A 70301-nucleotide genomic window follows, 5' to 3' on the forward strand; every position below is an offset into this window, starting at 1 on the left:
ATATCACAAAAACAGACCTGCAATTTTAAAAAACTGCAGGGGAATATGCCGCCGTTGTGACCTGAACCGCGGCATATAGTGTTTCGTTTTTATTTTATTTTTTTTAAAAAGAGACTATAGGCCGCGGTTCTTGCACTAACCGTGGCCTATAACTGGATCTTCTGCTGCGGTTCAACCGCGGCATATAGGGGACAATTTTTATTTTTTTTTAAAAAAGGATTTAGGCAGCGGTTCCTTGGACAACCGCGACATATTCGCCAACTTATATACCGCGGTTGTAACCGCGGCCTAAAGTCTCTGACTTACTACCGCGGCTGCATATGCTGCGGTTCATAAACCGCGACCTATAGTGAAAAAAAACCGCGGTAAAAGCCCCTCGCTGCACTAGTGTAGTCATAGAATGGATAGAGTCATCTAATGTGTATTAATATATTCATATAATATGTGTATAAACTAGAGCTGTCAAAACGGGTAACCTTGCTCGACCCGGCCCGGCCCACCACGGGTTGGTCACTTAGTGAGTCAACTCAACCCGGCTCATTTATTAGTGAGCCAGAAAAACTTGACCCCGGCCCGACCCACCACGGGTTGGCTCACTAGCCCATTTAATTACATTTTCTTTAAAATAAAAAAAATACAAACTTTCTGTAATTTAAATTTAAACAATTTTCACCCCCAAAAAATTATGTTAAAGACAATTCAAAATAATAATAAAAAGTACAATATAATCCAAATGTCATTAAAAAAAAAACTCAAAAAACATACAAATAAGTTTCTTATATTCATCATTTTTTGTTCTTGTTGTTGTAACCCTTGACCCTTGTTCTTGTTGTCTCCAAATTCACTAATAAAGATTTTCCTAATATCAGAACAATTCCGACAATCAATAAAAAAATATTAGTCAAAAAAAAGAGAACCAGTACTCAACAACATCAACAAAAAATTAATATTTTAATTTGTAACATAATTTTCCAAATTCAAAGATATCAAAAAGAGCTTGTTCAAATAATGTATGCTCAAATTATTTAAATAAAATGAACAAAATCTGATACAAGCTTGTTCACAAACCCCTATTTTTTTCATTATAGGGTTTTGAAAAAAAAAAGAAAGAGAAGTGAGAAAACAAAAATGTGGAGAAAAGAGAAGAAAAAAGGAAGGGTGTTTTACTTGCTCCTTGAAGAATTTTAGTGAAGTGAGGGTGAGAGCACTGTCAAATGAGAGCAAGTACCGTGAGAGTGATTTGTGAGAGAAGAAGTTACAGTTTTGGTATACACAGTGAGTGAAGAAAATATTTTATTTTTTAGGATTTCATGAATAAAATAATAAATTAAAAAAATAAAATTAGGTAGGTGGGTTGGTGGGCCAACCTGGCTCACCACGGGTTCAACCCGCATGAGCCGGGTCTAAATGAGCCGGGTTGAAATCTGACCCGCATATAAGTGGGTTGTATTTTTCAAACCCAACCCGACCCGAACCCGTGATTGGTCGGGTTGGCTCGCGGGTTATGACCCATTTTGACGGCTCTAGTATAAACAAACTCGTTAACATATATTGTTAGACAGATATAATTATTTTATGGAAAAACTCATCTAATGTACATTTTTTATACTCATTTAATCAATGTATGAAATGACTAATATAATATTTTTTGCTATCCTTATCAGATCACTATGTAGACAAACTCGTTTAATATGTATTGCTAGTAATGTTTTTTTGTTATACTCATTTAACCAATGTATGAACAAACTCGTTTAACGTGTATTGCAAGATTCATCCAATTGGTGAATGAACAAGCTTGTCTAATGTGTATTAATAGACTCGTTTAATTTGTGTGTGGAAAGACTTGTCTAATGTATATTGTTAGAGTTGTCTAATCAATATATGAATGACTTGTCCAATGTGCATTACTAAACTCGTTTAATCAATACATTGACAAAGTCGTCTAATATTTTTTGCTTTGCTCATTTAATCAATGTATTTCAAAACTTATTTAATAATTTTTGTTATACTCATCTAATCAACGTATGAAATGACTTGTCTAATAATTTTTTTATAGTCGTTTAATTATTGTATGAACAGTCTCGTGTTTTTTTCTATTATAAGCGTATGGAAACACGTCTTATCTATATTGTTATACTTATCTAATCAGTGTATATTTAGACTTGTGTAATGTGTGTTGCAAGACTTATTTAATCAGTGAGTGAAAAACTTGTCTAATATGTATTAATAAATACGTATGATTTTTGTATAAAAAAACTTTTCCAATGTATATTGCTAGACTTGTCTAATCAGTGTATAAAGATACTAGTCTAGTGTTTATTGTTAGAGTCATTTAATTAGTGTATGAACATAATTGTCCAATCAATGTATGTTCAGATTTATTTAATATGTATTACAAAACTTGTTTATCAATTAATGAACAAACTCATCTAATGTATATTAGTAAACTCATATAAGATAGACAAACTTATGCAATGCATATTGTCACACTTGTCTTATCAATGTATGGAGAGGCTCATCTTGTGTTTGTTGCGAGACTTGTTTAACTAGTGTATGGAGAGACTCATCTAATGGGTAGAGTCGTGTAATCAATGTGTGGAATGATTCATCTAATTTGTTTGTTATACTTGTCTAATGATTATACGAACATACTAATGTAGAATGTTAAACTTGTTTAATTAGTGTATCGACAAACTCGTTTATTAGTTTTTTATAGTTTTCTAATTATTATATGTTGAGACTCGTCTAATTAATGTATATCGAGACTTGTTGGAAGTCCCACATCGACTCGAGATAAGGTCAATTTATAATATATAAGTGGGTGCAAATCTCACCTTAAAAGTCGGTTTTATGGGATTGAGTTAGGCTTAAAGTCCACTTCTTAACATGGTATCAGAGTTATGTTTAGAGTCTATCCTGACCGTTATCAGACCACCCATTAATCTCTCTTCTCAAGCTTGAGATAATGTTTATACCTTGGCGTGAGGGGGGTGTGTTGGAAGTCTCACATCGAATAGAGATAAGGTCAATTTATAATATATAAGTGGGTGCAAACCTCACCTTACAAGCTAGTTTTGTGGGATTGAGTTAGGCTTAAAGCCCATTTCTCAACAAGACTCGTCTAATCAATGTATGAAATATCTCATCTACTATTTTTTGTTATACTCGTTTAATGATTTTTGTTATAAACATTGAATTAATGTATATACAAAATCGTCTAATATATATATTGTTAAACTCATATAATGATTTTTACTATATTTTTCTAGTGTGTATTGCTAAACTTGTCTAATCAATGTATGTGTAATATATATATATATATAGATATATATATATATATATATATATATATATATATATAATATAATTAGTATTAAATACAATTTATTTCATGATTTTGAAAATTACATATAAATAATTCCTAAAATTCTTATAATGTATAACTGAATTGATCTCATAAACCTCCATTGCACTTTTACATAATAACTAGTGTGAAAAGATGATTTCACGTCATACATATTATATTAGCTTTAAATAAAATGATGCAAAATGAAGTGTAGTCATAACTTTGTCATTATGATGTCATACATTATTAAATCAATTCCTTTTAAATTGGTGTAGTACGTATTACAACAGCTATCAAATAATGAATTTATGTCATATGGACATATTACGTTAATTTTAAAGAAATTGATACAAGTGAAAGACTACATTTTATTTTATTTCATTGTATTATGTTGGTATTACATTATTTCATTTAACAAATGATGTATCATTTGTAAAGTAATATGTTTTATTAGAATGACATATTTTTACATTTATATTTTTACATTCATTTTACACGTAATATAGATAAAATAGTTATAAAAATATAAATTTTTATATTAGATAAAAAGTTCATTAATCAATGATTGAATAATATATGATCCATGCATATAGATTAAATTTTTGTAAGTATAAGGTAGAGATAAGATAATGTAGTTGATGGACAGCATTGAAATTGGTGTGGCCCGAAAAGAACAGTGAAAAATTGATGATGAAACTGTGGGAAAAGGACTGTTCTCCAAACCTTGTACTAAGAGTTCTGACCTTAGATTCTCTTTCGGGTCACTTAAGATTTGTTTTGCCATTTAATTGTTGCCTTGTCTTAGTAAGCACAGGCAACATGCCAAAAACAATTCACCAAACTCACTCTTTTCTACTTTCTAATACCTACTCAAATTTAATCATTAACACTATTATTATAACATCTGCTTTGCCACAACAAAAATTCATTAAATGTGTCTCTCACTAATTCACACCTATTATAATAATATAGCAAAAAAAAATATTAGGAAATTATGTTAAATTGTTATATGAATATTTTTATTCTTCAACATTTTTTATATATTTAGCACGTAAAAATTAAATTGATATTATTTAATAAAGAAAACCAACATTAATCATATGTACATAGAAATTAACATAAGATTTTAAATAATTATATTTGTAACAAACAACATATGAAAAATGTGATTTAGTTATATGTAATTATATATGGATTTGGATTTGTAAGTAAATTAGTTGTTATATACATATTTTTCTTACAAATATGAGATACTAAGTTATGTATGAATTTTTTGGGGATGGTTTGTTTTGAGAAATGATCTGATATATACTAGTGATGTTTCTTTTCCATTTGTAGAGTCCATGGCGGTTGCCAATTGGAGGGTTTTTCGAGTTGGAAGTCATTTATTTGTCAAGGTTATAATATTGTTGATACTAACTGGAAAAGTGTTTTTATTATAGCTTTATATATAATTTGATGATTTTATTTGTCTAGATAATTCATACCATTCATTAATGTGGGAATGAGCTAACCACAACATTACATGAAGGAACTCTTTAAGAAAGTATATGGTCTCATTTTTGCTTATCTTAACTCAGTTTCAAAGGTTCATGATTCAGAACAAGTCCTCTCGAAATGGTGAGCATGATGAGAAGCCAAAATCCAATAGAAGAAAAGGGTTTCTGTTGTGAGTGATGAGAGTATAGAAGAAGTTACAACCACATCACAAGGAAGGTGAGAAGGAGTTAGAGAGAAGGAACGAGTTTCTAAGCAGTTTGATTTTCATTAGGACTATGATATGTTAACAAATTTTTTTAACAATTTTTTGACAATAGATTATGTGTCACTATTTTATTGGTCCATAGATTTGAAACGGACTAATCACAAGTTATGATATAGACCGTTGTAAAAAAGTTGTTAAAAAAGTTTTAAAAAAAACATTTTCCTTTCCATTATGCGCGTTGTCACTTAGAATCTCTGGTACTTGACACCAAACTTGACCGCAAAACTCCTTGCACTTTGCCTTAAAAAGGTTACATATATAAAATAAATTAAAATATTGCATTCCTTAATATTTTAAATTTTTGTTTTCTATTCTTTGTAATAAAAAAAACATACATCTTAATATTTTTAGTTTTGTTTTATATTCTCTAAATTCACTTTTTAGTATTTTCAACTTGAAAATGAAGAGCATGAGATTTCAAAAAGATTGAAAGAAAAAGTTAAAAACTAACAAACTAATTGTTTTAAAATAATTCGACGAGTCTAGAATTACAAACAAAGAAGTCTATCCATACATATAATTAAAGAAAATTTGGATGAGGTATTTCATGCATTGATTAGATGAATATAAGTGTACACTAATTAGAAGAGTATAAAAAAATATTAAACAAGTTTGTTGATGCACTAATTAGAAAAGTTTAATGAAAAACATTAGATGAATTTGTCCATACAACCACTAGACAAGTATAGAAAAAACCATTAGATGAATCGTTCCACACAATGGGTCTAGTAATACCATTAGACGAGTCTATCCTAGATTAATTAAAAACGTTTAGCAAGAAACATTACACGAGTTCCTTCATACATTGATAAAACAAGTCAAACAACATTATTGCGCAAGTTTTGTCTATCCATACGCAAAATAAACGAGTCTATTAATACATAGTAGATGAGTTTGTTCATTCATCAGTCTGCACATACATTGATTAGATTACTATGTCCATATACTAATTAAATGACTCTAAAATCAAACACTTGAAGAATATGTTGATACACCAATTAGATAAGTGGAATAGTATACATTAGACAAGTTTGTCTATACACATATTAAACAAGTTAATTAATACACATTAAACGAGTTTATCCAATCACTAATTTGACGAGTCTTGCAATACATATTACACAAATATGAATATATATGGGTTAGACAAGTCTTCCTATACATTATACAAGTGTATCCGTATGATGATTAAACAAGTTTAACAATACATATTAGACGAGTTTGTCATGTATTAATTAGACTAATATAACAATACAAATTAGATTAATCTTTCCATACACTAATTAGATTATTCTTTAAGTCTTGATCAGTTTCCCATGAGTCATCATCAAAACTCTTTATTGAAAAATGGGTTATGGTGCAGAAGCCAACTCACTATATTTCCAAAACGGGATGGATCGGGTTGAAATTTTCAATTTACCAACTCATTTAGGCTCGATCTATCTAGCCTATCAAATTTTCAAGACAAAGTTAGTCTAGCCCACTCTTAGCCGTTGACCGATTTTATTTTTTATTTATTTTTATTAAAAATAAAAATAAATAAATTAGAAATATTAAATTTTTATATTATATTTTTATAACTATGTAATATTATTATAATTTAAAAATCATTAACACTTACAAATTAGGTTTCACAATTATAATATATATTAAGTTACATAAGCCTTTCTAATGGAAAGTTAATAACTTTTACATTTCGACCAAATTATTAAATATGAACGAGTTTATATATTGTTTTTTATTTTGTACTCAATTTTATATGTTATTTTATTTTATTAAATGAATGAGTTTATTTTAATAATATAATATTTTAATAATTTAATAAAACCGAAAAATTATAACTAAAATATTAATACATTGTCATGTGATAAATTAGTTAAAAGTTTAAGTCTTAATTGCACATTATATATCTTTTTTTTCACTTAAATAAAATTGAAATTAAATAACTTTTGTCTTGAAACTATATTCATATGATCAATATATAAGTAAATTGTCATTCAAGTTGAAAATAATGTATTTACAAAATAATGTATTTAAACATGTAAATGACCATTAAATTATTTTAATTCTAAATGCACCAGCTAGTTTTGGTTTTATAGTATATCTCTATGATGATTCATATCCTTTAATTGTTATATCAATAAAAGTTTGGTGCATTGATAGTATAACTTTCTTATTATGTTTGTGTTATTTCATTTGTAACGATTTTTAACTCTAAGATTTATAATTTTAACTGCCACAAATAAATTTTTTAGCGTCATATTATTATTATTATTATTATTATTATTATTATTATTATTATTATTATTATTATTATTATTATTATTAGTTCTAGTATTATTATTTATTTATATTTGCCATCTTTGCAACGATGTATAAATTGATCATAAATCGATGAAAAAAATCATGGCAAGTCCAAAAATTTAGATTAATTTAAATGTGACAAATTTCTGTATAATTAATGCAAATAGACTAATGTACAATATCATTTCGGATTGGCAAAACCTAGGCAAAGCTAAAAGGGTTTCATATTCTTTAGACTTTTCACTTAGTGGATATATATTTTTTTTAATTAGAGAATTTTAAAATGTTTGAAAATTGGAATTGATTTTGAATTCTTTTCATCTTTTAGATGGTTTGTTTTGAATAAATCAATTCAATTTTTTAAAATTTTGAACTTTTAGTTTGGATGATAATTTAATTTTATTATATGAAAAAATATGTAAGATGTTTAATTTTTATTACGAAACATATCAGAAAGAAATGTTTGAATACGAGAAAAATAGGAAACAATATATGAAGTTGACACGTTTAATATCAAACCTCTCTTGATGGAACTTAGTTAAACCTTTTTTCTCACAAACGATGCCATGAACAATAGTAAATTCGAGCTTATCTTTTATGTATTGTTACAATCTCAAATTCACTCGTTTGGTGGATAAATTGACTAAATTTTGTTTGTTTATGTTAACAGGTTGATATATCTTAGAACATTTTTCTGAACAGTGAATTTGTTAAATTTCTTTACGTAAGCAAAACCTTAATCAACATCATTGTCTACACAGTTTACTGTATATGTTCGTGTCTACCTATAACATGTTGCTAGTACAAAAAATAAATAGCGAAAGGTATTTACTATCTAACATGACTCAAACTTGGACGAGGTTAGTAATTAATATAACGTGCATCTTACTTAATTTATAGCAGGAAATATCCTTAAAAGGAAAAAGTGAAAAGAAAAGAACACAAAGTTAGATATACGAGGTATATGTCACAAAACTAATATGGTTTTTTTTCAGAGTTTTATTTCGACTAGAAATACAACCAATTTAACTATAAATTTCGTCTTAAAAACTGATTTTATAAGATTAAGTTAGATTTAAAGTTTACTTCTTACCATAATATTATAACCACATTTAGAACGTATCTTACTAAAGTTTTATATTTGTTAAATATATTATTTTACTGTTATTAGACCACTTATTAATGTTTAGTTTCACACTTAATATGTGTATATCTCGACGTGAAAGATATGTTTTAGAAGTCACACGTTGACTAGAGATAAAACTAATATAAACTAGTGCAAATTTTATTTTACAAACTGGTTTTGTAGAATTAAGTTAGATTTAAATTCACTTTTTAACATTCTCATAAAGATAATGTGAATAATTATTCAGTAAAAAAATATTAATCAAACTCTTAAACCATCTTATCAATATTAGATCATCTAATGTTAATATATAACATTATGAATTACTCTCTTATTGTTTTTATTTGTGTGATAGACACTATAGTTTGAAAGTCATTTCTTAATAATTTTGTTTAGGTGAAATTAAGAATTTGAGATGCACATATAGAAGCATGAGATGTTTAACCATTTTTTTGTTGTTATAAAGCTTGAAAGTTTTGGCGGTTTAGATTAATACAAGATTAGGCAAACTTCGTACGAAGCTTCGTAGACAAAACGCATCTCCAATGACCAATGAAAACGTTGTTGTCGAGTTTGATTTGTGCTTTAGACTTTTGTCACGACACGAAGCGTTGATGGTGATATCTCACATTTTTTTATTTTTTTGTTGTTGGTATCATCAAGTTCCATTTCTTAGTTATAGTGCCTACAAAATATGGTGCTTTCATTCTTGTAAAGTGAAGTTGCAAAAAGTTATTTGATGGAGAAAATAAAGCAAAATTAATTTAAGAGATATTAGAAAGCAGTTTTAAACCTAATTCAATTTGACAAAATCGGCTTGTAAGATGAGATTTGCAACATGATTTTGATACCATATTAGAAAGTGGCTTTAAACCTAATTCAACACCACAAAATCAACTTGTAAAATAAGGTTTGTATCTCACTTATATATTATAATTTGACTTTATCTCTAGGTCGTCTTCTAATAAAAAGACTATCATATGTTAACAATTTTTTTAATAACTTTTTGACAATAAATTATGTGTCACTATTTTATTGGTCCATATATTTGAAACGAACCAATCACAAGATGCTACATAAACAGTTGTAAAAAATTTGTCAAAAAAAAGTTATAAAATAATATTTTTCAAAATGAAAATGCATGTGTGGTCCACCATGGTTTTCTTGGAAGGTTCATGGCAACCCCAACACAAAGAAAGCCACACACCCACTTCTTAAAGGGAAACAAAACAACATGCCATATCATCAAAACCTTCAAACACTTCTTTCATCGTTTGCTACGAAGCAAATATCAAACAATTCATGTCTTCTTCTACTAATAATGCTTCTCAATACTTAAAATAAAATTCATATATCTTATCATGCATGCAACCTAAACGTATATCTTCTGCTTTTCTGCAACGTCTGCATGGGAAAACTCCTTTTTCTTCCTTTTTTTTTTTCCTTTTCCTTTTAAATTACATAATATATAAATAATGTAAATTACACAATAAATAAATTAATTTTGAAGAACTGAATAAAATTTAAAATTTATTCTTACAAGCTTTATTACGCCTTTCTCGATTATAAATTATTGTTTGTGAGTTTATTATACCTTTCTAGATTATAAATCATGTGAAAACTCATCTGCTCAAGAATAATCACATTAATACTATAAATGGGATTAGTGTTTTTACTTGATATAAGATTATTTCAGTTTGATAAAAAAAAAATATTAAGTCTAAATCTTGAAAATATGATTATATTAAAATGTTTGAAAGAAAGTCTGACTTGAACATAATTATTTTACCTAAAAGATTGTTTTAGCTCACAATAAACTATTATAACCTATAGGAAAAAAACCACGTGGTGGAACATGTTGGGGGTTAGGTACGTATTTTTATACTGTTTAACTTTTTGGGAGGATGTAATTAATGCTAGATTTCATTATACTATTAAGCATAGCAGATTAGTTGTTAAATATAAATATTTATGTTTCAAGTACCTTTAAGAATGTATATAAAAGAAATTTACAAAATAAATTTTACAACAAATTCGACTTGTAAAATAATATTTGTATTTTATTTATATGTTATCAAAGTGATTTTATTTTTAGCCGATGTAGTAGAATTTTTAATTATATTACTCATACACTATTTTGTATTACATGCAAAATATATAATGTTTATTTCTCTCAATTTATTACATCTTAACCATTATTTTTTTTTCTCTGTTTTTGTTTATGTGATATATTAAGAGTTTTTAATTCCTTTTTTACTTAGTTAAAACATTAGGACTTGTGTCTGTTCTGATTACTTAAAAATACTATTCATAATTGAAGTTATGATGAGATTTCTAAATATATCACATCACAAACTCTATTTTCAGTTAAAGACAATATAGATCAAAATCATGTAAAGAAAAAAGTGAATAAGACTTTGGGATTGAGGTACAAACTTCAAAATATTAAAACCACCTAATTAATTAGATTTGATGTGTCAACAAAATACACTGGTCATAATTTCATTGCCTAAGTAAAAAATAAAAATAAAAATACCAAAACCCTTTCAAACTAAGTAAAGAAAGAAGGTTGTATATGACTGTACGACCAATTAAATGATGATTTTTATATTTGATCCGATATATTCCAAATTTGTTGAAATATTTCGATCATCTTCGTTTCATTTTTCTAAAATCTGTAAAATATCTATATAATAATAATAATAATAATAATAATAATAAACTTTATTTTTTACTCTACCAAATTAAAAGCAGAAGATGAAATGATGTCTATTTGGTTTTCTATATTAGGTACGAATCCATGGCCACAGACACTCAATTATGGATTTTTGGATAGGAAACTACTCTTAGCAGTTCAATTATTTTCTCACTAGTACTGATTACTTTTAAATGGACACACATTAGATTTTTTTTTTAAATAAAAAAATATTACCTTCATTAATATTATAAATAAAATAATATATTTACTTTTAACCTGTTAAAATATTTCATAAAATAATTGTTGGAAAATATATATTAAGCATGTCATAAATAAAATACTTTGAGATATAATCCTAATAATGACAACATACTTAAAATTAAAATATTATCTAAATCACCCTTATAACTTGGATTAAAAAAAAAGTTGTTTCCATGGGGTAGCAATATCTCAAACACAAAAGAATATGTTTTTTTCTTTTAAAAAAGAAAGAAAGAATGGAAAATATTGACAAAGTACACATGCGTGTGAAGAAAAAAACAAAAGTCTAGGCTCTAGAAAAGTTTTGGCCATGCAAGATGTAAGTGAAATTATATGAATGATTAGGCTAATTAAGCTAAGAAACATAAATAAGGCATTGATTAATTTGTTGGGTAGATATTGGTATTATCATTATTATTATTATTATTATTATTATTATTTATTATTGTTTTACCCTAAGTGAAGAGTGAAGAAGAGAGGATAATTTGTTGGCAATAATTGAGACAAAAGTTGTCGAGGTGCTCACACACATTGCCTAATTTGATGAGAGTACTAAAAATCAAAAGAATGGAACTTGGAAATGGTTGAAGGGAAGACTATTAATGATAATTTCATGTAAGAACTTGTTATTGCTATGGCTACGTGTACCTTCCCATTCTTATTGTTTTTGCTTCCTCTATCCATAAAAACATCCACCACATGGGTGGGTGAAGATACCCTAAACATGTTAGACATCTTTACACACACCACACCTTCATCTTTCACTCACCCTAACCAGTCACCATGTTTCCACCAAACACACCATCATAACTTACTATTATCGTTAAATTTTTATCTTCAAATAAATTTAAGTGACGTATAAATTATTCGTATAAGAGACTTAATATCATTCTCAACCTAAAACCTTACGAATTAATATTTACATTATAATAAAATATATTTCTAACCTTCATTTTAAACTTCCAATTCAACTCTACAAAGCCTTCTAATTAACATCAAATGTATGAAATACGTTTAACATATGTTAGTTGTTATTGTTACCATATTTCATTAGCTTCCCTTTTGGTTATTATAACATGAATTAAGATATCTTGACACCCAACAGATTTTTATACACCCTCCATCATTATTTTACCTTTTATCATTTGTTTTTCTTTATAAATGTAAAAATTTATCTTTTTAACGATCATATTATTCCTAAAAGTGGATTCTCAAGTGGGTGGTGAAATATCTAAATATCATTTAATATATCTATGTTTCTCAATTTTAGGTTACGTTCAAGATGTGTCCAAATCATTATATAGAACATAATCATTCTCTCTTTTTATCTTTTCTTCAACACGTGCTATATTTGTTGACGACAATTCGTGTAACATTTTGAGGTTAAAATTTGCTAAACTAAAATAACTCCACATCCGTAAATTCATATGCACTAAACTCCTTAGTTAACACTAAGTACTCAAACCCTCCCCTAAGCTCACCTTAGAGGGTTGATTAGTTCTTCAACTATTTCACTTTCTAAACTGTTTCGATACGAGGTCGAATCATTTCAAACAATTGTACAATTTCTTTTAGGATGTCGTTCAGTAACTGTCATTCTAATTCTTGTTTGCGCTTCAACGTTCGGAAGTGTACCTGCTAAAGATTATTTAATACTTAAATCAATAAAGTGTTCGTACGAGAGTTTAAAGCAATAGTATTAAATGCACTGTAAAATCGATCACCTATCTCTTACCATTAACCTATATTTATAGTTTTTGGCATGGACTTGAAATTAGTGAAACCTTAATCTCGGCTCAATCTCAGCCCAACACTTTTAATTACCATTTACCTTAATATTTGTAGAAAAACCTGTTTATCGACTACGGTCGGTCGTCGTTGTTCAAGGCTATCTAGTCTTGCATGTTGAATCTGCTACATTTGTTCACTGCATAGTCACTGCTTACTCTGTGACCATCCGATTTCATTGGTTGATCCTTCGGGTTATACGGTACACAAACTATTATTTAGAATATTATAAAAAAAAATAACTACCAAGTTAATGTCTATGTTAATATATATCATTGATTTATAAGATTACTTACATAGTTGGTAGAACTATTACTCATTAAGCATTTGATCTTAATTAGCATAATATTGGGTTTAGGGTTTAATGGAATGATGGTAAGATGAGGTGAAAGATTAGGATACCCTCTCCCTCTATAATGGTCTGGTTTTTAGGTAGACCCAACCGTTAGGTACTTAAGAAGGAATAGCCACACATTGTATAATGAGATTGTTTGAGTGAGAGAAAGAGAGAGAGAAGAAGAAGGGAGAGAGAGAAAAGGGCATCTGCAGGTTGATATTGGAAACATTTAACTGGGTTTAGTACAGCTATGTAGCTTCCATAGAGGAGACAGCTTGACGGCTAGGGATTCCAATAAATGTTCCTAGCTACAAATTCACATATCCAACCCTATGATTTACACTTTAAATTCTCTATTTTTCAATAATCATACCTTCAGACAAAAGGAAAATAATTCAATGCTGGAAAAATGAATATGTGTATAGACCTGAACACCCGTGCTCAGCTGCCACAATTTCCTCAGAAACCAAACAGGTCCTATTTGCGGGAAAATCCAAATAGAGAGGTCCAATTTTCCCTTCTACGGTTTACCATAACTAAATTTTACAGCAGTGAAAATAAAAGGTAGGGGCCATTCTTCACAATTCCATTTCCTACTACTTACTACCATATATACCTAATTACCAAACAAACAACAATTAATTAACACATTAATCCTCATTAACATAGATGTTTTAAATCACAATTCGTACAGATCAATAACGCCAGATTAATACAAACTTGGGAGTTACAGGTGATAATGGAAGAAAAGAAGAAGAAGAAGAAGAAGTAGAAATACTAGTTCACTATATATTATATATTATTATTTTTATGATTATCATCATTATTGTTGTTGTTGACGCTGCTTCGTTAATTCCTTGCAAATGTTGATTAGCCATGCAAATTAAACTGCTCCAACATGCACTACCCGCTGGAGAAAAACAGTGAGCTTGAATTTGTAGAAGGGTTTGTGCTCTGATACGGCCTCTGCCGGAAATAGTCCGGCGGTGACACCGCCACCGTCACCGACGACGACTGAGCTCCGGAGTCAGGTGGAGATCCTTCAAAACAAAAATACAACAACAGAAAACCCTCATTCTCCCCATGAATATTTTTCAAGGAATCATGCATGTAACTCCAACAAAACAGTTTGAAGGTGAGATTTTGGAAACATGGTCTGCGTAAATTTAAAAAAGAATTGATCTTTTTGCTCTCTGACGACAGATCTTGATTGTTGAATGAGTTATTATAGCAATTAGAGCGATGAGAGAAAGAAGAAGAATAGAGAGAGAGAGAGATTGTACTTGCAACATTATCCAAAGAGGGTTGAGATTTCTGAATTTCTTGAGATGGTTGCTGAGTTTTTCTTCTGCGGCGATTGTGATCTGCCAATCTCTTCCTGCAGCTACGTTTTCCGTTATCAAATTCAGAGAGAAGATGGAACCTGCACGTCAAAATCAAACAATAGTTAATTAATTAGAGAAAAAAACACGTACCCCAAAAAAAAAAATAATAATAATAATATATAGTTATTATTTTGTTGATGCAATGCACTATGCAGCTGTTTTTAATGGTACTAACTAAAAGGAGCAAAACGATGCAGTACGTAGGTTGCAAAACTGAAAGTAGAGTAAGAGCAAACAAGAAACATGTTAGGGACGCAAATGCCCTCGGGATTTCCCCACGTACGGCAAACTCAATCATTATCAACACTCTCCCAAGGGCACTTTGGTCTTTTCAACCCCCACCCCCTACATCCATGGAGAAACCATTCCATGTTTCACACATTTTCATTAATTTCTAAGAAACCAACGTAATTTTTCTAAGACCCACCCAGATTTCAGTCGTGATTTTTTCTACCATGGGTGGAAAAATAAGAACGAAAACCAGGGATGTTTTCGTCATTTCACCAGCCTCCCCATTAAATGAACATTTAATTTGAACTAAGTTTAACCCGTGGTTGGTTCAGTGTGTTGTGTTGCAAAGTGAAATAAAATTGCTACGCAAGGGGTAGCGAAAAGACGCAAGTGCCCTTGGGAGAGGCAAACTCAATCAATGATTGATGTTTATTTTCCGACGGTGGGGAAGAGACAGGCGCCACCACAACCTGCTGCATTGCTGGCAGAATCGCTGAGTCAACCCGGCTGCGATGACCGTGGCGGCTTTCGAGTGGAACTCGCACACCTTGTGGCGTCGGTGGTAGTGCTTGGCCTGAGACAGATCAGCATTGCATCCCTCGGCCTGGCAGCGCGGGGAGTTGGAGGAAGCCGCCGAACCGGATTCCGCCGGCCGAGACCGACGGTAGAGACGGCTCACGAAATCGTCCTCGGAGGAGGAGAAATACGTCCGCCCACCGAGATTTAGGCCAATTCGAGAGCCGACAAAGTCCATGGGTCGGCCGACGTCCTCGGACTTGGGAACGAGGAGGAGTCCGCCCGGGCCGGGTCCGGGCCCGGGGCCGCAGTTGGCTGCGTTGACGTGGGGAAGCGGGTCAAGGGAGAGCATGGAAGGGGGTGGGGGGTAGGAGGCGGAGGACGCGCCGTGGAAGGCGCGTGGGTCGAAGAAGGGGTGGTGGTGGTGGTTGTTGAGGTGGTGGTGGTGCGGCTGGGGGTTGAAGTGGTGGTGGTGGTGGTTGGTGAAGTCGACGGTGGCGGCGGCGGCAGTGGTGACGGCGGAGTGAGTTGGCGCGTGCAGAAAGTGGTCGGGGATGAGGGAGTGCGAGGCGTAGTGGTCGAAGATTTGACGGTGGGTCTGGTCGGAAGCTCCGGCTGCGGTCTCCTCGTTTCCTGTTAGCATTATTGAAGACGGGTTTCCCCATTCGTAGTCCAACATGTCTCAAACACTGCAAACACTAGAAAGCGATTACAAAATAAGGTGGTAAGAAGAAGAAGAGGAAAAGAAGATTCGAGAAAAATAAGGAAAATAAAAACATGGTTTTTGTTTTTTTAAGGAAGGGTTTATGAACAAGTAAGTGTTTGTAGTGTTACCTGTGTGAGTTTGGAGAGTGAGTGAAGTGAAAGAGTGAGAGAGATATGATTGCAAAGAATAAAAGCCCTAATTTGGAGAGCTTGTGTTGTTGTTGTTGTTAGCTTTCCAACTTCATTTTCTTCTCTCTATCTTTCTTTCTCACCACAATGGCGTGCACATTAAGTCTTTTTTTTCTTTATTTCTTCCGTTTCTCTCTGTGTTTTTCTTTCTCTCTCTCTCTTTTCACACTTTGTGGTTTAAGACTGTGCCTCTTTGCTAAATGGATGTGCGTTTAAAAGATCTCACTTTCACCCTCAAAAAGCTGAACCCTTTTGTCTCCTTTCTCTATCTCTCTCTTTCTCTTTCTCTTTCTCTCTATGCCAAGAAAAGTTACTATACTCTCTATCTCTCTGTTTCTCTCTATTGGTGTGAGAGTGTGTGAGAGTTTGAGGGAAACTCAGTTTATGAGGCGGCTTCTGCAGACAGTGGGTAATTGGTTGGTCATCTGTACTGTGATACATGTTACAACTTCAATGGAAAAATTACCATCTTTTTCACTTTTTTTCAAAAGGTATAAACAAAACTTTACTACAATACTACAATATCATTCACCCAATGAACTTCAATGTTATCCTTTGGTACCAAATATCATAAAGGTCAATTTTTTTTTTTTTTTTCCTTCCATTCAATTTTACCCCATATACAACAAATTCAGAAACTCACACCCACATACCATAAAATGGTTTTATATTCAAGTTTAAGTTTAATCTAATTATGAAATGGAAAAAAGGTAGAATTTTTATAATTTTGAGTTGAATGAAATGAACATGCAAGCGTACGGATACACATTGAAAGTGAAGATATTTTGATTTATTTTTTCTGAAGAGGTACAATATTACCCTGCTTTTTTGTACCAGATAAGTTAGAGGAAGAAGGAGCATGGTGGTGATGGTGGGAGCAGTAATTAATTAGCAATGTGAGAAGTAGACAAAGCAATAAAACAAAAACTGATTAACCCGATTTTGAAGTGAACAAGAGCAGAACCTAGAAAAATCAGAAGGTGTATATTTATAACATATGGCATCTAAATTAATGTTTTTTCGTGATATCTAATAATGTTGTTGGTGAGATGGGTTAGTAAACTGAAGAGGGTGAGAATAAATTTTCGGACCCACAATCTGATTTTTGAGTTTGGTCCGTTTGATGAGTGGCTCCCAGATGATGATTAATCGTGATATATGGCTAGGTGGATTTTGTGATATGCTTAATTGAATTTTCGCTTTCTTGCTTTTCCAAACGCACCCCTTTATTTCGTTTTTGAACATTTGAAAGGGACTCTTTAGAACAAGTGCAACTGCATCTGTTTCATTATTTCAGTGTAAATGGCACCATGTTTTTTACATTAAAAGTTTCAACCCATGTGATTCTCTTCCTAATAAACACAATCACTTTTATTTTTTTTTCAAACATTTTTCAAATCCTTCGACCCACTTAGGTTTTTCATTTAGTCATCTGGTCGTGTTCTTAACTTCTTATTAAGCAAAAAGATTAATTAACATCCCATGATTCTGCTTAGTTTTCGTCCTTCTTCACAGTTCTCAATTTTGTCACCATAGATGAGCAAAAAACAAAAAAGGAAAAGCTGTCAGTGCTTAAATCAGATCTTACTTCACTTCTTAAATATCAACAGCTTTATTTATAGACTATACTGCGAAACATAAAGCCTTTTTCTTCTTTATCTTACAATCTTACTGCAACTCATATGTATTTTCAAAATCACCATTAAATCATACCAAACTTTTATTTATTTGCCCCTTTTAATATCTTTATTAGTATAATTTATATGTCAAAAAAGATATGAACTTTAAGGATGCGTATATATGATTAAGCTTGAAATGAAACATTCTCTACCTATGCACAGATTCCAATGAGAAAATGTGTTTGGTTTTGGTTGACTTGGGATTTTCCTTGGAGGGTTAAGTTTCCATTACACTGATCTATGCAGCATCATGCAGGAATTCTGTGTGCACTTCATTTTGTACAAAAACAAAGGCACACATCTCAGTACTATAGTCAGTTTGACATAACACAAGCTCATGCAGCATTGCAGCAGCAGATCCATCAACCTATATATCTATATATCTATATATATTATATATAGATATAACTCCACAGAGCAAGAAACAAAATCATATCATGTCAATATTGGAATTAATTGTACTTATATAGAGAAAACATGCATGCACCAAAATATATATTATTCTCTCTCACTACTCACTGCACTCACTGACCATGCAACCTAGCTACACCAAATTCTTCATTTCATATCTGTACTATTCTACTCATTACTGGTTTTTTTTATACTATTTTGTGAGGCTCCCCATAGAACAGAAGAAAACAATGTGACCAACATATATAGGAAGTTGGCGTAGATATATAAGTTGAATAATTGAAAAAATATTACTGTTGTAAGAGAGAAAAAGAACAATGGTACTATTTATATTCGTTTGACACTAACACATTCTTTTTACACCGAGTTATAGACATCTTGAACGCGATATATAGTAAAAATAGATAATCTGATTAAGGTTAACTCGACCTCAGAAACGGACTTCTAAAATAAAATTTACACTCTAGTTATATATTATAAATTGACCTTATCTTTAATCGACGTAAAATTTTTAATAAAATGTATCGAAGAATATTTTTCGAGAGGTGTTGGATTTTTTGTGGTGAGGATGGTTCCACATTAAGAAGGAAAAGAAAGAAAGAGAGAATTGAAGAGTGTAGAAAAGAGTCAAATGTTGGGACCTTTCTATGGCCCAAAAAGCAGCCATGCGAACCAAATTCTGCTCCAATTTCTGAAATTATCACGTGGCCTACCTCTCTACATCCCACCGGGAGACTTGCTGCAATTTCTTTTTACCATTCAATGCATTTACTTTTTTTTTTTTTCATATCATTCTTAGAGAATTTATACTTTTCAAAATAATAACTATTTTTATTTTTATTTTTAATGCAGGTAAAATTCTTTTATATTATAAATATATATATATATAATAACTATATATTAATAAGTAATTCGATAATAATGTGATAACAAAATAATACTAATTGTTAGAATATATTTTGGACTTAATTGCTAGAATAATGTGATAAATCATATTTTAGTATTGGTAATATTACAAGAACATAATAAACTAGTTTTGAAATACAAACGTTACTCTAAAATGAGATTCAAAAATGAGATGCTAGTAGAGTTCGTTAAGTCAAGAAAAATATCTTTATTATTATTATACATATATATGATCACTAAGTGCAAATCAAATATCTTTATTATTATTATTATTTTTACCATGCTTTATATAGCTAACTTGTTTGTGTGTGTTAGCTTTAGAATAAGCACTTAAATATTTTTTACACTCGACTTTTAATTATGAATATGTTTTCATTGTATTATAACAACACTATTTTGAGCATTCAATACTAAAAAGTTTGTTTGTTATATTAGATATTTTTAGGAAATGTGTGAGTCAACTTTTTAATGGCTTCGTAAGATAATTAATTTGATAGATTTGAATTGAGATTAGATCGTTTTATGCGATTTTTGTGTTATAAATTGTCTTGAAATATGTGGATATGATATTGTTTGGCAGATTATTTGGCTTGAGTGTGATTCAGAACTAACTCTTATGGTGTCTTCTGTGAGATGAAATGTTTAGCTTTGTGTTAATCCATAATCTTTCATTATTTACATATTTTTAAGAGTGATAATTGTACTATAATAGATTAATGATATTATAATAATATATATAAGTTATAGTTTGGTAGAGTAAGACTTATAGTTTTACATGTTTCACTTCTTTAAGTATAAGCGTGATCTATCTACATTCAGTTTTGCTTAATTTTGTATGTTTCTCCTTGTTTTTCATGAGTTTTGAGATAAATCCTTTCATAATTTATTATATTTTTCTTTTATTAATTTTTGTTGTCCTTTTGAGCATGCATCAACCTTTCATTTCCCCTTTAACCTTTGAACCATGATATTAATAACTTTTTGACAATAGATTATGTGTCACTATTTTATTGATTTATAAATTTGAAACGGATTAATCACAAGTCACTACATACACAGTTATAAAAAAAAATTGTCAGAAAAACATTTTCCTTAATCTTTTATGTCCAAGCTTTTATTAATTAGTTTAAAATAAGTTAATTTTATCAAAGCATTCTCCTATGTTGTACATGACAATAATAAAATAATATTTTCTCATTAATAAATTTTGTTGATATGGAAATATATACTTCATTACATTTGTATTTAACTTCGTTGTTTAATCACATTTTTGGAAAAAGAAAAAGAAAATATTTTTGTGATTAATCTGTTTAAAATATACGAACTAATAAAATAGTGATACATCTGTTATAAAAAAATTGTTAATATATAATGGTCCAAAAGAAAATTAAACATAACCCAATCAAGGTTGCAATTTGTTTCTTATTAAAATAATTATTATTATGAAACTACGACAGATATCCCTAACCCATTTGGTTAATTAATCCGTAGCTATGATCAATATCAATGTCTTGGATGCTATCTCTTCTTCATCTAAATTCCATAATTTGTAAATTATTGTATGCAAACTATATATATATATATATATATATATATATATATATATATATATATATATATATATATATATATATATATATATATATATATGTCCTAAATAACATGACATAGGGCAAGCCTCACCAAAATAAGTACAATTGAAAAGCATTTATGAGAAACCTAATTGCAGAAATGAAAATGCCAAAATCAAATGAGACGAAAAGAAAGAACAAGAGATAAAAATAAAAAATAAAAAATAAAAATAAAAATAAGAAAAAGGAAAAGGTTAAGTAAGTAGGGTTCCCTTGCAATATATCTCACGTCAATGTTAATTAATTAACTTTCCCTTTTACTATCAATTATTTGGCTGTTTGGAAACGTATATATAATTCACAAAATTACGTTAAAAATATGTTCAAAAATTTAAGTGAGTTTAAATTTTATATTAAATATATATATATATATATATATATATATATATATATATATATATATATATATATATATATATATATATATAAGATAGTTAAAAAATAACGTGTTAGGGAAATAAAAGAAATAATATTTTTCATAAATTAAAATTAATTTAAAAGCACAGATTAAAAAATAAAGATTTAGAAAAGTTATTTGAAAAAATATTTAGAAGTTAGTTTATATATCCTTTAGACACTTACCAACAATCTTATTTAAACAAACCACAATCAAAAAATAACATATTAAGAAATACTTTAATGATTGTTACTTATACCTAATATAGAAAATTGAACACACTGCACTTGTTTACTTCACAACTACTTATATATACGATTCATTAGGTTATGATATAATATAATAAAATAATAGAAAATAGTAATAAAATGGTAAACAATAATAAAATATAATGATATATTTTATATAATATTAATAATAATAAAGTAATTTTATATAATAAAAAATGAATTTGTACAATAATAATAAATAATATAATGTAAATTTTTTCAATAAAAATAATAATAAGTAAAATTAAATAATAATAATAATAATATTATTATTATTATCAATTACACTGTTGTATACTTTAATTATTTATTTAAATATAACATTGATTTAGCTATATATATTATTTGAAATCTTTTGTGATCTAAAAATAAAAATATATAAATTAAATATCAATAAAAATATTAAAAAACAATTGTGATAATAAATAATAACAAGTATTAATAATGCTATTAATAGTAAGAATAAAATTTTGTTTTAATTATTAACTTTATTAAATTTTTTTGTAACTTTTTTTTCATTCTCTTTTTCTTAATTTAAATAAAGATAATGATATGTTAAAGATAAATATTTTTACAGTATTTTAAGTATTTTTTTATTAAATTTAGAGTATGTCAATAAAATAATAAATAAATAAAGAATTATCAAAAAAATAGTATGTATATTGTATTAAAATATTATAAATTTTTTTATAAAAATATATTTTTTTACGAATGTGTAAAAGTAGGTAAAATATATGAAATAAAAAAAGATGGAAAAAAAAATTGTAAAAGTGTTGGGTGGAAGAAGATGTGACAATGTAGTGCAACAACAACAACCACCAAAATCCATCATTTCAATTCACTCCTAAACCTAATACCATATTAACTTTTATTTTATCTTTCACTTTTCATCACGTAACATCAATCATTCTAAAATCTCTTTTTCTTTAACTAAATACACACAAACACTATGTTTGGTAAGAGTTTTTGGTATAGTCTAATAAAAATAAGGCTATATTGTATCATTTCAAATTAATCTAATGTTTTCTCAAAATTAAACTACTTAAGAATGGAAACAATCACTCAAGATCTAAAAATACTCAATTATATAGTAAAATTATTTTTTTAATTTGTACAAATTCATGAGAAATTAAAATATATATATATAAATAATTTTAATGTGTGAAATAAGTAAAAGTTTATGACAATGTTATTTTAAATAATGAAATTTATTCTTGTAACTCCTGATATTAATTAAATATGATGAATAATTCTTTGAATGGAGATCGCAACATTACACGGGGAAGATTCGAAAGAAATCAATCTAGATCTTCAGTTAGAAATTAAAGATACTCAATCTGAATGTCAAAAGATAACTCTCAACGTTCAAATAAGGAAGTGTGATAATGTCGACCACATAAGCAAACTATTTTTCAGACGTGAAATAAGAAGAATCTTAAGATGTGATAATGATTAGATAGATGATTGACAATTATACACTACAAGTCCAAAATCGATGATTCCACCAATAATTACTTAATGTAAGATGTTTCATCAAAAAATAATGATAGATGCTTAAGTTTGGCATAATTCAACTACATGTTGGCTAAGTTTCGTGAAAGAAAATACTTAAAGACAATATATTCAGTAGAGTTAAACCTTATACGAGAAGTACAAAAAGAGGCTCATGGCATAAGAAATACCTCAAAAGCAAAGACAAGCCTTATACGATAAGTATGAGAAGAGGTCTATGTAATATGAAATAGCTCAAAAGTGAGAGCAGTGCTAGGTTATAGCACATGGGTATTCCAAAAAACATACCTAGTTTGGAAGAAGCTCAACGAAATGGTAAATTTGAGCCTAATCATCCATAATATAACTACTTGATAAATTTGAAACCCAGTATCCGATAATGTGACCACTCAGTAAATCCGAGCATGAGCGTTTGAATATGTGGCTACTCAATAAATCCGAACATAAAGGTTTGAATATGTAAAAACTCAATAAATCCAAGTATGAGTGTCCAAAAACATGACTATCTTAGGAAATTTTGAGAATGATTTAAGTGTCCAAAAATGTGACCACCTCAAAAAAATTATAGTATAAATTAAATTTTAAAAAACGTGATTGTACGAGCATCTAAATATGTGACTACTGAGTAAATCCAACCATGAACATTCAAATATGTGATTGCTTGGTAAATTTGAGCACGAACGTTCAAATATGTCACTACTTGATAAATTCGAGCATAGACTTTCGAATATGTGACTACTCAATAAAATTAGTCGCGAGTGTCCAAATATGTGATTACTTTGTAAATTTGAACGTAAGAGTTCAAATATGTAACTACTAGATAAATTCGAACATGGACATCTGAGTATATGACTACTCGATAAATTTGAGTATGAGTGTCTAAGTATATGATTTCTCAATAAATTCAAGCATAAATGTCTGACCATCGACCAAATGAAAAAAATATTTTAAACACTTTATAAGCATTCGACCACGAACTAACTTAAAAACACTCCTAATATCTTACAATATTCGATCATAACCTTGTATAATAAAGAGATGTGTACTTTCTTCTTAGTTTGAATTTTTCTTTTTTCAAAACTAAAATCTTTTATTTTAACAAAACATTTTCTTCTAAACTCATATACATCCAACATTCACAAACTACAATTAACGAAAAATAATAAAACTTGCTCATATTTTGAGATTTCGAACTAAGGATCTTATATTATGAAATATTTACAGCTAATATATTTTCATAATTCTTGTAGTGATTCAAAGCTTGATAACAAATCATGTTTATTAAACTATTTGATGAATCATTCATAATTTTCCGACCCATCTAAATATTTGATGAATCACATTACAATATGGTTTAAAGTTATAATTATAACTTTTTTTTTTCTTATTTTTAAGTGTATGAATCGAAACAAAAGATAAATGTGGAAAAAGGATGAAGGGATGAGAATGTAGCATCAATTATAGATAGTTTGTGCAGAGATGAGACAAATCCCACTCGCACATCCCATTCACTTTCGTCAGGCTATGGACACGTGGCAGAGGGTAGCCACTTGGTGTTTCATCGCAGCGAGTGCATCTAACTTGTGCATTGTGGCAAGTGAAATGCTTGTGCCGCGGATAAGAGAGAGAATGCACGAAAGTCCAAATTTGATGAGAAAAAGGCTGACACAGAGCATGACTCATGTACGGAATGTCTCATACATCAATTTTGCATCATCATTTATATATTCCAATGCTTAAATATTACAAAATTATTTATTTACATTAAAAATAATATATATGAACTTAAAATCATAAATTATATGATGTAATAAAAAATAAATATATAATGAATATAGATAAAATTGAAATATATTATTGTTATTATTATTATTTTGAATATTATTAACCTACTAATAAATATATTATTTATCTTCTTAACAAACACATATTTTTAATTTATGAAAAAAATGATGGCTTTAAACTCATTAATATTTTAGTTTTTATCATAAGGATTTCCAAGGAAGACATAATTATGCTAACTTTTGATTATGAGTTTAATGTGATAAAAGTCTTTTTTTTGGTTAAATTTTGTTTTTTTCTCTTATTTTTTTAAAAAATCTACTTTTATTTTCTTGATTTTTTTTTCTGACCCATTTTAATTCCTTAATATATTTTTTATAATATTTTTTTTTACTAATTTTAGTCTTCTAATATTGTTTTTGTCTACCAATTTTTAATCAACCTGTTTAACCTGAAACGGATTTTGGCAAAATTTCTCTAATGAACGATTTTAATCAACCTGTCTACCAATGTCACGTTAAACTTCAATTAAAGACAATTTTAAATACAAAAATTGAAGAAATAGACTTCATAAAAAGATTATTGGAGGACTAAAACCGATGAACAAATGTTAAAAAACTAAAATTAATTTTATTAAAAAACAAGAATTAAAAACAAAATGTTACCTAAAAAATTAATGTGGCTGTTATGTCATATTTATAATTCACGTGATAAGTCAGATGATTTTGACAACATAATAATGCAAATCTAAATACATTAACTTAAGGTTGACTCAAAAACATAAGTACAAAAATTCTAAAGATGAGAAATTTTAAAATAATTTCTTATTACGCTCCTATAGTTTTAAATTAATATTTTATAAAAGTGACTTTTTGGATTATCTGTTCTAAAAGTATTTCGTAATAATTTTTTTTTAATTTCGAAACATGATTTTTAAATAGGATCTTCGAAATATAAGTGTTTAGAATAAGCTTTTTCTAGAATACAGGATAAATACTTCAAAAAGGAGTTTTATAAATAAAATTTTCAAAATACATTTTTACGACCACTTATAATACTTTTTAAAATAAGTTTTTTAAATAAATATTTTAGAACAAACTTTTTCAAACACATTAAATGTGTTATGAAACAAGTTATTTTTTCTTTTCAGAATAAAAAATATATTGATCTTTTTCTATTAATATGGGTGCATTTAATAATAATGGAAGTGTAGAAAGAAAAATCCTAATAAGTTACATAGCCCATTATTGGACCACCATGACAATGGCAATGGAAGGTTTGTCTATTCATTCCATTTTGCATGTTTTTATTAATGTGAAGATGTTGAGATAGAAAAATAAATAAATAAACAATGTATGGAAAAATCAAATAATAATATTAATAGTATAGAAGTTTAAATAATAATAATAATAATAATAGTAACAGCAATTTTTTTTGGGGTAACACAAAATTTTCATAGTTCTACAACATTTACAACAATATCTCTTACTGGAAATACAATATAATGTTTTTGTTCACAGAACTAAAATATATTAATGTAATGTATAAACCATATGATTATAATATTTTTTAAATTTAGAAGCTAGTGCAAAAATAGAAAACAAAAGTTAAAATAATCAAGATTTAGTTTTAGATTTTATTAAGCTAATGTTATGTACTAATAGGAATGTCTGAAGTATATTTTAAAATAAGATGTTTTACTGATAATTGAAATCATTCAGAGATTTTAAGTAATTCAAAGTAGTTCAATTCTTGTTCATTTAATTGTTTCTATGCAAAGTAATAAGATTAGTGAGAGAAGGAGGAAAATGATACATAGCATTACTCATTCCCCTAAAACTGTTCATTTTGAGCAACACTATTGCCATGTTCTTCCGACCAAACTACTTTAGTTCCCACATATCTTTAACCCTAAAATAGAGGTTTGGACCACCTCACCTGAAAATAAGTAATAGCAAAAGTCAGTAGCATGCTAAAACTTCAATTGCTTGATTGGTGACAACTCCTTCCATCAAGTGTTGGAATTATCCCAACACTTTAATTTCTCCTATCTTTTCTACCACAACTTACTTTTCTGGAAACACTTTGTAAGATCACAATCCCTTTGTTCATATTGCAATCCTTTCCAGACTGTCCAACAAAATCTTTCTTGGTGAAACATGTGTTCATTTTCTAATGCAATGATTCCACCCAATATAAAGATCTTCCTCCAAAGGGGACCACACAAAAAATGGGAACGTGGAAACCACATGGTTGCCTAATGCTAGATTGTCTCAGTTGACCAAAGTCAACGGTTCAACCTCAATTTAACAAGCCCCTCCCCACTTTTCCCACGAATATTCAACTTCAGTCACAATCTTATTTGAAGCAAGATTACAAACTAAATATAAACTCCTCTTCTAACAAAAAAAAAAATCAAACTTTTAATTTGCCATACTATGATAAACTAACCCCAATGTAACCGATCCAATTCCTGTTAATCCCCACCCCAGGCTACCACAACTCAGTTTTGCACAAAACAGGCAATACAATTACATGATATTAACCTTAGCAAAGCCATCATTCTTCTTCATTGGTTCTAAATTCATGACTTGGTTAGAAGGTTGGAGAAGGGGTTGAGTTTAATGCCATTAGATGATAACGACCCCACATGTGGCTACGGACAATTCAAGGTCCACATAACAGTTTAATAATCAGGTCCATGTTTGGTATAGCTTATATTTTAAAGCGTTAAAAAAAAATCTGTCTAAAGAGAGTTTGTTAAAATAAGCACTATTGTTTCATCAAAATAAGTCAAGGCAGACAAGCAACAATAGTTCCATTTCTAGGATTGAGTGTAGTACTCGTAGTGTATATAAACTTGGGGAAAAATGTACACAATTGCAGTAACAGACCAGATAAGTAACCTAACCTAAATGCCTCAAGAAAGATTCTCCCACAAAACATTGACATTTTCGACCCATTTGACAATGCCACGACAAGCTTTTTCTCACTATATAGCAGCTCAAGGCATCTTACTTTCCCTTGTCATTTAAGGTTACAAGCGACTTGAGCAGTCCAGGGCTTATCTTGTCTGCAAGAACACCTGACTCTGATAGAAAGTAAGCTTTTTCCTTCATAATGCTCTGTAGTTTCTTTGACTCAAAGTCAAGCTTCGCTTGATCTGTAAATAATTACATGGTCAGTAGAAAAATATACCAATTAGTTTTTCGATAAAAGGACTTCACTCATAGCTGTAGTTCAAAGTTTGGACAATCGCAATATTAACGATCAATAAAAGAACATGAATGGAGGTAGTAAGTCTCAACACAACCTCTAAGCTATAATGTTGGTGTACATATCATGTCATTTGCTTATATAAGTAAAGATTACGTATTACACAATGAAAAGTAAATTAATAAAAAAAAATAATCAGAAAGTCCTATGTCAACAATTCAGATAAAGTTCTAGACAAAGAATAATTCTTTTAAGTGGTATTAGCATTTGAAAACCAAAACAGCGCAGTAGACAAAAGCCTCATTTAGGTAAAATTACATTCTTTTCATTGTTGCAGTGATTGCAATTACAAGTTGCCTACCACAATCAACTTGAACCAATAACTAGTATGACAGGCCCTTTAAATATCTTAAAAATATTTACGAACAAGAAAAGAGAAACAGTTAAAAACGCCAGTGAGACATGATTACAATGCCTCTGTACCCCGTTTTTCAAACTAACACATCAAACCCATCTTCTCATTTCATCCACTGTAATACAAAAATACATATGATTAGGGGGAAAGGTTAATCTCACACGTATTGGATAGATGAGGATTTAGGGGCTATGGCCAAACATTACTACTGTAGAATGCCCTGCCCCCTCCTCTCAGAATACAGAAGTAATGAGCAATAGGCAAGCAAGCATTACGCTCAAGCACACGATAAAAGATAACAAACGTGGGTGAACATTTAGGGAAATTTTATTTTTTTCTTTTAATATTTTTCCAATGGTTAGAGAATAGGGTGGCCAAACACCTGTTTCCAATATAGTATGAGCTGCATGAAACGGAATTCTGGCAAACAGATCTGTTCCTGGAAACATCATCCATGTCGGCTCAGAAGAGTTATGGTTGCCGCAGGTGTTGCAAACCTCCTGAACCAAAGGTCTTGAGCTGGTCCCAGCAACTCCCCTCATCATTGATTCAAAAGGAGATGGAACACTGCTCGTTGTTGTCCGAGCCCGTTTCCTTAATGCAGTAAGTGCTTCTCTATTCCCATTTCTCAATCTATCATTCTCAACCAACTGTATTTTTCCAAAAGGGACAATTGCATAGCACATTTGATAGAAAAACTATTAAAAAGAAGCTTTTATAGCCATAGTAAAAAAAAAACAAAAAAAAAAATCCCGATTGGCACTATGGTATTTAAGTGATTTTTGTTAAGGACGTAACATAGTAATAAGGAAATAACATTGGGATCAAGTAATTAGTTACTTTGTGAATCCAAACTGACCGACATAACTCATTTGGCACTTTAGTTGGTTGTTTGTAGCTTTTGGTGTGCGCATTGAGTTCTGTTTTAACTTATAGTTATTAGTCCTAATCCTAGATAGCAGCAGAGGGTAAGATAGTGGATAGTAGACTGGACAATATACCAACGATACTAGGGAAAAAAGAAATGCAACACCAAAGACATCTAATCTAAGAACAATTTACAGCAGACAACACCAAGGTCTCATAATTTAGGAGAGTTAGTTGCCCAACTACTTTGGTAGATGGGTCAAGGCTATATATAGTTTTTGCATTTAGGGTTGTGCTTAGCTAAAAGCTTTTTTCGAAAAACAAAACTACCATACCATAGTTTTTCAAAAGCTACGCTTCTAACTTATAGAGAAGCACTGGAATTTCTTTTACACTATGTTTTCCTTAAAAAACTTTTCTAAATATCTTCAAAACTTTAAGCAATTCAGCCTTTTCCCACTTGGTGGGTTTTGATAGATAGGTAGATAGATGGATCAAACTTTGCTATGTTTTACAGTAAATCATGTTGATATGGACAAATGATTGACCTTTACATCTTTTTTTTTATAGTTTTGCCTATAGTTTTTTCTGTTTCCCGTACTTCTAGTGATTAGTTTTTATGTCTTCATTATGGTTAAAAGTTATAACCATTTTAATCCTGATTAATGGTTTTATACATCACACTAATTGAAGAAAGTCATACACCTTTTTTAAAAGTAGATCATGATTAACAAATGTTTTAATCCTGTGCAACTTAGAAGAAATAGACCATTTTAAAGTTATATAAGGTTAAGTTGCACATGATTAAAAACATCAAGGTGGCAAGCTATTCACGCGTTAATCACTTGACAGAGTTTGTCAAATTTTAACAGAAAAATTAGCATAAGAAGTTTCTGCATTTTGAGAACCTTGAGAATCTAGACATGCCTTTTGAAGTCTAGAGACAAAGTTGTACAAGACACAGACCTCAAGCTGCTAGTTTGTAGCTTTCCACGATTAATATGCTACAGAACTACCATTTTAAAGTTATATATGGTTAAGTTGCACATGATTAAAAACATCAAGGTGGCAAGCTATTCACGTGTTAATCACTTGACAGAGTTTGTCAAATTTTAACAGAAAAATTAGCATAAGAAGTTTCTGCATTTTGAGAACCTTGAGAATCTAAACATGCCTTTTGAAGTCTAGAAACAAAGTTGTACAAGACACAGACCTCAAGCTGCTAGTTTGTAGTTTTCCACGATTAATATGCTACAGAACTATTTCATCTTGAGGATATATCATTGAAATCTGAGGAACAGTGTAGCAGACTCTTCTTATATTTATTCATTTATGAAACGAGCAGGATGTTTTCAACATAAAATTTGTGTAAAAACCTTGGAAGAAGACAGGCAAAGTAAAAGAAGAATACATTAGATGAGAGTAAAGTGTCTCAAATAAGTCCTTATCATGTTCCCAAGAGAAAATTTGAATAAAGCGATAGATTCTGACATACATATTTCATACAAACCAAGGAAAAAGTTACACCAGAAAGAAAAATAATTATGAATTTTATTACTTTCTTTGTAGCAATAGAAGCTAGATTTTGCTCCTTTTTAATGAATTTTATTACTTTCTTTGTTTTTAAGTCTTTGTAAAAACATTAATCAACTTCAATTCATAAATTTGAATTACCTGTTGTCGGGCTAAAAGATGATGCTCAGCTTCCACTTCCAGTTCTGTTAATTTTTTTTGCAACTGTTTCATGGTCTCATCCATATTCGAAGAAAAGAAACTCCTGCAAGATTTTTTTGAAAAAAAAAAAATTATCTAGAGAAATTTGTGTAAAATATCAGCAAAACAACAATCATTCAGTTGAATCAAATTCCTACCGGGTACAGAGGCGATTGGAGCTCGACCAATTTGGGACAAAGCAACCTTGGGTTTTTAAAATTAGGAATTTTAGAACATAAGGATGCAACCTACAAAGGACAATTTCAAATTTGATGCAACTGGGGAACAACAACTTTCTTTAATATAAACACATTCTTCGGAACTGAAATAGGGTTCGATGCACGTACTTCTACACAGCGACAATTCTCTCACCGGAGTTCACTCGCCAACGTCAACCGGACTTCGTCTTCTTCGACTGAACTCCGATTTCAGATTAGGTTACGAGGTTACAGTCCGAGGAAGGTTCAGTGAGATGATGCAAAGGGCGAGAAAGAACAAGATTTCGGTGCTAATTAGAAGATTAATAATTTATTTCTTAAATATCATTTTACTCTATAAATAAATTTAGATACGAAATTTAAATTCTTTATACTTTAAAAAAATATTCTTCTTTTTAAATGTTAGGAATAAAATTTATCAATTATTGAGTTAAAAAAAACTTAAAATGCATTTTGAACATAGTTATGTTAATTTTTTTTAAAATATAAGAAAGAAATTATATCAAAATTTGATATAAAAACAAATTTTAATTTTGTGTACAAACTTAAAATAATTTATTTCTTAATTTATCCCTAATAACCTTTTTTTATTATATATTATTAAATTATTAAAATAAAAAGTATAAAAGAAAGTGAATAAAGAATACTATAAAGAACAAAATTTGATGCGAACTATCGCTTTCTCTCAATTTCAGTCACAAAGAGAAGAAGGGCGATCTGATTCGCCATCGACGAAACATGAAACCCATGTTTTTCAATTTTCTAGGTATACGCAGCTTTATTTTATTTTTTATTTTTTTCTAGATTTAATGTTTCTTATTCAATGTTTGTCTTCCAATGGATTCTGCAATCTTAACTTTACCTCTGTTTTAGTAACCCTGAAATCGAACTAGATCTAATTTATATGCTGTTCAAAAGAGCTCCTTTTATCCATCTGAGAGATGTTAGAACAGGAAAGGTCAAACCCTAAATCGTGGAATATGGGTTTAGCTTTTGCAACTTTGTTAAATGTCGATTGATAAGTACCTAAGGTTTGTTTGAACACTTGTTTTTGTTATGAAACTTAGTATGAAATTTTCAGCCCTGTACAAGGATTTTTTTCTTAGTTTAATAAATGAGTTTTATATTATCAACTAATTGGAAATCATTGTTGGGTATAATTTTGAAGTTATTATTACTATGAAAATTGATAGACTTATTATACATGACGTTTCGAATTCCTCTACACATACATTACTTTTTTAAACTTAAAGTTCAACGTTTGTTTTGTCAAAATCACATTTCTCTTTTGCAAACGGGAATTTCTAGGCTGTGCTTTCATATAAATCTTAACATGTCAGATGTCTGAGTTTGTTCATGCAATATTAGATTGCTCTCGCTGTGCTGGATTGCAGGTATTTTCTGCTTCTTCAGATGACGAACATTGAGTTTCTACTGCCCCCTGTCTGTTCTTTATAGAAATTGTGGATCTTTATGATTTCGATGAGTAAATTCAAATATTGGACATTGGCTGGTTGATGTTTGACACATGGATGTTTGTTGCGTGCTATCATCCAGTCCCTTAACAATCAAAAGGAGTATCTGCTTAACATGGTTTTATGGTATTGGTTGTTAGATGGTACTCACACTGCTGTCATTAAATATCGTTGTTCATGTTACTTCATGTGTTGGATGCCTACTAAATATCACGGTAGCAAATAAGCTGTTTACTGTGAAAAATCTAACCTTGGAAGTCATAATGACTCCAAGATAATATGAACTTAAAAGAATTAGGATTTCCTTTACCTAGAAGTCCAGATTGATTTGAGTGATAAAAGTTGTTCAAATGGCTATACAGAATACAATTTTCTGCTTACATGTCTCACCATATTATCAAGGAAATAAATGAAGTTCCAAAAAATTGAATATATATGCTCCTAGGCAACTTGGCTAATTGAAAACAAATGTAGTTCTTTCTGTTAAGAAATTTTAATTGAATGATGAAACTTGAATAAAAAAAAATCAAGTGAAATATGTTGCCATGTAGCTGGAGGCAGCTTTCAATGGATAAAAATAGACAGTTGCATTTGGGACCATTTGGTGAGTTATGAGTAATACTAGCTTGGAGTTCTCCAGTTTTCCAGTTTTCCCGTATACCTTTTTGTGTAGTCTTTAGCTTTATGAAAATATCAAACTCGAGTGTAGTCCATAACTCCATTGCCTATCTAGTGTCGAGCCAAATGGATACTAAAGTTTTATTCTCTGACTGAGCTATAAACATGCAATGGCTACATGGTTAAGTATATAAAAGAAAAGTAACTAACAGTCAGAAGAAGGCCAGGTTCAATTTCAAGACATTGAACAATTCTGGCTTTAGAAGTCATAATAAGAACATATACTTGCCTTCTTGTTTTGGTGACTCTTAAACTACTTTTGAAGTGCATCATCAACTTTATCTACTTCAATTTAAGGGAGTGTACACCCTCATTTGCATACTTTAGAGACAAACTTTAGAGGGGGATTCTGGCGTAACGAAGCTATAGCGATTCCAATGATGGAAAACCTTTTCTTTATATTTCAAAGACAGAAATATGGAGTCCATGAACTTTCTTTAAGTTAGTCATATTAACTAAAAAAAAAAAAAAGAAGCAGCCTGTGTGAGAGTAGGGGATTCCCTGGTTTTCCTTGTCTCTAAGCTAACTTATTTTTCCTGAGACTACTATATCTCTGACATCAGTTATACATCAATTGACAATTAGATCGTGTATAGTATGACTTGTTAATATCAACATGGAAGAGGTGATAAGTAAGGACCAATCATGGTATAACAGCTTCCCCCCTCTACCCTAAAGAAGCTCCACCACTGAGCCAGTGTTTATAAACAGTAATTGGACCACAAGATTAATAATGCTCAACCACTGCTATTTACACAATCAAATGACTAATTTAACAAATATAACTATTCAAGCTTACCCCATATGTTTGCATACTCAACTTTTGAATGCATTACCCATGCTGATTCTGCTAAAATCAAATCAATCATTTGTTTACACAGGAAGAAGAGTAGTACTAGTCATTTACACATCACACATCACCTTATATATTTATAATATAGCGACTAAAGTACCTATGTAACCAACAATCAGCTAACTTTAGCATCGGTACTTAAATATGGGTAGATTTAATTAAGTTTGGTAGCTGGCTAATCAGAGTTATGTATTGGGAAATGTTTGAGTAGCTCTATTTACCAAAAAGTAATGGATAAAAGCTCTTGCTCATGATTCAGAGTTAAAGAAAAATAGTTGGCAATGTAGAAGTACTACAATCGAAATAACTACTGTAACAGTTGAGGGTTTTCATTTTGATGCATTTGAAATATCTACATTTATGTTCTTTATATCTAAGCAATTTCTAGTTACTTCTTCCATGGTTTCAAAACAGCGAGTACGATGATGAGGGCAATGGCCAGGATCAATATAATGGAAATCATCATGCATTTTCTTGACTTCTTTTGCAAACTTTTTGCAGTTTGGAGAGCGTCGTTACCCAGTCTCACATGATCAGTTGTGTTTGTCACCTGTTCATTACAAAATGGCATTTTTAAAAGACATGATTAGATGTATAATTCAACTGATTTTGTCTCTTTGTATAGTATGATTTTTAAACTTCTTGTGCTTACATGCCACAATCTAAATGTCTAAAACTTTCTTTGAATGAAATAATAGGAAGAACTAAACATCCCAAATATAAAGTGATCAAAAGTGTTGTTTGCATAGATAATAATAATCCAAAAGGTGAAGTTTGTTTTTGCTTAATTGGATGGGTAGAATGGAAAAAGCCAAAAAAAGAAATTCATTGTAGGTGCTAATGTACTGTTTTCCAATTATATTTAAAGTTTTGTTTGTGTACTCTAACATGTTAAAACTATAAATATGATTGAACAATAATTCCTACAATATCGTGTAAGTTTTGTACTAAAAGGAATAAAAAAGAAACAAATGGAAATTGTAAGTTATTATAATAATAATTATTTTATGAAAAATTAAAATTTTTCATAAAATATTTTTCACAATTGAAAGCAATTTACAATTTACATTATAGATCCCTGAGACCATTCAATCCCACCTAGTGGGTGAAGATTTTCTATTCCTCCCTAACACACCCAAATATACTACTAAAGTTGCTCTTTTATTTTCACTCTATTTCTACTTTTATCATGTTTCTCTTTACCTAAATATCTTCAACTAAATAGGACTATTTTTGTTTCAAAATATTGTTTTTTTCTTTAAACTAAATTATAAATAATTTAGTTTTTATAGTTTATAAAAGTTGTGTAAAATATCTTCTCTAAGAAATGATATGTGAAGTCTCGTGTCATATGAATTTTTACAGTGGATTATAATATAATCATATAATCTTTAATGTAGTTTAAATTTTTTTTATAATGATTTAGAAAAGAAAAATATATTTAACCATTTTTCATATATTTTAACTAGCCTTTTTGTTCTTCTACTACAAAAGGCATAAACGTATTTCACTCTCACCCTTTCAAATTTTGGTATTCAAAGGCATAAGGAGGAAAAAAATTAGTAAAATAATCATGTAATCACTTACTCAAATTATTAACTCTTAGTAATTCAAAGTAACTCTGTAGATGATCAAGCAAGAGTTCAAGAGCTAACTAAGAATTTTAACAGATGCATTTCTTTTGAAATTCAAATAAAATTCATATTGACATGCATTGCAGTAGATCGAATCCAATATAAAAGGTTATTATTATTATAATAATTATTTAATTAAAGCAAATCAAATCAATAAAAATTAATACTTCTTTTATAGGAAAATATTAAATATGTCTAACTATAATAATTGTTAGTAAATAAAAATAATAAAATTTCAATAATGCCTACGTTTTAATTAGTTTCAAGGCATAATCAATGTGGTCAAGATCATGAAATAAATTAAAACTATGTTAGGTAAGAAATTAAATAAAAATAAAAATCAAATAGTTAAAATAGTGATACATCAATTTAAATCAGTACCCAAATGAAAAGGAACAAAGATGATTTATCTTTAGGAAATAAAAAAAAAAAAAGTGATATAAGAGAGACAGATTAGATTAAATAAATAAAAAATGAAGGAATCAAGGAAAGATAAAGAAATCATGAAGAGGTAAAGAAATTTAAATAAAGACGAAGAAAAATCCTGGCAGATTTTTCCTAAGAACAATAAAAATAGTTGTTCAGAGGAATAATGTAATTCATAAGTGCATAAGAGAATAACACATCATTGAAATTGAATACGAAAAGTGTTCACAAAGTAGCCAGCTAGCTTTTCAAATTTATAGATATAGAGGATAATGTATATTGATATTGATATGCACGTAAATGCCTATAATAATAATAATAATAATAATAATAATATTTCTAACAACAAAATCATCATCATCATCATCATCATCATTATTATTATTATTATTATTATATGAAGAAAAAGAAAATAATGAAGATACATAACATCTCACTAAGAATTGGGGTAAGAAATAAGATGCTAATGTGAATATCTGGATATGTTGAAGATTAAAAATGTGGAAAGTGAAACTTGTCACAGAAAAAAAAAAGTTGGTGAATTGAAGCAAATATATCAGAAAGTGAGCCTTTATTTTTGAAATAGCTGTTGAAGTTACACAGACATTATGTGTAGAGCATAAAATCAGCAGAAATATTTATACAAAGGTTATTACGTATGCTAATAAAATTGTTAGGACAACCTTGTATTTTGTTAAACCAGCTGACAAAAATAAGAACTAGGAAGCACTGATGAGTGTTCTCTATGGATGTGCTTTCTTACCAAGAAGAATATCAATGCAAGATTACAACTAGACAGTGACAGAAAAAACAGCTTTATAGAATAATACAAGGAAACAAAAGACCATGATCATGATAAACCTTTGAGGGCTACAAAGAATATGAATTTATATAAGGAGACACCACAATGAATGTATCCAGAAACCAGTCACACCACACAAAACAAACATAACATCTGAATCATACAATATAAGAGAGGGCTTAAAAATTCTGCTCTAAGATGTTCTTTTGACACAAATGCATATGTTATGAACAAAAGGGTACAGGGCCACACACTCAAGTGCACTAGCTACTCTTCCAAGGTTTGAGAACACCCACAACTATGATAGCTACTATTATCAACAGTATAACGATGGCAATGCACATCCATTTTCGTGAGTTCTTCTGCAGTTTCTTAGCATTTTGAAGTGCAGTTGTCCCTCTCTGGACATGATCGACTGCGTTGTTGACCTGAACAAGTCTCTCATTAAGGAAAAATCAAACTAAATATGCCCTGTATTCCACATACACATGCATGCAAACACCAAATTAAGGGTGAGAGTGCAGAGTGAACAAACCTGACTTTCAATGTTATCCAGAATTTCTCCTTGAGCATCAACTAACACTGCCATGTCAAGGTAAATCTGAGAAATGGTAAAATAGAATTAGACATGCTATTGTTACAACTAGAATAAATATTTAAGACTGAGATATTCGTGTAGGCAAACCTGGTGTAAATCAAGAAGTTTTTTCTCAATCTCTTTCACAGCATCATGCCTCTCCTGAATTTCCTCTACTGTGTTTACTACCTGAACAATCCAGGTTTTCATATGTTTTAGTTCTCCACACAAGTGAAGAAAAATCATAACTACTATAATTTCAGATGTGTTACCAATATAAAACAATTGAAATTATTGACTACACCCCTGAAAAAAAAAATTATACTCTTTGGCCATGAGATAGAATGTGAAAACTTGCTTTACTGCATAAAGTTGATGTAAATAGAAAGATAATGAAGAAAATGTATTGATCATGAATTAATTTTTGACTAAGCCGTTTTCTTAAGGTATTAACTAAACCCACTTTTTCCAAGAAATGAGAAAGACAGAAAAGATAACATAATGTGTTGAACTTTTCAAAAGAAAAAGACAAATTCCAGTACAAATTCACAAACCAGGTACCTGTCCTCTGCCTGCTTCTAGAATTGCTCTCTGGAAGATTTGCTCACTGTTTCCAGTTTCTATCAGGTGATCAATTGTCTATCACAATCAATGATGGCCAATTACAACAAAATTTATATGCAGTGAATATCTCATCTCATCTTAAATCACAAGTTCATAAGTTAAACTCACCTCATCATCTGGCCTAGTCCCAGTAACTGTAACTCAAATCAAGTAATCACAGTGTCACAAAGTTAAGATGATTAAATACTTTCTAATATATAAGTTTAAACTAATAAATAAAGCAATTGTACTGCCATAGTGTACCACAGGGATGAAATGTTCAAACCTGTTATAACTCTTCTCTCCACAACCTCACGATATTCATCTTGTATTCTTTGTCTAAGAGTCTGAAGCACAACACATTGATGAGAAGACAGACATGAAGTTGGAAAAACAGCTTCTGGTGTTAGGTATTAAAAACTAAATATACCTGGAACTCTGTCATGAGATCCTTGAACTTTTTAGTCAAGGAACTGTGGTTTCAAGGAGAAGTAAATAATTTAGTTTTCCGGGTCCTTTTTATCAAGTACAATAATAAAAATGTGCACAACCAACTTACTTTGTCATATTCATCCTTGCTCTGTCTATACCTGTTCCCTTCTCACAGCCGGGCTTTTGTCTATTGGATAGATTCTGCACAAAACAATTCCTGAACAAATAATTTTCATACTTGTCTGAAAATTTTACAATAAATTGACACCTAATAGTAACAATTTTAAGCCAAATAGCTCAATACATCTTTGTTTATAGCCTCTATCTTTGTTTTGACACCATGAGCAATCTTTCCAACTTCATCAATATCTTTCTCCATCCTCTTCTTGATACCTGAAAGTAATGTTATAGGTATATTAGTCTTATAAACACTGCCTAAAAGTAATGCTATAGGTTTATTGTTCGAATGCATTGTAAGGAACAAAAGCAGTCTATCAAAAAAATTAAATTTGAAACATAAATATTTATCTAACTTGCCATTGTTGCTAGAAAGGCAATTTACCATGTGTCTGTCTGGCTATAGCTGCCTGACAAACCCAAGTTAATACAATTTCAGCTCCAATACCATTAAAATCTTACTAGGAAATTCAAAATTGGATGGTTCAATTAAAGCATATTTCATCCTAACACACGTTTAATGGCACATGCTTTAGTAACAGATTTGATTCATTGTTGTAAAGAGTATCAAATTTTACTCACATTTAATGTTAGTAACAAATGCAGTATATTAAAAAAAATGTCAGGTGTCTAGCCATGAAGTTAATACATTGTCAGCACCTATACCAGAAAATATTATAACTGAACTAGGAATGGATGATGTCAATTAAAAAACAAAACATTGCACTTGGTGTAACCAAAAAAATAAAATTGCATTGTAACAAAAACCTTTCATGGCAGATGCTTTTGTAACAGCTTTCGATTCCTCATTAGCTTCCTGGAAAAAGTACTCTTAGTTTATAAATGAGATCTTGCTGCTGGAAAGTAACAAACCATGAAGATAATGGATACCTTTAGCTTTTGAAGCAGCACCGCCAGCTTATCGATCTGTTTATCAACCTCATGGATCTAATATCAAAACAAAGAATATCAGTACATGTCAGGATATTAACTGTACTATTGAACAAACTACATGAAGAAAAAGTTGACTATGGAAACAGCATAATAAAAACCCTACAACATCTCAGTTCATAAATTTTCATCTTAAATAGTCAAATGCTTTACAATTTTAAAAAGCGTGCACATTGTGTACCTGCTTATTAAAAGCTTCCATTCCCATATCAGAGTTGCTTCTTGGAGCCTGTCCCATTTCAATGTCACTTTCTCTAGAAGGCTGGCCATTACCAGCCTCACCAACAAATGAATCCTGCAAGAAAGAATGTCAAATAACAATGATAGTAGTAAAAGGAAAAACAAACTATTCATAGACTTTGATCTTATAGCACAACAACATTGTACTAAACATAACCCATGCAATAACAAAACAAAACAAAAACATCAGAATCACTATCAGAAATCCAAAACCAAAAATCATGCCACAAACAGAATAAAACCTGAAATCTAATTGGGGATTAACCATGATCTGTGTTAAAGCAAGACACCGCCTTTAGGAAATTTTCCACTATCCATGTAGTGATTCAGCTATGAACTGAATTTTACTGCTTAGAATATCAGAACATGATGATTCCTATTCGTATCCCCACTAGAATCCAAGTAAAAAATTTGGGCACCTCTTAATGTTGTTTTTCTTTAAATAAAATAAAACAGAGTACGAATCTGACACTGAGATGGCAGAAAATTAAAACAGAAAAGCAAATAAGTTTAGCAACAGAACTACAAGACCCAGTGATCAAAATCGAATTTTGAAATCGAAAGTGGGAATTGCGGATATCAACTTACAGTGAGAAGATCGTTCATGGTGAATTATCAAATCAAACTGAGAGAGAAGGAAAAGAATGTCCAACGAACTATCTCTCAATGCTTTTTGCAAGACTTCAATAGGGATTCTGAAAATTTGTTAAATCGAAGAGGACAACAAAATTTGAATCAAGATTGTTATGGCAATGATTAAAAATTTCTATTATAATTCTTCTTAAATAATTTAACTTAAAGGAGTTTTCAGACAAACTATTTATCTTATTTATACATTTTAAATATCGGTGAAAATTATTCATCCTTATTGATTTTAGACAATAGTTTTATATGGAAAAGGTTTTATTTTCGTTATGTAATGGTAAAAGAAACTTAATTTTTTGTTTCAAAACAAATTCTAGAAAAAAAGTATATCCCGTGAGTTACGAATATGTTTTTCTATTTACTTTTACAAAAAAAATTATATAATTCGTTCACAAATATTTTTTATTTATTTTGGGCACTAAATTATAGGAAGAAAAATTATTATTTTTATTTAATTAAATATATATGAAGAAAATTTATTTTTTTTACAAATATTTCTTTTATATTTTGACATTAATTTAAGTTATATTAACATATTATAATTAATTCTCATAGTTTAGTATATTTATTATTTAAAATTTATAATTCTATAAGTACGTAGATTTATATTAATCTTATAAATACAATTAATATTATCAATGAAATACTTATTTGATAAATAATCATTCTTACTTTATTATAAAATATTTTAATTTTTTTACTAACTTAAGTATTGAACAATCCTTTACAGGTGAATTTCTATTTTCTTAACCACCGGTAGGATCTCGTCACCTGTCCATAAGTCTATACTCAAGATCTGGATAAGAACATTGACACCCAATATTGGGGCCCCTGATAAAGCACTTCCATCAGTAGAACACTTAAAGACAACACAAAAATAACATGTCTAAGAGATAAGAATAACTATTATTCCTAGAACTTTTACTCAATTTTTTGTTATTTAGTTATTCGCTTTTGTCTTTTATACTAATAATCACAAAACAAATCTTGGAAAAAGTAAGAAAGACAAGATGAACATTTGTCAACCAAAACCCTCCAAGTGAGGCACCAAAGTCCTCCAAGAGAGACACCCAAAGCCCTCCAAGTGAGACACCCAAAGCCCTCCAAGTGAGACACCCAAAGCCTTTTAAGAGAGGCACCACAACCCTCCAAGCTAGGCACCCAAAGCCCTCCTAGCGAGGCACCCAAAGCCCTTCCTAGTGAGCCACTAAAGCCCTCCGAGTGAGGCACCCAAGGCCCTTCAAGAAAGGGACCAAAAGCCCTCAAGGTAAGGCACCTAAAGCCCTTGAAAAAAAGGCCCCATAAGAAGATTCACATCATGAAAAAACACCAAGCTAGTAAAAGCAAATTGTCCCTTCTAACCAAGTATTGAGCTCAACATCCTAGTAATTGAGTTCGAAGAAAGCTCAATTTTCTAGTATCCAAATAAAAAAGCAGTTCGGCCTTACAGTGCCCGAACATAGTGCAATATATCGCCAAATACAAAAGTAGCTCAACCTTATAATGCCCGAACTCAATGTGGCATACAACAAAAGCCTCGACCTTATAGTGCCCAAACACAATGTAAGCACAAAAGAAATTGGCTCTAGGGTGCAACAAAGTCCGACCTAACCAGGTACAATTTGGTGTTTCCAATGTTGGAACACATAAACAATGCAATAGCCTAACATTCAAACACAAAGGTAACTCGGTGTAAGAAAAAGTCGAGTACATGAATTACGTAAAAAACCTAAAACAAATTCTCAGTCCAAGACACAAAAAAGGTTACATTGAGACACAACAATAGAAGGAAAATATGAAAACCTGCTCGGATAACACAAAAGAAACTAGGAAAGACCAAACAACCCCTCAAAAACGACATAAAACTTATACGGTTAAGGTCATCCTTTTAGTCTCTCATTCGGTCAAGTTGCCACTATTATTTGGGCGACTCTTACTCGACAAACCCTAAAAAAAAAAACAAACATGAACTCAAAAAATAGCATGGAGAAGACTTAAGGAGAGGCAAGAACAAAATCAAAGTCTTCTCCAACTTAATCAATAAATTCAAATTTAAATAACCTATAAGAAAGCCTAGTAATAAATATAATAGATTATTAAAATAAAACTATATTAGTAAATTTATAATTGTTTATATAAGATAAGTATAAAATAAATAATTTTTATAATTTTATTATGAGTAAATTTTTTATCATAAGTAATTAATTAAATTTTAAAATAATTACAAAATAAAGAAAAAAGATAAAGTTAATAAGAAAGTATATAAAAAAATGTTAAAGAGCAGTTATAGAAGATACATTATCATTAATAAATATATATTATTTCAAATAATTATTTTATACTTCTAATATTACATACATGGAATATAAGAAAAGAGAAACCCTAATCCCTAACCCAGAAACTCAAAGGAGAATGTGGGAAGGCAAAATCTGAGAAAGAAGACGAATAAGGCTCTGTTTCTGCCATTGGAGAATGCCGAAATAAACAAATGCAATATCTACGACGCTACAAACAAAACAAATCAGCTGTCGTTTTTTCCTTCTAGTATTCAACCGAGCTAGCTGAACCGATTCTATACTACAAGAGTTTGATCGAGTTTACCAACTCAAAAACGATTCTACGGCGAGTTAACTGCGTTGGAAGGTTTGAAAATGGAAATGATTGATTTGCAGTTTTTACGACCTGAAATTTAATCCAACCAAGAAAGAAAGAAGAAAAGCAGAAACCCATAACATTTGTCTTTCAAACTGTAATGCTTTGCTGGCCTCGAAATGCCGCTGTTTTCTCTGTTTTCAAAGCTTCTTCACGATTTCTCCATTCCTCTTCTCCCCAAACTCACCCCAATTTCCCAATCCCACGCAGCAATTCGCCCCTTTCTTCTCTTCTCTCTGACCTTGTCTCTTGCGCCAACGACAGCGCCATGGCTGGTGTTTTGGCTCGTCACAAGCTAGAATTAACCTCCAACCTGGTTCTGGGCGTTTTGAGGGGCTACAAGCAACTGGGTAGGGCCAAAACCTTGAAATTTTTCACCTTGGCGGGGACCCACATGGGTTTTCACTTTGATGATTCCGTGGTTGAGTACATGGCCGATTTCTTGGGTAGAAGAAAGCTCTTTGACGACGTCAAATGTTTGCTGACCACAGTGGCGTTTCACAAGGGTGGAGTGTCGCCTAAGGCATTGGCCATTTCCATCAGGTTTTTGGGGAGACAAGGAAGAATTAAGGAAGCAATTTCACTGTTTGAGGATATGGAGACTGTGTTCAACTGTAAGCCTGATAACCTTGTGTGTAATAACATGCTTTATGTTCTTTGCAAGAGGGAATCATCTTTGGAGATGATTCAGCTTGCACTTTCAATCTTTCACAAGATTGAAACTCCTGATACTTATTCCTGCAGTAACATGATTGTTGGTTTTTGTAAGTTTGGTAGAGTAGAGTCAGCCCTTGAGATTTTTAATCAAATGGAAAAGATTGGAGTGCTCCCTACTCGATCTGCTGTTAATATTCTTATTGGGGAGCTGTGTTTGACTAGTGCAAAAGAAGGATCTGTTGAGAAAGTGAGAGTGAGGAACACTCGGAGACCATATACTATATTAGTCCCTAACATGGGAGGAAATAGTGATGCAATGCAGCCTGCAGTTCAAGTGTTTTGGGCAGTTTGTAAGGCTGGATTGTTACCTAGTTCTTTTGTTGTGGTTAAGCTTATCTGTGAGCTTTGTCGCTTGAGTTATACAGAAGAAGCTGTTAGAGTTTTGAGGATTGTTGAGGAAAGGAAACTGAGGTGTGCTCATGAGGGTTACTCTGTTGTTATAAAGGCATTGTGTGAATGTCACAGAGTGGAGGAAGCTAGTGATTTGTTTGGGAGGATGTTGAGTCGTGGCTTAAAGCCAAAGTTGGTTGTTTATAATTCTGTTATACCTATGCTGTGTAAATTGGGAAAGTTAAAGGATGCTACCAGGGTCTTTGAGATCATGAACAAGAACAGATGCCTTCCTGATGATTTAACCTACACTGCTCTGATCCATGGTCATGGTGAGGGTAAGAACTGGAAAGTTTCTTATGACTTGTTGATTGAAATGTTGGGTTTGGGATTGCTTCCAAATTTTCACACTTACAATTTAGTAGAGAGTCTTTTGAGAGAACATGATCGGTTGGATCTGTGTGTTAAATTGGATAGAAAATTGGAGAACCAGAAGTTGCAGAAGTTGTGTAGAGGAGGTGAACTAGATGCTGCTTATGAGAAAGTGAAATCAATGCTGGAAAAGGGTATTCCTTTATCAGTTTATGCTAGAGACATTTTTGAACAGGTGTTTCAGAAGTGTGGCAAGCTAAAAACAGCACGTCAGTTACTGCAGAATACTAAAAGAGTTCAGGAGGCTGAGGATATTGACAAAACATAGCTTTTTCCCTCAATCTTAGTTTCAGTTTGTATTGTATCTTCTAAAAGTCTTGCATTGTCTGGTAAAATCTTCCAAGTTTATCACTGTAAATTGAATAAAAGAAAAGAAAGGGCTTTTGATCTTTAACTTTTTCACTTATAGACCAATCCTCAAGATCAAGGTACATTGTATCACTCAGAAGAGATTCATCATCATTAAACAAATAAGTAAATAACACAATACTTTTAAAACTATTATAGATTAAAACTAAATAAGTGAGTTATTTTGATCCATTAACTTTAATTTATCCATGATCATAAGCAAAAACAGGTGAATTGGAGCATATTGGCCTAAAATCCTTTAGTGGTGAAGAAGAGCGAAGAGCAATGGATGTTCGGTCCAAAAACTGCACGTAATTTTTATAAGCCTAATATGCACTTACTACGTCTGAAAGAAAGCCCTGCAGAATTCTACCATGCCTATGTTTAAATTTTAGGTTCATGAATTCAATCAATTCGGCTACCCCAGTTCTTACCACGTCTTTTTCCCTGTTGTCATTCTTTCTCTTTTCTGTTTTATTTTATATTTCGGAAATTAGTTCCAGAAACGTAATTTCGAAAATACATTCTATATCAACCTTCACTGTGGCTGAAACTAATCTTACATAGTTATTCTTGAATTCTATTTTACAAAACTTCCTTCGTTATTCTTTAACCCCTTCACTTGTATTTTCTCTCCTATTTCTTCCTTTGTAAAAAACAATAGAATTTTATCAAAATTTCATTCTCGGTCCAGTTTTGACAACAAAGGCCCTAACGATGTGATGCCAGCAGGGTTTCAAAAACATTAATAGGACTAGAACAATCCAACCATAGGAAGAACACAACTGAACTAGTACACAAAAATAGGACAAAAAAATGAGAAAAGAAAGGTCCTTCAATTAGTGAACATTGCGCAACTGAAGCCAATGACAATACGAAAAGTAGAGAAAAATGGTAACACAGAAAACACAAACAATGTAAATTTATCATCCTTTTACAACATAAAAGTCTTGCCCTATTCTTTCCTATATAGTTTGGCCTGGAAATTACACTATAAAAGGCCAATGGCGAGTATAGGAAACATTATTCCGTATGTTTTCTTCTCTTTGGTTTTCCTTCATGAGAATTTTCTGGGGACATAGAGGAAAAGCCATTGCTGTGACCATGCGAGACCTCAGACAAGTTGTATTTAGATTTAGATTTAGAATTAGATTCGTGTCTTTTTCTTGAAATACTTGATGGCTCAGTAAATTCAGACAAAGAGCTTTTCTGTCTGCTACCTTTTGATGAAGCTGCACGTCCACCACTTTGCATAGGAAAGTATCGCGATGAAGTTGTCCCTGTGATTCCAGAAGAACGTCGATGTGCATCTCTTACGTTGGTTGAATTGAGGTTCTCAAGTTCTTTAGGATTAGGGTAATGGACGGTTGAAACTCGCATTGAAATCTTTGCTGCAGTAAAGCAAAATAAATAACTTCTCTTAATGCTTGAATTCAAAGGCTACAAAATTAAAAACATATAAGAATAAAAAGTGGTATTAAACACTCCCAAGAACCAGAGTCTAGTAAGACAGTGACAAAGAAAAGTAGTCAAATACAGCAAGGAAAAATCCAATCCAATATAAAAAGGGTGGGGGAAGGTGGGATGGGAACAAAAAAGGGAGTGATATCCACCTGATTTCACAGTTTCTAAAAAACATAGCTAATGAGAAAACTGATGGTCAAGTTCAAAGTCAAGTGTAAATCACTTAGTACTGTACTTACAATATAACTTCCTGTTACATGAATTGAGGTTTCATGGTTCACACAAGGATAGAAACCAGACTTGAAATTCGTGAAAATTACTAGCAAATGTTGAGCTGGAGAAATGGGCTGGTTGGCCAATTTGGTAGAAGCGATCTAGAAGCTTTTCAAAAGATACTCAAAGTTGCTTGTAAGAAAATGAGAATTTTCATATTGAGTTTTATTATTTTAGAAGGTTAAACAAACACACCGGAACTTTTTAGAAGTGATTTTTAAAAGAAGAAAAAAATGTGGAGCAAATGAACTCTCACTATCACAACTCATTAACTATGACTATATAAGGGGAAAAAATATATACTTGAGGTACTAACTCAGGGATGTTGCAGCAAGTATATCCAATCCAACACCATTGTAAAGGCTATTTACTCAGACAACTTTTGACGTAGAACCAAGCACTACCCCATCTTACGTGTTCTTATGACTTGAGATTTTACCTCAAATTATAGTAACTAACAATAAAGCTCTCTTGGAGAGCTGTGGTAGTTCTCAAATAATTCTTACATTGAAATAACCAAAGAACAAAGATTAGTCATGGTCCCATCTCAAATAAAAGTAACAAAACTCTTACATTTTCAGCCAGAATAATTCTCAGAATTCTTGTTGATATCCTTCATATAACAGTAACAGAGGACATTAAACAAAAAACAAAATCTACGGATACTTACCCATTTTTGGTTCTGTAGAGGAAACAAAAACCGTTTCGTCTGGCTCCTGAGCAAAAAAGCTTACAAAATCATATGCCTTACCTGCCAACAAAAAATGAAAATTAAGGCACTTGCAGAAAGCAATCATATTCATTTACAACACACACACACACACATAGAAGAAAAGCACCAAGTTAGAGATCAATTATGCAGAAATTGAAGTTGAAAACATACGTTAATGGTGGCACAGATGATTAATTTTACTTACCTGATGAACCCTCAAAGTGGGCTAGTTTACCACCATTATCAAGTGTGAGAGACAATTTCTTTCCATGTATGTCAGATAAAAAATCCTGGACAACATCATAATCGCATCAAACAAGACAATAATGGTAATAACTAACACAGCACCAAACAGGGCTCTTCCACCATCTAACTCCTAGATGGAAGGAAACACCCACCAATACAGATACCAGCTCATTTGAATAAAACGCAACCTTAAAAAGCTATGAAAATTTGACGAGTCTCCTATAATAAAATAAGGACAAAAATGTAAGCAAATGAATAGAAGTAATACACAAAAATCTATTTTTCGACACTCCTTAATGAGATATAGCACAACAAAAATTAACATGAAAGGAATTTTTAATCACCAAGCAGAATCTAACACAATCAAAAACTACACTTAGTAGAGAGGCTTGATAAAAAAAATGAAACCTAATTGTTTGAAAACTGAAGTCAATGTACCTGTTTTTATCTTTAAATTTGTTTGATACTACACTTGATTTTTCACTTTTGTGATGACAACAATATGAATCCTTAGTGCTTTTTCTTTTTCACTTAGTTGGCATAAGTAGTTCAGATTCAGTTCAAAACAAATAAACAAACCAAAGGCATAAAGGGAAAACTTACATTGGAAGAAGGCAACTTAAGAAACAAAAGTTCTGTTGAGTCAGTCAAGTCAATGAGAGCTTCATTGTTGTCTTCTACGTATTCTGCAGATGGCCTGTAACCTTCTGCGCCATCCAAATCCGCCATTGGCATTTGCAGAAAATAAAAGAAACCCTAAGAAAACGCAGAAGGAAGGAAGTTAGAAAATCAAATAGCGGAATTAAACAAAAAAACATTGAACAAAACAATTAACATATGAAATACATACGTTCCTCTTCCTTAATTTTCTCTTCTTGCGCTTGTTTCTTTCTCTAAGCCGCTGATTCAGAATCTCTTTCCTTCTGTGTTGGTGTTCTTCGGTGCCTCTTACGAGAAACCCTAGATTCCTTGCTTGAACTTATAATTAAAATTACCAATAGTATTGTTCTCTTTCCCAAATCATTGTGAAATGAAGGTTGGTCGGAATAGAAGGTTCCAATAAGCAAGTATTTATATGTTGGAATTTGTAAATTGAAAGTTATTTTTCCTTCACCAAAATTATTAAATGATAAAATTATTTATTTTTTAACGTAATATGTAAAAAAAAAAAAAGTTATGAATCGTTTTTATTTATACTAGTAAAAACGCGTATTATTTTTTTATAAAATTATAAAAATAAATATAAATAATTTTTACAATTTAATTATATATAGTTTTTATTTATTTTATAAATGATTTTTGTTTATATAGTAGATTAATTTTATAGATAGTTTTTATTTATTTTGTAAATGTTTTTTATTTAGTCTAGTAGATTATTTTTATTTATTTAACTTAAAAAATTAGTTAAATTTTAAAAAATATTAAATTTAAAAAATCAGTTAAATTTAAATAAAAATATAACTTAAAAGATAAAAGTGAAAAAAAAAATAGACACAGAAAAGAATAATCTCTTTTATATATAAATATAAGTTTATTTTGTAAATGACTTTTATTTACTTAGTAGAAGATGATTTTTATATATTTAATTTAAAATTTATAAAAAATGACTAAATTGAAAAAAATCAGGTAGAACTGAAAATAAAAGGTTTAATAAGTTCGAAAATCTCTATATATAGAATTTTGTGTCAATTAAATCCCTATATTTTGAAGTAGTTCATTTAGTCCTGTTTAGGAAAAATTAAATCAATACGGGGTCTTCCGTTAAATTTTATTGACGGCATCAAAATTATTATCTGAAGTAGACTTAAATAATTTTTTAATTTAAAAAAAATTAAAAAAGGTCTCTGCCATATCATCTGCCATATCAACACCCCCTGACACGTCGTCGTCGTCATCTCCACACAAACCTGATTTCTCCCCAAAAAACCCTAGCCGTCACAGCACCGTCACTGCACCGCCATCCTCATCGGCAGTCGTCCTCTCTAACGCATTATCAACACCCAAGCCGCCGTCACAGAACCACCATCACACACCTTCATCAAGCAGAAACCAGCAGCCACTACAAAAACGCCATTTTCCACCAGACTGGCGCAACCATCCTCGCCGACCATTACCTCACCACCGCGAATCGAACCCAACCTCTATCATCATCCAATTCATTCCACCATTGCGCAACCTAGAAATGCCAGAAAAAACTTAGTATGATAATTTATCCTAGCACAGTGTCCAAGTTTTTCAGCAGCTGTTGGTCGGTGATCCTCATTATCAGCTAAAAGGTGCCTAACAGTGGCAGGAATATGACTGACAGAGAAAAAAGTCTGAAAATGTTCTGTGAGTTTTGTTGATTCTTTCTCTTCTTTATCCTTTAAGACTGCAAGGAAGCATATGATGAGTCCAACCCTCAGGAACACAGATTTTGATGATCCCATTTGGTGTTACAATCTGCAACAGAGAAATAAATCCCAACAGCATCAACTCTAAAACAAAAACAAAAAACTAATCACATCCCATTTTTTCATATCAGAAGTCTGTGCATACACATTAATCATTAAGCTAAAATAGGAACATTCTTGAATCAAAATTAGAGCTTTATCTCAGCAACTCATCCCTCCTTATATACTCTGGTGTAGCTCTAGTTTGAGAAGCACACCAAAACCCCAGAAGCGCGAACCAAATTCGTCCATTCCCTTTCCTCTAGAGATTCTGAAACCTGCAAAAAAATCAAAGAACCTAGAAACAAAAACCAAAATCGCAATTTTAAAACCTTCTGCAAAGTTTGAATCTTTCGCAGAAAACACCAAGACCTAGAGGAAGCTTCTCTGCAATGGCGTGACCAATGATTGAGTAGCTCTCAGCTTCCGTGATCTTTCAGTGATGGAAGTTTGCACATCGAAGCCACAGAAGGCAAACCCTTACGCAAATCCCAAAAGCCCCACTTAGTCCCGCTGCAACCGAGAACCACTGCCGGAAAGATGACGTTGTCGCTGGGAATCAGTCTTCGTTCTTCCCGTTCTACAGCCGAGCCTGCGCGCTTTCTGAAAAAGTCTCCAACGCCGACGGGACGAAGCAGGAGCGCAACCTCCACGCCAACGAGGTTCTTCCGGAGGTCGTTTCCTCCGTCGTCCCCGGTTAAACACATAAGGGTCGTGTTGACGCGGTGTTAGAGAAAGTAAAAAAATAATTGGAGTAGTGCACTAATTAAAGTTTATGTGCCACGTAATTCTCAAATGCCACACCGTTTAAAGAATTTAAAAAAAAAGACTTTTTTGTTTTAATTTTTCATAAATAGAGACTAAATTGAACTATTTTAAAATATAGGGACCTAATTGACGTAAAACTATTAATATAGATAATAGTATAAGAGGGTAGAAGATAATATAGATTATTCTAACATTATACTAATATAATTTCTAACTAATCACAAATAAAAAGAAAAACATTAATAACCGGTGAAACTCGTTTTTTTTTTTATAATTAATTCTGTACATATTTTGTGACCATATTTCCATATGGATGGGCTCTTAAGACTTAGTTTACAGGTAGGTGGATGGACCTTAAGGTTGAGTTTGTAGATGGATGAGCCTTTAAGGTTGAGTTTATTATGCATTGATCGTGGAGGTTGGTTTTATTTACTTTGGTAGTTGAGGTCAAGCTTTATCCTATTGGAATTTGGTCGTGTGTATCCAACTTGGTAATTGAGGTTGAGCTTTTTGAGTAGCTAATCAAGTCAAGTTCATGAAGAAGGTTGGCCCTGAGGTCGAGCTCCTTGAGACGAAGGTTGTGTAGGTCAAGCTTCGTGATGGCCACAAAGGTCGAGCTCTTTAGTTGATGGTCGTGGAGATCGACCTCCTCTATGGTCATGAAGGCAGAGCTTTATAAGATGAAGGGCAAAGAAATTGAGCTTCATGATAGGCATAAAGGACTGGAAGTGTTAAGATCTCTCTCTTTAATTGTTGAAATGGGGTCTCATACTCTTCGTTCTATCTGTAAGTTTGAGCTCCTTTTAGGATTTTGTACATAAGTTTGGTCTTTAGTGACATGCATGGCAAGAAACAAGTCAGGGCAACTAACTTGTCGTTTAGACTGAACCTCTTTCAAGTTGGTCGGACTTCTCATGCTGAGTATGGCTTTGCACTTGTCTGGGTTGACTTTTATCCCTCACGAGGTTATCATGAAGCCTGGGAATTTTCCATCTTCGCCAAAGAAACATTTTTATGGGTTCAACCTCACGTTGTGGTGTCACATTTTTGTCAAGAACTATTTGTAAGTGTGTAGGGTGGTGAGTTGTGGTTGTAGATTTGATGACCATGTCATCTACGTAGACTTCCATTATATTTCCTATGAGCTCATATAACACCTTATTCGTCAGTCGTTGGTAGGTTGTTCATGCATTTCTCAATCCAAAGGACATAACCTTATAACAAAAGTTGGTAGCTTTCGGGGAGATAGGAAAGTCCTCAGGCTTCCTCCGCTTCGTGCTTGGTTGAGTTGTTTTATTCATCATAAGCTTAGCGCTAAAGAGAGAAGTCTCGAGTTCTTTGCGAATTTTGCTCCAAAGGTCAGCTATGACCCATTGGAGTTCGCGTAAGCCAGTTTGTTGGGGACTTTTGCGTATCTACAATTGTGGGATGATGAATGATCACCTGGTTGGTTCCTATCTTGCGAGTATTGGGTAAATGTTTAGGTATTGACTTTAAGGATGAGTGAGATCGGGGAAACGTTTTATTGCGATCCCACGGTGGACGACAATGATCTTATTCGAATTTTGAGCGTGGACTTTGGAATAAGTGGTGAGATCCTACCTAACAGTGATTTGATTACTTCTTCTATGTGAATAGGGATTCCTCGTTGACGAAAGGAGAAAATCCACTTGTAAAGACACTCTGATGCTCAAGTCAGTAAAAAGGTTAAAATCTTTTATGTGTGAGTGAGAGTGATTATGAAATGAATATCCTTGGATGATACTAATTGTATTTATAAGAGTGACATAAATTGTGAACAAATTTTCTTATTAAAATAATAATTATAAGGGAGAACAATAACAATATAATAAATATAAGTAAAATTATAAATAATAATCAACATACATAATTATCGAGTTTTAGTTATATTATGTGAATATGACTTAAATAAGAGTAGATGAGACTACTTTATTATGAAGAGATTAAAAAACATCATTTTAGTCACACTTTTTAACTTGTCTATTAGATTATGAAAGAATATATTGCAATATGATTGTATATATATATATATATATATATATATATATATATATATATATATATATATATATATATATATTTTAATATTTACTACATATTTATTTTATTAATTTCGGTTTCTCAATTTTATTAAATTGTAAAATTTCTTTTCTTATGGAACATGTTTAATTTTCATTTTTCTTTTTATTATCGAAGAAGAATCAAGGGTTAAATATGTTTTTCGTTCCCCAACTATTGATCGTTTTTGTGTTTAGTCCCTCTTTCAAACTATAGTATAATTTAGTCCTTCAACTTTAGAAAACTCTGGTTTTAGTCATCTTTACCAATTTTTTTTTAACTTTATTTGCTGTTTCAAATGCATTTCTCAGTTAACATTGAAGCAAAAATGTGTCAAACAGTGTAAACAATCCAAATGCTATAATGTAACGTGCTTGAAATAGCAAATAAAGTTTAAAAAATTTGGTAAAAAAGACTAAAACCATAGTTTTCTAGAGTTGAAGGACTAAATTGTATTATAGTTTGAAAGAGAGAGTAAACACAAAAACGGCCAATAGTTAGGGAACGAAAAACATATTCAACCCAATAATCAATTATGTATAGAGCATAAAAGATGAAAACATCAACCATATGTATAGAACGGACTTCCGATTTTTTTTTATATATTTTATACCTTTCGAACTATAGTTTTGTTCTTTATTTTTACGTGGATTTGTTTTTTAAATATCAACAACTAAAAATAACTTTATATCACAATACAAAATATGTACTGAATTTTAATACACAGTGGAAAATAAGTCAATAATCTTTGTCAAACCAGAACATTGGATTTGCATTAAAATACTTAACCCCCTCATATTATTTTAAAAAAATCCGTGTTTTTTTTTATCTAATCTAATAGAAATAGAATTAATTAAAAATTTTAAAATTAAATTCAAAGTAATATACACACATTATACATGGTATATGTCGCAATTATTAAAAAGAAAATATGAATATATAAATAAATAAACATAACCTAAAAATATAAATATTACTAAAATATTTTTTAAAATATGCAGTTTATTCAAAAAGTAAAAGGTTAATACCATGACTAAATTTGTTTATTCAATAATGTTGACCATAGAACACTGAAATTTAGGGGGCAAAACAATTTCAGTACGATATTCTTTTTATAGATACCAAAAGATTATTTAATCCTTAAATTATTATGAATACAAATGTTTATATCCTTCTTCATTTATATACTTCAAATAATGAAGACATTATTTTCCAAAAGAAAAAAAATTATCTAGATAGCCTAAAAATCAATAGCTATGCCTATAAAATTAAAAGATAAAAAAATAAAAATAAAAAATGAAATATTTTAAAGAACACAATATATATATATATATATATATATATATATATATATATATATATATATATATATACACTTTATACATTTATTTTAGGACATCAATATCACATGTGTAAAAAAAAATAGACTTTTTCTTTTCTTTCCTTACAAAATTGCTAATTCCTCTAACTGTTTCAGTATTAATCTACTGACTAACTTTTATTTATCTATTTTTCTTTCATTTTTTGTGACATTTTTTTCACTTATATATACACAATCAATTTTCTATTCTGCCACTGTGAGGTCTCTCCATTTCTTTCTTTCTAGAATCTAACTACAAAATCTAACTCCAAATCATAATGGTGGCCACTGATCCAGTTAGAGTTCTTGTCACTGGAGCTGCTGGTAATTTCAAAACCACTTTTCTTACTTGAAAAGAATCTATTATTTGCTGGTTTGCCATCTAAGAAATATGTGACATGTGAAAATATTATAATGTTTATCTTATGGATCAAACTTTGAAAAATGTTCTTTTCTTTGCTGCTAAGGTGATGATGATTGATTCTGTTGCACTTTCATTTCTTGTGGACTCAGTTATGGTATATATGATTGTCTTGCTACATAGGAATGTCACATGTGCATGTATTCTTCACTTTTAAATTTATGTTACATTGTATATAAGGGTAATGAAAGAGATTGTGTTTGTGCCCCTTGGATTGGACATTAACACAAACACAAAACGATCATGGCAATGGAAATGTTAGCATGGGACACTCAGGATTATACATTTCTTAAGAAAATTCTTCTTGTTTTGCTTTGTGTTATTTTGTTTTGGAAGATTGTCAGATACATGTTTGGTCTTCTCAAGGAAGAGAAGGAACCGATAACAGTATTGGTCACTGGTGCTGCAGGCATGATTGATTTAGTCTTCTCATTTCTCAAATTTTTCTTTGATGTGTTTTCTATCTGCATATCTTTGACAGAGTTTTAGGCAGTATTTGTGATCAAGGATTAACTCGTTCTTTGATATTCTGGGAAACTGAAGATGAATGTGATTTATATGATCATAACTACTGTCACAAATATTGATTTAGTGGTTGGAATTGTAATGACAACCCCTTTTTAAAACCCTTATTTTAGCATTGTCATTTCAATAACAGGGCAAATTGGATATGCACTTGTTCCAATGATTGCAAGAGGGGCAATGCTGGGCCCAGATCAGCCTGTGATTCTGCACATGCTTGACATTGAACCAGCAGCAGAGGCCTTGAAAGGGGTGAAGATGGAGCTGGTTGATGCTGCTTTTCCACTTCTTAAAGGCATGTTTTCAAAGTTAATGCTAACCTAAGCACAATTCTTACATTATAGTCTGTTTTAAAACATTTGACAGGAATTAGAAGCAAACATTTATATATCACTTTAAAAAGTGTATGAAACTATATCTCTATAGCAGATGATAGAATAATTCTTTCTCGTTAGTACCAGTACCTTTTTAATCACCACAAATATATTTGGCCCTTTTAACATGATGAGTTTTCTTCTGTGACATCTCATAGTATTGGTTTTGCTTATAAATGCAATAGGTGTTGTCGCTACTACTGATGTTGTTGAAGCTTGCAAGAATGTGAACATTGCTGTGATGGTGGGTGGATTCCCCCGGAAGGAAGGAATGGAAAGAAAAGATGTGATGTCTAAAAATGTGTCAATTTACAAGGCTCAAGCTTCAGCACTGGAGCAAAATGCTGCAGCAGATTGTAAGGTAAGATAGAAAGAAACCACTTTCTCACCCTCTTTGGAGTTTAATTTTGAAAATTTTGGTTGGCATCGTGGCGTTGCTTCATTCTTGGATGAATGTGTGACATTCATAACATAGCAATCACTCACCCCCATTTTTTTACTTGGTCTTCATCTCTTCTTCTGAGTTTTTGGTATTTTCATATTTTGACATTATAGCATACATGAGAACAAACTCCAAATTGATGTGATAAATCTTTGCATGAATGATGAAATGAACATCCTTTTCGAGATTATTGTCATCACTATTGGTTCTTGTACAACTTTCTGTTATAACAATATTAATCTGACACTTCTGGTTTCTTGAATGAATGAGCCAGCTTCCTGAATATCAATCAACAGTAGTGTGTGTTCAGATGAACTATTTTCGGATGTTTTTACTGTAAAACAAGTTAGTGGTAGAATTTAGTAGAGAATGTTTTATCTAATAAAAAAAGCTACTCAAAATTGGTAATCACTGTTGTTGATGCAGGTGCTGGTGGTTGCCAATCCAGCAAACACGAATGCTCTCATTTTGAAAGAGTTTGCTCCTTCAATCCCTGAGAAAAACATCACCTGTCTTACAAGGCTTGATCACAACAGAGCCTTAGGCCAAATCTCTGAGAGACTCAATGTTCATGTCAGTGATGTAAAAAATGTCATCATTTGGGGCAATCACTCCTCAACCCAATATCCAGATGTCAACCATGCCACTGTCACTGCCAATGGAGCACAGAAGCCAGTCAGAGAATTAGTTGCTGATGATAACTGGTACCTCACTTTCAAAACCTCTCAGTCTAACTCCCTTTGGTTTTGATTTACTTGTGTCAATTTGAGTTTCATATACATAGATGCTACATTATGTCATTAGCATGTTTGAGTTATAACTCAACACACTTAATACATATGACAAGCATAAAATTCTAACAAGATAGAATATAATATCATATTAAAATATAGACAGTAAGATTTCAGATATATTATTGAAATGAAACTTCAATTTGGATAAGAAAAGAAACATATACATCAAAGTTTCTGCAACTTTGTTGTGTGATCTGGTATCTATCATTCCATAGACATGTCCTTCCTTTCATTAAGAAAGTGATTTTGTTTATGATTTGTGTAGGCTAAACAGTGAGTTCATCACCACTGTTCAGCAACGTGGAGCTGCCATTATTAAAGCCAGAAAGCTGTCTAGTGCATTATCAGCAGCAAGTGCTGCCTGTGATCACATCCGTGACTGGGTTCTAGGAACTCCTAAGGTTGGTTCTTTTGTATCTTTAGTAGAATTTCACCCTATTGCAACTGTTACAACATCTTTAGATGCATGTGTTATAAAACCTTAATTTTGATCTTTAGTGATCAATCCCATAATTATCACTCATTTTCTCATCTTTCTTGAGTGTGACGTTAATATCTTCTTCCAAACTGAATATCAGAATGATCTCTCTCATCGCTTTTGTTGCATTTGTATTGATTTCAGGAATCATGGGTATCAATGGGAGTGTATTCTGATGGATCTTATGGTGTTCAACCTGGCCTCATATACTCTTTCCCTGTTACTTGTGAGAAAGGAGATTGGACCATTGTTCAAGGTACATTTTCTTCTTCTTCTTCTTCTTCTCTGTGTTCTTTCAAGCCTATGGATTCAGAGAACTTCTCATTGTATCAACCTAACACAACAAACTTACGTTATGTAAACTGTTTCTGCAAAAAATGATCAATGACACACTATTTTGAATACCCTTTTGCCAAAGGATTAAAATTTGTGAAAAAGTTAGAATGTTAGTGATTATTTCATGGTTTATTTGATGATGTCAATGATGTTTTTGGCAGGTCTGAAGATTGATGAGTTCTCAAGGGATAAGATGGACAAAACGGCACAAGAGCTGGTTGAGGAGAAGGAATTGGCCAAATCATGCCTTAATTGATTACAAATCTTTTCTAGAAATTGCTAATCAATAATTGTAGCTGTTTCCTGAACCCAGAAGAACAACTGATAGACCAAAAATTGGGTTGAGATTAGTTTATTTTTTTAAATTTTATTGCATGGTTGTTTAGGAAATTTAGTCCTTCAAACAATTACATTGTGTTAGTTTATCCTTGTTTCACTTTTAATTATTTAAAATACAAAGAAAAACAAGTTCATTGGCACCCATTTTCTCATATACTTTTTATTTGGTGAAGTTCATCACATCTACTGAAGTGTTGAATCCAGTTTCATTCTTTATTTAATAGATTAGAGTACCTTTTATATGATTTTTTTTTTCATATTTGAAATAAAAAAAATTAGAAAATGAACAGTTAAAATGCAGTTTTTTTGTTTTTTTTAAAAGTTATGTAATTTCTTTAAATAGTCATTTTCTTTATTATTGATGTTGTTATTATATAACTTTTAATCTAAGTAATGTGTGTAGATTGTATTTACTAAATTTACTCTTCTCTCTTTTTCTTTTACACAATGAAAATGATTACTATTAAAATATTAAAACAATAAATAAAGTAAAGTTGTTTTTTTTCTTTTTACATTTTTGATAATTATTTTAATATATTTTAGCTTGAATTCACATTTTTAAAAATTTATCTTTTAAATTTAGTCATTTTTAAAAAAGTATTTTATAAATATATCAGTCAAATCATTTAAAATTTCTTATAATTTTTTTCCTCATTTCTTTATATTTTTCATCATCTTTTTTTTAATCCAAAAAATCTTACCTCTCACCTTTTTTTCTCTCTTTATTCATATTTACTGTTTTCTTTTTGTAACACAAACTTTGCATTTGTACGTTCCTATTATTAATCTTTAATATTTTAAATTAAAATATTTTGACTTCAATTTAATTCAAATATCATTAGATGTAATAATTTGTTTATATGCTAATATAAATATTATTAAATATGACTAACCAGTCAATCAATACAACAAATAATTTTGAAATAATATATATATATATATATATATATATATATATATATATATATATATATTAATAATGTGTAGGATAATTCAGATTTAAGAATGCATTGCTATTATATAGAAATAAAACTATTCAATTGAGTTTTTATACATTAATTTATAGTATCTACATTTTATATTGAATATCTCCAATAAATTATTAAAAATGCATCATTAATTAGACAAATTGTTGTGTTGAATAAAAGAAAATTACGTATTAAAACTACTATATAATGATCACGATCATTAAATATAATAGTTTATTGTCTTTTATTTTAATAATAGTGGCTTTGTAATTGAAAACTTATGGAATAAAATCCAAAAATATTCCGAAATTGTGAGAAAACGTGAAAAGGCCATCTTCTTGCTAATTTAGAATAGTATAATTTAACATAATAATTTGACTATGATTTATTTATTAATTTTATTAATTTTTTAAAAAAGAAAATTTAAATCATTTAATAAAGTATTACATAATATATTATTATGATAAAATCCCATACACAAAACAATTATGAAGTTTAACCAAAATATAATAAAATTAAATTAATTTTAATAAGATTTATACTAATTTTTTTTATAATTACTAAATATATATTTTTTATATATATTTTAATTATTAAATAAAAATAAATAATTCTTAGAACTTAATTATAAATTTAATTTAAAGAATTTATATGTTTTTGAGAAATATTGTTTTGATATAAAAATTAAATAATAACATGGTCATGTTAACCTTTAATATATGAGCCTTGTACGAATGATATAAAATTTAAAATATAAATAAAAAATTATTAAAGTATTAGTCGTTAACATTTTTACACTGTAACAAAATTAAAAGAGTATCATTAAAATAATGGAACAAATGAGAACCATGTAAATTAAATAAATAACTGTATCATGATTCTATAGTATTTGATATGATTTAAACAATTATAAAACATATGAATGAACTTATTAACTTATTATATTTTCATATAGCTTTATATAAGTGTAAATATAAATAAAATAAAAGGTGTAAGTTTTATTTTAGATGAGCATATATTTAAAATTAAGGGGCATAAATATTATTTTAAAAGTTTTCCGACAAGGTAGGTAGAATTTTTCTAAACTTGTATTATATTTAAAAAAATATTTTAAATGTATATTCTTATTAAAAAAATTTAATAGTTTTTTTAACATAGCAAATATATTCCAAAAATACATTATTATTATTATTATTATTATGAGAAAGGAGAAGTAGTTGAATTGAGCTTATTAGAGTGAAGTGCAGAAAAGAAGAAGAGGAAGAAGATGATGCAGAGGTTCTTCACAAAGGCAAAGCTTAGCCTTAATACATACCGAAGCTTCTCTTCTTCTCAACACGTCATTCTCGACAACCCCAATCACAGTCAGGTCATGTTATTTCCTTCTCTTCTTTTCCTCGTTTTACTGTACTATGTTATTGAATCTCTGTTTTTCACAAATCACAATGTCGCAGGTTTTGGTCGAAGGAAATGGATGCTCCAGAATGGCCATTCTCAATAGACCCTCTGCTCTCAATGCTCTCAACACCAACATGGTATCTTTCCTTTTCTTCTCATTGCTTCAGGTTGATTGTTAGTTTCATTTTCCTTTTTGTGAAGAACAAAATAGGGTCACTAAAAGCCCGTAAATTTGGCTCCCAATTTGATGATTCCGGCGTTTTCTTGTGACCCTTTTGCTTTTAAACTTCCAAGAACTATTATGTATGATTTTGTTGTGATTGCACACTACCTAAGTGGTAACATGCTTTTGGGTTATGATTGTGGTTTTCTCAGCTGGCCACGCTGCATAAATTTTATAGGAGCTGGGAAGATAACCCTGATATTGGATTTGTGATGATGAAGGTAATCTCTATTTTTTCTTTGATGTACTATCTGTCTAGTGTTTTTTACATGGTTAACCAGCTAAAAGGTGGCAAATTCAATCCCAGTTTGAAAGAGGTTGGTAGAGGTCTCATATCCACTAAAAACATGGTCAAATTGTAATATATATAACTAGACGGAAATCTTACCTTACAAGTCAATTTTGTAAAATTAAATTAGGTTTAAATATGCTTTTTAAGGTGGTATCAAAACCTATCCTTATAAGGTTGGACCATCAATAAACATTTAGTTTCATGTTTCATATGATTGAGGGAGTGTATTGGGGATCTCATTGACTAAAGATATGACTAAGTTGTAGTTTATAAATAGGTGCAAATCTCAAGTTACAAATTGATTTTGTAAGATTGAGTTAGATTTAAATCTTCTTTTTAAGAGAGGTGTCCACATTCTGTAATAATGCTTATCAATGTCTTAAAGAGGATGGTATCTGTATGGGGATGCATATGAGAAATAAAAAGAAAATGCTAATTACCTTAGAAATAAATTTTACATTTATTATTACCAAAATTATTAATCAATTATATGACAGCCTTTGATTGGATAACAGTGTAAAAGACCTTAGTGTATTCCAATTGAATTCTTTTTCTATTATATTTTGCCCTTTTATCCACATTGCACTTTCAATTCTAGCAATGATCTTGCCCTCAAGCATGTCTAATGATGTTATACTTACATGATATTTTCAATTTTCTTAAGGGCAGTGGCCGAGCTTTTGCAGCTGGTGGAGATATTGTTGCGCTTTACCATTTTATAAACAAAGGTAAATATCAAGATTTCTTTTTATCTAGATCTGGACAGAAAATTTCTCCTTAGATCCTTATTCAGTTGTACTAGTTTTGAGGTTCTGAAAGGTTTGTTTATTTGCTGACTGGTATGAAATAAGATTATTTTTGGTTAGTTAGTTAGCTACATGTAGCAAGTTAACTAATTGATCCATATTCAATTCATCTCTTGTAATAAAGACTTCTGTAAATTCCTTAGAAATCTCAATACAACCATTCGGGACTTTTCTTCCATAAGATTTCACCTTTTCTCTATGTTCTTCGAGTTCATGCTTAATTCCTAGAATTAGAAATTTTCAAAACACTGACCATTTTGAGGGTTTCCAGATATAATGGCCTTGTGAAGTATCAATATTCAATACTAACTTGGAGATGATACGACTTGAATTATCTGTTTAATGTTTTTAATTTTACAATTTTTGACAAACATCCAACTCCAAAGAGTTTTGGTATTTGATCTTTTGGCTGCTTAAGAAGTGTACGAGAAAGTGTAGGTTGCATCATGTAATGATCTTTTTTCTAATGCATTTTAGCTATTTACTTTTCTTTTGTTTTTTATACAGCTATTTTGATTTTTTTTTCTTACAATTTATGCAGGAAACATGGAAGCGTGTAAAGAATTTTTCAGAACAGCCTATAGTTTTATGTACCTGATAGGTACATATTTGAAGCCACATGTGAGTATTTGGAGGCTGATATGTTATCGATGCTGTCTTTGTTTGACATGTGTAATTTGCTCATGTGTTCTGTTTTGTATGAATAGTAAGTCATACTCATGATACAATTGTTGTTTAAGTGCTGATTTGTAACCATTGAAATACTGATGTTTTTAAACAGTTGAATATGATTTTATGTCCATGAAATATATGATCCCATACCTATAAAAATTCATAGAACTGCAATTAGTAATGCTGTGCAGGCCAATTGGAAGGCAGTGTCAAAAAACACATGCTTACATGGTAAAATAACACCAAATGTATATAGTAAAATAAAGTAGAAGCCGTATTATGGTAGCTAGTTGTGAGAAGACAAATTTCTATAATTTTAAGAATATCAGACCATCTATTGTTTCTCATTGTGTTAATACATGATCATAGCTTTATTCAAAATTTGGCTTCTAACTAAATTTGGGTATGTTGTGGAAGAAGTATAAATTAGCAACTTGATACATTGGTTATACTTCAACTTTTATGTGAATTTTAATAATTTTAATATTTTATTTTAGTGACATATAACTACATGGTACAATACTATCATATGTTATAATTATACATCTTTTCTGCAAAAGTGGTTAAATGATGCGATGCAAGTGATTAAGTTACATTACATGTTTAGTTAATATATGCGCTTCTACTATGTAGCTTAATATTCTATGATGAAAGATTAATTATCAATGATTCTATTTTATAATTTATCAACAGAATTATTGGATACAACATTTCCCTCAGATGTGCATTTTTTAAAATAGAGTTTACAGAGAAGCCATATCCTTTCATCACATGGCAGCAAGTATGCTGGATAAAAAAGAATTTTTATGTTATCTACTCAGTCACCATATACACAGAAGTTATGCAATAATGAACTTCATGCAGGTGGCACTTCTAAATGGCATTACCATGGGTGGTGGGGCTGGGGTTTCAATCCCTGGGACATTCCGTGTTGCAACAGACAAAACTGTATGAAATCTATCTCTGCATTGATCTCATTTTTGACAATTTTGATGGTGTGAGATTATATATATTATTCTTGTATTTACGATTGATGGATTTGGTATTTGGATGGTAGGACTTGTGAATTGGGATTTCCTTTTCTATTTTAGTTTGAGAACTTTTTGTTTTTTAATTTGGGTCACTTGTCCTAGTCAATTAGATACTAATTGGGTCTATAAATAATGATACTCTTATTGAATGGTTTAGGTGAGTATTTGGAGACATGGGATATTTTTGCTATGTAGTTTGTGCCCAGTGTATACATTACAAATGTGATAATTTTAATTTTCTAAAAGTTTGTCTTCATTTGGCACATTTGTGCATATAAAACCTTGGATGCATATGCTTAGTTTTATTATAACTTGTCCCCATTTTGCAGATTTTTGCTACCCCTGAAGTTCATATTGGATTCCACCCGGATGCTGCAGCATCTTTTTACCTTTCACATTTACCTGGTCATTTAGGTATGGTCATGCGTACATGCCTCACCTACTCTAAGTTAAACAAAATCCCTCTACTTGGAATTGTAGATTCTAAATAATTCCAATTGTAAATAATTCTGATGGTAATATAACGTTGTACTCGTACACAGGTATTATGAACTTGGGGAAAGGGACAGTAGAAAGTTCTGAAAATTAGACAAGGCCCGTTTATTAAAATTTGGTTATTTCGGAACAATGTGGTTCTCTTGGTCAAATTTAAGCTTCTCTTTCATAAAGATTTGTTTAGTTAGTCTTGTTACAATTTGGTAGAATAAGAATTTTAGAGAATTGAGAAGTATATATTAGAGATTTTTTACTGTTGCTTCATCCCAGAGTTGATAATATTTGGCATTGTGAAGACTGAAGGGTAATTAGGTCCATTATTGGTGATCCATGGTAGTTATTGGCTTTGTTTTTGAACCGGGATAACCACTATAGTTCTTAATAGAAATTTCAGTATTATTGAGCTTAGTTACAGTCTCAAGCCCATCACTTCTCTTTGTAGTAGAATCTGTGCAAAACGATGAGTCTTGACATTTAAACTAGGATAGCATGCTTCCTTTGCCATTCTCTGGTGTATTTGTCTGGAGCAGATTATGTGCTTATTTAAAGGTGTCTCATTGGCCTTAATTTTGTTGTGATAGGGTATGGTTTAGCCTCTCTCTGGTGGTTTCTCCAAGGCCTAAGGTTGAGTTTAGCCTTCTCCATTATGCAGAGGGATTGGACTGCCTTTTTACGTTCCTAGTTTCCTTTATTCATTGTTTGCCTTTTCTCCTTTCGTGGATACCTTTTCCTTGCCCAACTTTGGACTTATGTTCTCTCCGGTAGTAGTTCTTTTTCCTACAAAGGGGCTACAATCAAGGATGACCGTGGATAGGGCTTAAGGTCGGTCTTAGTTATGGTGGAACCTTGATTTTATGATAGAGATGTCAAAATAGGTTCTAATCCATGAGTCAACCTAGTTCCCCACATGTTCAAGCCGGATTAGGTTGGAAAATTTCTGTTTTTTTTTTTTTTTTTTTTTTTTTTTTTTTTTTTTAAATTAGGTTGAACTGAGCTCAACTTATTTAACCGGCAGGTTAAATAGGTTCCAGCTAGGTTGAAGGTGGGTTGACATGTAAGCCACCAACAACCTTCTTTTATTAGTTTTTTACCATTTTTTTTGTAAGTTTTTTATTATAATTATTTACTATTTCTAATTATATATGTTGACAATTTGATCTTTTTAAATACTAGAATATTGTTCAATAATGTTAGTTTGGATGTTTAATTTATTTGTTTGCTAGGTTATATAGGTTGGCATTTTAATTTTCAACCACTATCTTTACATAATTGTTTGGTGAAATAGGTGAATATTTTGATTGTATTGCTATAAAAAATGAATTGAGTCATTCCACTTTGATTATACTCTAATAAATATTAAATAAATTGGAAGAACGAATAGTTCTTATGTGAGTCAACTTACTAAGTCACCAACTTGTGGTTCAAGTCAGGTTACAAAATTTCTGATTTGCCAAAAAGTGAGTTGGGTTCAACTAACTCTCTTTTAGTTCAAACCGTAGTGAGCCAACCCGTGTGAATCGGATGAATCATTTGACACCCGAATTTTATGACAAAACTTGTAGTTATGCAATGACTTTGTCCATCCTTCAAAGTGTAGTTTCTTCTTATTGATATTGGAAATGGAATCTCGAACGATGCATAAAATGTAATATGAACATTAGTTCTCTGAGGTCTTATTGTTATTTTTACTCCCATTGATTTCAAAAGTTATACACCAATGTTTTTCTGTAGGCTTATTCATTACATCTAGTATATAAACATCGCAAATAATTGATTGATGAGGTTGTTAAAGAGGCTAACCATCCTATTTTCCTAAAAAATGTTTGAGGGAAATTCATGGGTTCAGAATATTCAGATTTAGTCATAAAGTGAAATTATGTTTGATGAACTTCCTCTATCTTGGCTCTCTTTGTTTCAAAGATTGTTATTCTATGCAGGAGAGTACTTGGCTCTGACAGGAGAAAAGCTGAACGGAGTAGAGATGGTTACTTGCGGGCTTGCTACACACTATTCATTAAGTGCAGTTTGGTTCTGCTAAACATTTCTTGCTTGATATACTTTAATTTTCAGAGTGTTCAGATTCTAAAAGTCAAATTTTTTGCTTGGCTTGTCCTATTCTGTAGAGGCTTCCTTTAATTGAAGAACAGCTGGGGAAATTAGTTACTGATGACCCATCTGTCATTGAAGCCACTTTAGAACACTATGGGGACCTTGTACATCCAGACAGCAGTAGCGTACTACAAAGGTTTGACCTACCTTACATTCTGCCTAGGGTTTATTTTATTTGGATAAAAAAGAAATAATTAAAAAAACAGAGAGAATGACAATGACTTCCGTATAAAAAGAAAAAAGAAACTGAAAAGTACACTGTCTTGGAATTACCCTTCATTCCCTCTAAAAGTTAAATCATCCATTAGCTGAAGGCCAACAAGAAGATAAGGGATTAGTCTGATGAAAATATGTTTTAGCCTAAAACATATTTTCCTTGTCTCTCATATTTTGTCTTATAATATATTATAACCCTTATTTCTACTTTTCATTTTCTTAGGATTGAAATTCTAGATAAATGCTTTTGCCATGACTCGGTTGAAGAGATTGTTGATGCTATGGTGAGAAACACATCTTTCTTTATATTTCAGAGTCTTCTTTTTAACACTATCCTTTATTATGAAAATCCATTGTTCTTTACATGGTTACATTGTAATTTATTCTAAATTTATCTCTTAGAGAAAAACAATCCTCGTTAAGATGCTTGGTGAAACACTATTCTTTTTAACACTATTCTTAAATTTCTCTTAGGAAAATGCAGCAAGTGAAACAAAAGATGCTTGGTGTATTTCTACCCTAAATAGACTCAAAGAAGCCTCTCCATTGAGCTTGAAGGTTGCCTTGAGATCTGTGAGTTCCTTTGACATGTCTAAAGTCTAAACAATTCCTAATTTCTTTGCTCTTATAAGAAATCACATTTATAGTGTACTTCATCATCTACTTGAGAAAGAATATACAAGAAAAGGTACTTGAGAGATCTCACTTAGTTCTCTCTTCACATTCATACACACACACACACATACTGAGAGAGGCAGAGAGATGTGTATCTTAGCAAAAGTACAAAGAGAGAGTCAAAGAAACAAATTGAAGCTCACCCCTAGACTCAAAATGACATATAGTTACAATGAAGAACAATCTTTACAAAGTTGCTTAGAAGATAATATAAATTATTCTAACCATGTAATTGATGCAGATAAGAGAAGGTACATTTCAGACTCTTGATCAATGTTTGCTGCGTGAGTACCGTATGACTTTACAAGCAATACATGGGAAAATATCTGGAGATTTCTGTGAGGTATAACTATTTTTAATCTCTGCACATAGAAAGAAACTTATTCTGCTTAAATACCAGAGTTAATTTGAACTCATTTTAGGGAGTAAGGGCACGCGTGGTGGACAAGGACTTTGCACCAAAGGTACTTACTGTTTGTATAATCTTATTGAAAGGATAAAACACCATTTTGGTCTTTGAAAACATAAAACACTGTCTTGTTTGTCCCTAAAACTAATGAAATTCAAGGAAGTCTGTGAGATGTCAAACATGTTTCTTCTTACTGTCACTCTAGTCTTTGAACTTTAATATCATTTACCCTTATAATTTACTGCAGTTCAAACCACACAAATTAAGAATAATATTAAATATATCACTTATTAAAACTTTACTCTCAATAAATGTGCATTACTCAAAAGGCTAAAATTGCAATCAATTTAGGACAGACAAAAGTATCTTTTTTCTTACTTTTCAATTTTGTACTGAAGTGATTGATATATTGCATCTCAATGTTTTAATTTTATTTTCTTACTTTGAGGAGCCAACATGAGACTACATTTCTTGTATCCGAATGATGTTTTACCTCTTAGTGAAATTATAATTTTTCCAGATTGACAATATGCCATCTGTTTACAATGACTGTCATATTACTAATTATCTTTTCAGATATGAAATTCATGTGATTAACTAGAAAATGACGTGAATGGTTTAATTTTCATGTTTATGGTATAAATCTGCATATGAAATTCCTATGCAGTGGGATCCTCCAACCTTAGAAAAGGTGTCTCAAGACATGGTGGATCAGTACTTCTTACCTTTGAGTGATTCTGAACCTGATCTAGAGCTGCCCACAAAAAGTCGTGAAGCATTTCTATAGTTTGTTTCCCTTGAACATCTCCATATACATAACATCAACACCTAATTTCGCCATTTCGGTTGCAACACATTTGATATTTTGCCAAGGCTATGGTCAAGCTTATACCTTTTGATTATGATGGTAGTTTCCAATGGTTTACTACAATAATATGAATTTTGTTACCTCAACTTCATCACATCAGTTTGTAAAATGAGATTTACATTTTATATATTATGATTTAGTTATACTTTTAGTGGAACTTTTTTAAATCAATTTCACAAAATCAATCAATAGTCAATTTGTAAAATCAAGTTTATATTTTATATATTATGGTTTAGTCATATCTATAATTGATTTAGGATGACTTCACCCTATGACAAAAGGAAGAATTATTGGAAAAATAATATATTCTAAGACAGATTGAAAAGATTATAGATGTGAGATCAATTCACATTTTAGAAGAAGCCATTTATCTTGAGTTAAACCTTAACTCATCTCTAAGGTTGAAGCTTTTTTTACTGATATTCTTCAGAAATTCAAATTGGATTGACTCAAGTTACCTTACATGGTAACAAATTTTGACTTCAAGATATGGTTTATGGAATTTCATTTTTAACATTTATTACAAGCTTTCCATGATTTATGATTGGAGTATAATTTAAAAATAGAAATAAAAAAAATAATATTTACAATAGAAAGAAAACCATGTATATATAATATATACACGTGAATTTGGTCCGTTGACAAGGTTTTCGTGTAAATCTGGCATAATACAGGAAGGTTGATGCATTCACAATGTGAAGCCATTTAGATTAAAAGATATTCCTTGTATAAGGAAATAAATAAAAGATAGAGTTGTCAAGAAAAATTCCAAAGATGTTAATTAAAATATCATAGTATGCTATCCTACTAAATCCTTTGATTTCTTATTATAGAAAAGCATGTATAATTTCTATTTACTTGTTATTGCAATTGCATCATACACTAAAGGTGATAGCAAGACAATTTAGAAAGTGGTGAGAAAATAAATGGTCTAAGATGATAAATGTAAATATTGATGAGAAATTTTATTAATAGGAATAGTATATTAGATTTCAACTTATAAAACCAACTTCCATTAAATAGAGTGGTTTCGTGAGACTTTTCAACAAATATTTCATTAATCAGAATCACGATGATGAACATGTAATAAAATAAAGTGAAATATTCAGGAGACTTTCCGACAAATATTTAATTAGTCAAAATTAACATGAACATGTAATGAAACAAAATTAAACATTTAGTTAATATTTGCAATATATATTAATTAGATTTCAACTTAAAAAATCAACCTCCATCAAATAAAATTGTTTAACAAAGCAACACATGGAAAATGAGACTTTTCAACAAATACTTTATTAATCAGATTGTGTAAAATGTTTAATTAATATTTATACATACATTAATTAAATTCTAACTTAATACCAATATTTGAAGAATGACACCTTTCACCACATATTTATTAGTCAGAACATGAACATGGAAAAGGAAAAAATGTTAAATATTATATATATATATATATA

At 30.7% G+C, this 70301-nt stretch overlaps 7 protein-coding genes and 1 long non-coding RNA gene across 14 annotated transcripts; 4 read left to right on the plus strand and 4 right to left on the minus strand.

Annotated features, from left to right (window-relative positions):
* Positions 1–14263: 14263 nt before the first annotated feature.
* On the minus strand, positions 14264–17029 carry LOC106773739 (squamosa promoter-binding-like protein 8). Of its 2 annotated transcripts, none has more exons than XM_014660484.2 (4): positions 16592–17029; positions 15712–16446; positions 14909–15048; positions 14264–14665 (listed from the first exon to the last, which is right to left on the minus strand). In XM_014660484.2, the coding sequence occupies exons 2-4, from the start codon at positions 16434–16436 to the stop codon at positions 14529–14531; spliced, it is 1002 nt and encodes a 333-aa protein (XP_014515970.1). In that variant the 5' UTR covers positions 16437–16446; positions 16592–17029; the 3' UTR covers positions 14264–14528. The 2 variants fall into 2 exon arrangements, with proteins under 2 accessions (XP_014515970.1, XP_014515969.1); XM_014660483.2 differs by having other exon boundaries at positions 15712–16455; positions 16592–17028.
* Positions 17030–28029: 11000 nt separating this feature from the next.
* On the minus strand, positions 28030–31967 carry LOC106773025. 3 transcript variants are annotated; one of them, XM_014659699.2, is made up of 5 exons: positions 31797–31967; positions 31608–31653; positions 31411–31513; positions 29252–29519; positions 28030–28401 (listed from the first exon to the last, which is right to left on the minus strand). In XM_014659699.2, exons 3-5 carry the CDS (start codon positions 31492–31494, stop codon positions 28253–28255), a joined length of 501 nt encoding a protein of 166 aa, XP_014515185.1. In that variant the 5' UTR covers positions 31495–31513; positions 31608–31653; positions 31797–31967; the 3' UTR covers positions 28030–28252. The 3 variants fall into 3 exon arrangements, with proteins under 3 accessions (XP_014515185.1, XP_014515183.1, XP_014515182.1); XM_014659697.2 differs by having other exon boundaries at positions 31608–31697; positions 31797–31966; XM_014659696.2 differs by having other exon boundaries at positions 31608–31966.
* Positions 31968–32324: 357 nt separating this feature from the next.
* LOC106773043 lies at positions 32325–35397 on the plus strand. 2 transcript variants are annotated; one of them, XR_001376656.2, is made up of 3 exons: positions 32325–32433; positions 33062–33285; positions 35175–35397. It is a non-coding gene; the product is annotated as an uncharacterized LOC106773043 (long non-coding RNA). The 2 variants fall into 2 exon arrangements; XR_002669685.1 differs by lacking the exon at positions 35175–35397 and having other exon boundaries at positions 33036–33264.
* A 2135-nt stretch (positions 35398–37532) lies between these two features.
* LOC106773579 (syntaxin-132-like) lies at positions 37533–41283 on the minus strand. 2 transcript variants are annotated; one of them, XM_014660282.2, is made up of 13 exons: positions 41104–41280; positions 40457–40570; positions 40216–40272; positions 40093–40141; positions 39452–39540; positions 39275–39348; positions 39146–39188; positions 39002–39062; positions 38845–38870; positions 38674–38751; positions 38221–38301; positions 38071–38136; positions 37533–37963 (listed from the first exon to the last, which is right to left on the minus strand). In XM_014660282.2, the coding sequence occupies exons 1-13, from the start codon at positions 41119–41121 to the stop codon at positions 37799–37801; spliced, it is 921 nt and encodes a 306-aa protein (XP_014515768.1). In that variant the 5' UTR covers positions 41122–41280; the 3' UTR covers positions 37533–37798. The 2 variants fall into 2 exon arrangements, with proteins under 2 accessions (XP_014515768.1, XP_014515769.1); XM_014660283.2 differs by having other exon boundaries at positions 37874–37963; positions 38071–38117; positions 41104–41283.
* A 2253-nt stretch (positions 41284–43536) lies between these two features.
* On the plus strand, positions 43537–45693 carry LOC106773694 (pentatricopeptide repeat-containing protein At3g53700, chloroplastic). The gene has a single exon (XM_014660431.2). It carries the CDS (start codon positions 43913–43915, stop codon positions 45557–45559), a length of 1647 nt encoding a protein of 548 aa, XP_014515917.1. The 5' UTR covers positions 43537–43912; the 3' UTR covers positions 45560–45693.
* Positions 45694–46445: 752 nt separating this feature from the next.
* LOC106773616 lies at positions 46446–49371 on the minus strand. Its single transcript, XM_014660337.2, has 5 exons — positions 49185–49371; positions 48938–49090; positions 48294–48378; positions 48047–48127; positions 46446–47030 (listed from the first exon to the last, which is right to left on the minus strand). Exons 2-5 carry the CDS (start codon positions 49067–49069, stop codon positions 46663–46665), a joined length of 666 nt encoding a protein of 221 aa, XP_014515823.1. The 5' UTR covers positions 49070–49090; positions 49185–49371; the 3' UTR covers positions 46446–46662.
* Positions 49372–55190: 5819 nt separating this feature from the next.
* Positions 55191–58819, plus strand: LOC106773703 (malate dehydrogenase, cytoplasmic). 2 transcript variants are annotated; one of them, XM_022786422.1, is made up of 7 exons: positions 55191–55297; positions 56053–56211; positions 56476–56651; positions 57159–57436; positions 57792–57927; positions 58149–58260; positions 58502–58819. In XM_022786422.1, exons 1-7 carry the CDS (start codon positions 55252–55254, stop codon positions 58594–58596), a joined length of 1002 nt encoding a protein of 333 aa, XP_022642143.1. In that variant the 5' UTR covers positions 55191–55251; the 3' UTR covers positions 58597–58819. The 2 variants fall into 2 exon arrangements, with proteins under 2 accessions (XP_022642143.1, XP_014515928.1); XM_014660442.2 differs by lacking the exon at positions 55191–55297 and adding an exon at positions 55576–55803.
* Positions 58820–60862: 2043 nt separating this feature from the next.
* On the plus strand, positions 60863–68992 carry LOC106773811 (3-hydroxyisobutyryl-CoA hydrolase-like protein 1, mitochondrial). Its single transcript, XM_014660565.2, has 14 exons — positions 60863–61016; positions 61102–61182; positions 61421–61489; positions 62225–62288; positions 62908–62987; positions 63903–63986; positions 64399–64483; positions 66502–66587; positions 66688–66809; positions 67113–67173; positions 67364–67462; positions 67806–67907; positions 67987–68028; positions 68641–68992. Exons 1-14 carry the CDS (start codon positions 60915–60917, stop codon positions 68758–68760), a joined length of 1197 nt encoding a protein of 398 aa, XP_014516051.1. The 5' UTR covers positions 60863–60914; the 3' UTR covers positions 68761–68992.
* Positions 68993–70301: the final 1309 nt, after the last annotated feature.

The sequence above is a fragment of the Vigna radiata genome, chromosome 9, assembly GCF_000741045.1.
Source record: "Vigna radiata var. radiata cultivar VC1973A chromosome 9, Vradiata_ver6, whole genome shotgun sequence".
Lineage (NCBI taxonomy): Eukaryota > Viridiplantae > Streptophyta > Magnoliopsida > Fabales > Fabaceae > Vigna > Vigna radiata.

What these genes read in the sequence shown, in the direction of transcription:
- LOC106773739 (XM_014660484.2), bottom strand. Translation starts at nt 16,436, where the DNA reads ATGTTGGACTACGAATGGGGAAACCCGTCTTCAATAATGCTAACAGGA. An exon ending in TTCTGCCAGCAATGCAGCAG is followed by an intron (nt 15,049 to 15,711) that starts GTTGTGGTGGCG and finishes TTTGACGTGCAG; the next exon opens with GTTCCATCTTCTCTCTGAAT. An exon ending in CTCTTTGGATAATGTTGCAA is followed by an intron (nt 14,666 to 14,908) that starts GTACAATCTCTC and finishes TTTGTTTTGAAG; the next exon opens with GATCTCCACCTGACTCCGGA.
- LOC106773025 (XM_014659699.2), bottom strand. Translation starts at nt 31,494, where the DNA reads ATGGATGAGACCATGAAACAGTTGCAAAAAAAATTAACAGAACTGGAA. An exon ending in ATCTTTTAGCCCGACAACAG is followed by an intron (nt 29,520 to 31,410) that starts GTAATTCAAATT and finishes GGAAAAATACAG; the next exon opens with TTGGTTGAGAATGATAGATT. An exon ending in TCATACTATATTGGAAACAG is followed by an intron (nt 28,402 to 29,251) that starts GTGTTTGGCCAC and finishes AATTATTTACAG; the next exon opens with ATCAAGCGAAGCTTGACTTT.
- LOC106773579 (XM_014660282.2), bottom strand. An exon ending in GGAGAGAAGAGTTATAACAG is followed by an intron (nt 38,871 to 39,001) that starts GTTTGAACATTT and finishes TTTGAGTTACAG; the next exon opens with TTACTGGGACTAGGCCAGAT. An exon ending in GGACTAGGCCAGATGATGAG is followed by an intron (nt 38,752 to 38,844) that starts GTGAGTTTAACT and finishes TGATTGTGATAG; the next exon opens with ACAATTGATCACCTGATAGA.
- LOC106773694 (XM_014660431.2), top strand. Translation starts at nt 43,913, where the DNA reads ATGCTTTGCTGGCCTCGAAATGCCGCTGTTTTCTCTGTTTTCAAAGCT.
- LOC106773616 (XM_014660337.2), bottom strand. Translation starts at nt 49,069, where the DNA reads ATGCCAATGGCGGATTTGGATGGCGCAGAAGGTTACAGGCCATCTGCA. An exon ending in TTAAGTTGCCTTCTTCCAAT is followed by an intron (nt 48,379 to 48,937) that starts GTAAGTTTTCCC and finishes GATGTTGTCCAG; the next exon opens with GATTTTTTATCTGACATACA. An exon ending in CCACTTTGAGGGTTCATCAG is followed by an intron (nt 48,128 to 48,293) that starts GTAAGTAAAATT and finishes TTTTGTTGGCAG; the next exon opens with GTAAGGCATATGATTTTGTA.
- LOC106773703 (XM_014660442.2), top strand. Translation starts at nt 55,638, where the DNA reads ATGGCAATGGAAATGTTAGCATGGGACACTCAGGATTATACATTTCTT. An exon ending in ATTGGTCACTGGTGCTGCAG is followed by an intron (nt 55,804 to 56,052) that starts GCATGATTGATT and finishes TTTCAATAACAG; the next exon opens with GGCAAATTGGATATGCACTT. An exon ending in GGGTTCTAGGAACTCCTAAG is followed by an intron (nt 57,928 to 58,148) that starts GTTGGTTCTTTT and finishes TATTGATTTCAG; the next exon opens with GAATCATGGGTATCAATGGG.
- LOC106773811 (XM_014660565.2), top strand. Translation starts at nt 60,915, where the DNA reads ATGATGCAGAGGTTCTTCACAAAGGCAAAGCTTAGCCTTAATACATAC. An exon ending in ACAACCCCAATCACAGTCAG is followed by an intron (nt 61,017 to 61,101) that starts GTCATGTTATTT and finishes ACAATGTCGCAG; the next exon opens with GTTTTGGTCGAAGGAAATGG. An exon ending in ACATTTACCTGGTCATTTAG is followed by an intron (nt 64,484 to 66,501) that starts GTATGGTCATGC and finishes TATTCTATGCAG; the next exon opens with GAGAGTACTTGGCTCTGACA.